At 42.4% G+C, this 72,089-nt stretch overlaps 5 annotated features.

Moving 5' to 3' along the window:
• Nucleotides 17,298-17,941: an enhancer, noted in NCBI's record as "OCT4-NANOG hESC enhancer chr18:75898411-75899054 (GRCh37/hg19 assembly coordinates)". NCBI's record gives its function as "activates a minimal SCP1, AML or CMV promoter by ChIP-STARR-seq in naive H9 embryonic stem cells {active_cell/tissue: H9 hESC(naive)}" and the evidence as "EXISTENCE:reporter gene assay evidence [ECO:0000049][PMID:30033119]".
• Nucleotides 17,942-18,585: an enhancer, noted in NCBI's record as "OCT4-NANOG-H3K4me1 hESC enhancer chr18:75899055-75899698 (GRCh37/hg19 assembly coordinates)". NCBI's record gives its function as "activates a minimal SCP1, AML or CMV promoter by ChIP-STARR-seq in naive H9 embryonic stem cells {active_cell/tissue: H9 hESC(naive)}" and the evidence as "EXISTENCE:reporter gene assay evidence [ECO:0000049][PMID:30033119]".
• Nucleotides 18,586-19,229: an enhancer, noted in NCBI's record as "H3K4me1 hESC enhancer chr18:75899699-75900342 (GRCh37/hg19 assembly coordinates)". NCBI's record gives its function as "activates a minimal SCP1, AML or CMV promoter by ChIP-STARR-seq in naive H9 embryonic stem cells {active_cell/tissue: H9 hESC(naive)}" and the evidence as "EXISTENCE:reporter gene assay evidence [ECO:0000049][PMID:30033119]".
• Nucleotides 53,668-54,168: an enhancer, noted in NCBI's record as "H3K4me1 hESC enhancer chr18:75934781-75935281 (GRCh37/hg19 assembly coordinates)". NCBI's record gives its function as "activates a minimal SCP1, AML or CMV promoter by ChIP-STARR-seq in primed H9 embryonic stem cells {active_cell/tissue: H9 hESC(primed)}" and the evidence as "EXISTENCE:reporter gene assay evidence [ECO:0000049][PMID:30033119]".
• Nucleotides 54,973-56,172: an enhancer, noted in NCBI's record as "CDK7 strongly-dependent group 2 enhancer chr18:75936086-75937285 (GRCh37/hg19 assembly coordinates)". NCBI's record gives its function as "activates an origin of replication core promoter dependent on BRD2, BRD4, P300/CBP, MED14 and CDK7 cofactors, with strong dependence on CDK7, by STARR-seq in HCT116 cells {active_cell/tissue: HCT116}" and the evidence as "EXISTENCE:reporter gene assay evidence [ECO:0000049][PMID:35650434]".

Raw genomic sequence — 72,089 nt, forward strand, 5'->3', positions numbered from 1 at the left:
ACGGCCTCACACACCACATCTGTGTCTCTGGCAGCAGTGAGACAAGATAGTGGATCTCCCTGACGTTACCCCCAGACCCAGGGCTCATACGCCATAGGGGAGGAGTGGTTCACAAAGGATGTGTGTGACAATTGAAGTGCAATACCACCAAGATTGTTTGACCAAAGGGCAGGATTTATGGTAAGTCCATGCCCTTATGCAAGAAACAATAAACTGGAAATCTTGGAATCCTTCTTGAAAGATGGGTTAATCAGAAGCTGATGTCGTGGATTCATGTCCGAGATGGAGCTCCTTTTGCTGCCACACCAAGCAAACTCCTACCCCAAACTTAAGCATTGTTCGTGGTATCTTTCTTCCAGGAAGAGTTTCCTTTCTGGACTGCCACTGGCATTAGTTTAAATGTACTCAGAATATATTTAAACTAGGGGATGGGCTCCTTCTGTTTCATGCCTCAGTTCCACTGTGCACATGTGGCCATCCTGCACCACCAATGACTTTGCTATTACTCTGTCTTCCCGCCTTCCGCACTAGACTCTGAGCAGTCTGAGAGTAAGGAAACTGTTAGATTTCTTATCATCCTGAATAAGCATCATGCTTGACACATAATAGGTACCCAGTAATTAACTGTGGAGTGAATAAATGAATGAACAAATGCCGTAATGCACAAATGAGCACTTAGCTGAGGGCGACAAAGAATATAGAATATTGACGGGACACATCTCTCATCAAGGTCATAATTTCCAAAATGCTGGGGATTCATGTTGTGACTTCACAGTAAAGAGCTTTAAGCTTAGTTGGAGTTTGCAAATCATGGGCGCATGACCCAAAGGTAATTAGCTATGAGACTGTGCATTGATGTAGATTGGCAGGTGGTGTAAAAAGGCGTCAGCCAGAGATACTTTCCTAGGTTATGATGCCGATGGCGATGAGCTTCCCCAGGAAGGACTGAAGCGCCACGTGGCTTTCTCTGTGGCTCTAGGGTGGACAGTCTGCAGCATACACCACTCAGCCATGCTTGCTGTTCCCTTTCGGCATCTGGCACTCAATAAATAATCGCTGGATAGTAAATAAGTGAATATATGCCAAAATATCCACATTAATGTATTGGCTACTTTCTTTGCAAAAGCATTTTTGATTCATCAAATAACGGCCGAGAGTGCCCGGATGACACCTGTGTCAGACGACACCTCACGGAAATGCTGGAGCTGATGTTAGCTCCGTACCCACAGCAAAACACACCTAAAATCTGTTAAATCTGCTGATTTCCAAAATTCATATATATACACAAAGTGTTAAATCAAGGGAAACAAATCTATCTGTGAAGATACCTTCAAATTTTAAGTGTTTCTTAATGGTTATTGATCCACCACCTTTTAAATTACCTCAGAAGTGTGTATCCTGATATTTTAAAAAAATACATTGGTCTAGTCTATTTTAAGAAGTCTATTTGTCCAAATGAAACATTTAAAAATGGGAATTTTAGGGAACTTTTTGAATTCTAAGTAATGACTTTTATTGTGGGCTAGCCTCACCTTTCTATTACATTTAGTCATTTGCTAGTACTTCATCCACTTAATCATGTCTTTTAACATTTGCTTATACGGCAAAATAAAATAGTCATAAAAACAAGGTAGCCCTCACTTTTCGTCACTTCTGTATTCATTACTACAATGAAATTATGTGGTCACGTAATTATGTCATTTATTATGCTGTATTATTTCAATGCACCTAAAAGATGGGAGGGAATATCTTATTCTGGGAAAGAGAACAGGAAATAAGACATAAAATAAACGATGTGTATGGCTAGGAGTGAAAACGGAATTACTGCAGGGAGAAGAATGATCTCTGGCTCATTCTCTTGGAGCAGGAAATGGCACCAACTAGCTATGGCATAAAACACTCTGGCTCTTCAACAATGAATTTTCCTGGTTTTCAGGAAGCATAATTTTGGTATCTAAAGCAAATCATGTTCGTCATTTCCACAGAAGTTACTCAGTGTCCAGAAAAATCTTCCCTTTAGCCCAGCGTGGATAAACCATGATCTCAGACGGGTCTCTGGAGAGGGGCCGTGGACCCAGCTCTCCTGAGCGCCTGCAGCAGGGAGCACTGAACCGTCTCCCCCACGCCCGGCTCAAACCAGGCCACTCACCGCGACCTGTGCCCCACCCAGAAAGTGAGAAATTAGAACTTTATTCTCCCTGGGCCGACACTCCGCCTCCCTCCCCTTACAACAGAGGGGACGAGAGGCAGCGCCAAGCCCGGCTTTCTGGCTTTCTCCTCCGGCAGGCCTGAGTCTCAGTGGTGCTGGCCTGAGGTCAGGAGCACCTGCGGTCCCAGCCTCAGCCTCCCAGCAGCTGGGATGCTGGCCTGGAGGGGAGAGAGGGAGAGGACACCAGCACTTTAACCCCCGGACCAGGCCTCCAAGCAGACTCTATCAGCTTGAGCTCGCCCTTGAGAAGCTGATGTTAGGGTTAGGACGAGACATGAGCAGAGCTATTTGCTGCGGAAACATCAACTAAATATTTACCCCATGAATCCCTCCTTCTCTGGGGTGATCACCCCGGGACCAGATCCCCACCAAGGGGCAGGGCACTGACCCCACACAGATGTCCCCTGGTGACCCCTGGGCTCCACCTTCTGCTCAGCCACCTGGCTGCACTTTCCTGCTCCTCCCCGCCCAGGGCTGGGGCCGAAGGCACCTGGTCCCACATCTCTAGCTCCAGTTTCTGCCATGTCGTGACCCTGCCTTTACTCCTCCAAACTCTGTCTGCACTGCCTTGTACATCGGAGGCATCTCTCCCAGGTGCCTGCACCTCTCCGTGGGGCACCCGCTCTCTGGAGTCCTCACCTTTTCCTGCCTCCTGCTCTCTGCCAGGACAGCCTGGGGGTCGCAGGGAGGGGGTTTGCCCTGCAGCACGGAAAGGGTGGGCCAGGGGCTGCGAGCCGCAGGGCCTCCAGGAAGGGCAGGTGCGGGACTGGGATGCAGAGGGTAGTGGCCTGGACTCTACACGAAATGGAGTGTGGGCTCCCAGCAGGCCACCGCCCTGGCGTCATCCTCAAAGAGCCACGTGGCAAAGGCAGTGAGAGGCACACAGTTCCCATTGTGCCCAGAGATGTCCCAAAGCACAGTGATGACAGGGATTCCCAGAGAAGGCAGTGGGATTTGCTGAGCATGGAGAGTGGTGAGGCCTGGGGCTTTGTGTTGGAGAAACATCGCCTTCACATATGAGGACCAGACCCGTGTCCCGGCCCAGCTTTCCCGACCTGACCCCAGCAGGAGCAGATGGCATTTTCTGTGGGTCCAGGAGGTGAGAAAGGCGGCAGGGGATAAACAGGAACGCATGCCACCTGCTGCGAGGAAAACAGTGCCGAGCAGGACGCGCAGAAGCCAGAATGTGTGGGCCGGTATTGTGGCCCCAGGCCGAGTGGCCTCTCCATGACACAGATGTCAGGGTTTAACTCAGACCTGCCAAGTGGAGCCTCCGCAGCAGGCCCAGGAAACCCAGAGACCGGCCCTGTTCCCCGTGAGGATTCAGGCACCACGGGCTGGAAAGCACACTCCCTCGGAACGTCTCAGGGACAGTCATCAGGACCAGATTCTGGAAGGACGCAGGGTGGTCTCTCCCATCTTTGTTTCGACTCCTCTCTCCTCTCTGATCGACACCCCTGAGGCAGCGCTGCGGTGAGTCAGTTCCGCAGGGAGCCTGTCTTCACCCCGGACCCCCAGGTCTCTGGCTAAGAGCACGTGATTTATAGACACAGTTCCCCACCCCCACAGGTGTGGGGAGGCTCCCTGCAAGCTCCCCCTCACTGGAGGGTAAACGAGCTTGGGAGCAGCCCTGAGGAGGTGTGGCAGGGTCCTGGTTTAGCCCTCCAGCTGCCTTGGCACTTGTGTTTCTGCGAGGACTTGATCCTCTTTGTTAAGTCAGCCTCAGCAGGACCAAGGTGAAGGCCGGCTCTTCCAGCAGGAGGGCGGCCAGCCCAGCCCAAACCCTGCCTCCCCACCCTGAATTCTGGTCATGTCCACTCACTTACTGTTCGTTAGATTGATTTAAAAAGTAAAACCACACTTGCGATTTTTCTTCTTTTATAGAGTGAAGGAAAAACCTCTGTCAGAAACTAACTTAGGGGAACCAAGGTTCACTATCATGAGGGTCTCTGAATGTTTGTGAAGAAAACACTGCTGTTATCAAAGAGATAAGCATTGGCTAGGAATAATTACACTTTAAAAACTCTCAAATTGGCAGCATTCATAAAAAGGCCCCCAGAGAATGTTTTCCAGATGTAGAAAGTGGAGACCTAAACACACAATTCCTCAAGTGTTTTCATGGATAAAGAAATGCACAAGTAATGGGAAATAACACCAGCCATCAGCTGTGGGAGTGTGGGGGGAGTAGAGGTTTGTGCATGCAGTCATGTGCCTGTGTGTGTGTCAGTACATGTGTGTGCATGTTCCTGGGAATGTGACTGTGAGCATATGTGCATGCATGGGCACGTGTGTGTGTCTCTGTGTAAGTGCACATGTGTGTGCAAAAGTGTGCATGTACCTTTGAATGTGAAAGTGTGTGTGCACGTGTGTGCCTGTGTGTTACTGCACGTGTGTGCATGTACCTGAGAATGTGAAAGTGAGTGTGTGTGCATGTGTGTGCATGTGAGTGTGTGTGCCTGTGTGAGTGTACGCATGTGTGGCCGTGTGTTTGCACACGCACATGTGTGTGCCTGTGTGTTTGCACATATGCATGCGTGTGCCTATGCCTGTGTGTTTGTGCATGTGCATATGTGTGCGTGTGTGTTTGCACATGTGCATGTGTGCCTGTGTGCGTGTGTGCATATGTATGTGTGCCTGTGTCTATGTGTGCCTGAGTGTGTTCGTACAGCTGTATGTGTGTGCCTGTGAGTGTGTGCCTGTATCTGAGTGTGTTTGTACGTGTGTGCATTTGTGTGTGTCCCTGAGTGTTTGCACATATGCATGTGTGTGCCTGTGCCTGTGTTTTTGTGTGTGCATGCATGTTCGTGTGCCTATGAGTGTGTGTTTGCACATGTGAGTGCGTGTGCATGTGCCTGTGTGTGAGAATGTGTATGTATGTGCCTGTGCCTGTATGTGTTTGTGCGTGTGCATGCATGTTCATGTACCTGTGTGTGTTTGCACGTGGGTGTGCATGTGCCTGCGAGTGTGTGTGAGCATGTGTTTGTGTGTGTATGTGCCTGTGTGTTTGCACGTGTGTGCAAATGTGTCCATGTGTCTGTGAGTGTGTTTGCGCACGTGCGTGTGTGTCTGAGTGTGCGTGTGTGTGCGTGTGCACACAGACACATGGCATGTTCACGCACACAATTCACCTGCTGCTTAGACTTTGTGCCTGCGAGTGTGTCCATGTCTCTCTTTTGCTTTCTTTGGCTGTTCTACCGCAAAAGACCCAAACACCCTGACTGGCCAAACGCACCAGCTATGGAGGGGATGCAGACACGTGTGTACGGCCTAGCTCCTCCCGCAGCCTCCGACAGCTTGCGGGGTGAGCACGGTTAACAAACCCTACAGCTGGCGGATCTGTGCAGACATAATTGCACACGAATGGCGGGGGAGCCGGGAAACCAGGAAGAAATAAAATAGATAACAAGCGAAGGGAAAAGTGGCACCGTAAACAAGCCGCGTCTTTTCCCTCCGCAGAGCGAGCCGTGTGTCTGGAGGCGGTGTCTGTGTGCAGCTTGACTCCTAATCCATATCGCAAACAGCTTCCAGATGCTTCCAGCCCCAACCTACTCGGGGATTCCTGCCCTTCACAGATGCCTCTCCAGGAGGGGGGTCTGTCTGTAAGTAAAATGGGGTGGATTTTACTAATCATTCATTTCCAATCTTCCTGACGGAGACTTTTATTAATAAACTCGTTTCATCTGTCTCTTTGATGAGGAAGAATTTACCCGCTTAGCCATGGGAAAGGAGCAGGAGGGCTGGGTGGCTGTCGTTGTGAGTGTGGGTTTGTGTTTGTGCACACACACTCTGTGGACATGCCGAAGAGGAAGGACGTGCACGAAAACGCAGACCACCAGCCCTCAGAGGCTCCAGTGGGGCTTGGGCAGCGGCGAGGGGTGGAAGGGAACCGGCCGCTCCCTGGCACGAAGGCCGGACGGATGCCCGGTCCCCTTCCTGGCTGCAGCCACCCTGTGCGGCCCCAGTGCTCTGGAACTGGCGGAGGTGGGGGGCACTGGCTGGTGGGATTGAGGCCACACTGGGAGACTCGCCGTCCCCAGCCGTGCTCTCACAACCTTGCCTGTCATTGAGGCTGTCTGCTTAATCGAGAGACACAAAGAAAACCCTTCTTGCGTCCTAGGGTTGGCTTGGAATAAGGGAAGAGGTGGCTTCCTTTCTCTTTCTTCCTGCTCCTGCTTCCGCCCCTGCTTATTTCCGCATGCTGTTCTAATCCGCGCCTTTGAAATGACAGCTTTCAGAACTGGGAGAGAAAATAACGGTGCTGATTAATTAATTCCCTGACAAATTTACAAGCTTTCAAATGAGTTTCATCCTAACCAGGTAAATCCTTTCACTTTTCTCTGCGGAGATGCTTTTCCTTCCCTCCTGCTCCCTTAATCCCAGTGCCACCCTCTGGATTTCAGCAATTGACTGAGCTTCCCAATTCCAAGGAAAACGGAGGTGATTAGAATCAAATTTCCCCAAATTCTCCCCTTGCACCTGGTCCATCATGGCTCCTCCATGTGAACCTTCCTCTTGCCTCAGAGCAGAGGCGTCGCCAGACTCCCCAAGCTCCTCGATCCCGGTGGCTCTAGGGCTGAGGTGCAGGCTCCTGCCTCCCTGGCCCTCTGCTCCTCAGCCTCTGCTTCCCATGCCCTCTGATCGCTCCTCCCATCCACCTGGGGCGAGGACTTACTGTATCCTCTCACCGCCCAGCTCTCATTCTCTCAGCAGCGTGACCAGAAGCACCTGAGTTTGGTTCCTAAGTCAAATCCCTCTTTATTCCAAATGGCTTTCACAGCATCGTCTACATGATTATAAAACACAGACCTCATGCCTCTGCTCCCAGTGGCCACCCTTATGCCCAGAACAGGTGCCAGGCGACTCCACCTGCCTGCCAGTCACCATTCTGTCCACACATCCAAGGGCCGCACGACCAGCTCTTCCCAAATACACCTCAGCCTTGGGCTGCTCACTCCACGATGGGTACCCATACCTCCCTACCCGGCCAGGCAAACCCTACTCTTTCAGAAGCTTCCATGCATGGGTCAGCCCCCTTGGTTGTTCCACTGACCATTACCCAGCCCTCAGCAGGCACAGGAATGATTGCTGTCCATTTACTCATTTTCTTTTCTTTCCTGCCTTTCACATATTCTCTTGTCACATTGAATTACTCGACTCTCATAGATGATGTGTTTCTTAAGGGCAGAGCCCGTGCCCAGATCACGGTACCTTTGAAACAGGTATTTGCTGGATAATTTTACTTGACAACACTGGGTCTCTGAAAGGTTAATTGGCCTGCCTCAGACAGCAGAGCAAGGAAGGGGGGTGAGAGCGGAAGAAGCCTGGGTGTCCCCTCTCAGTACCTGGATTGGGGTCCCCACTCTATCCTGTCCCCTGCTTCCAGACTCCAAGCCCAGATCTTGTTGTCTTTGCTGCTTTGTTAAAGATTAGAGATGTGATTAATAGTAGAAAACAAGACCATCTTTTAAAATATCTTACTACTGCAGGGCATCTTTAAGTTATTTCTGTTGTTCAATTGTGCTGTCTAACAGTGACCCCCAAAATTCATGCCCACCCAGAACCTCACAATGTGACTGTATTTGCAAATAGGGTCTTTGCAAATGTAATCAGGTTAATATGAGGTCACATGGAATTTGGCTGGGCCCTAATCCAGTGACTGCTGTCCTTTTAAAAAGAGGGAAATTTGGACACAGATACAGAAAAGAAATGGCCCTGCAGAAACGTGGAGTCCCACACAGGAAGGAGCCTTGTGAAGAGGGGGTAGGATCACATGTTTGTGTCCACAAGCTGAGGACTGCTGGAGCCCCAGAAGCTGGAGGGGTGGGGGAGGACCTTCCCCTAGGACCTTCAGAGGGAGCCCCAGAAGGTGGAGGTGTCGGGGAGGACCTTCCCCTAGGACCTTCAGAGAGAGCGGAGCCCTGCCGACACCTTGATCTCCAGCTTCTAGCCTTGGTCTGTTCTTGCACTGCTGTCAAGAAATACCAGAGACTGGGTAATTTATGAAGAAAGGAGGTTCAATTGACCATGGTCCTGCAGGCCACACAGGATGCTCGGTGCTGGCATCCGCTTGGCTTCTGGGGAGGCCTCAGGAAGCTACAATCACTGTGGAAGTCAAAGGGGAGCAGATGTCACATGGCCGGAGCAGGAGCAAGAGTGTGGAGGGGCCACACGCTTTTAAACAACCGGATCTCCTGGGAATTCATTCACGATCGTGAGGACAGCACCGGGGGTTGGGGGGGGGGTGGCACAAAAGCATTCATGAGAAATCCACCCCTGTGGGCCAGTCACCTCCCACCAGACCCCACCTCTAATACTGAGAATCACAATTCAACCTGAGATTGGGGTGGGACAGATATCTGAACCATATCACACTATGAAAGAATAAATTCGTGTTCTTTTAAGCCACTCATTTTGTGGTAATTTGTTGTGGCAGGCGTGGGCATCTGATATACCCATTAAATCATCACAGGTGCCAAAGCTCACACTCACGTACGAGGCAATTTTCAACTGTCAGGATCAACGTGGTTTCTTCCTTACATGGCAAACCTATCCCAAAGTTATGCTCTCAATTCAGACAGGAACTCAGGAAAGCCAAGGCTGCTTGGAGAGTGGGATAAAATATTTATGTTTGGTCAGTGAGGTCAATGCAGACAGAAATAGAGTGGCTTCAGTGAACTTCGAGAATCCCGTCTCACCCCTCGGGACAGAACAGGGCAGGAGTATGTCCTGGCATTTCAAATAGAGCCAGTGACTGCCCCAAATTCCCATTGCTAATGTCAGCAGGCATAGGTTAGATGTGTGTACAATGGCATTGGCTGAACTGTGTGTACCACAGTCTATGGGTAGCATTAGACACGGGCTTTTCAGAACACACACAATCCCTTCCTCCTGATGATTGATTCTGGAAAACTTATGTTTAGATTTTTTGCCTTGGATCACAGGAAATTCTGAACTAAAGTTGACCCTTCAGAGTGATGATTAAATTGTCTTCCAGATAAGCTTTATTTTTTCCTTTTTGTGGTCTCGACTATCCATGCATTTTTCTTATTGAACATGTGATAAGCTTTAGTAAGTCAGTGAAACCCTGTGGGGAGGAAGTGGGTTGCAGACGTAGATTCTGACAGTTACATGAACATATGCATGAAAGCAGAGATTAAAAACTGGCACATGTGAGCTCCAAAAAGCTGTCAGACCCAAGGCTTGGTGTGGGAGCAGGTGTCCTGAGAGGTGCACGACACAGAGGAGGAGTGAGGTGGGAGGACAGATGAGCAGAGAGAGCTGGACACGGTCACGGCACAATCTCCCATGAGCAAAGACAGAGAAGGCTGAGTGCACATGCCCAGGTGGAGCCAGGAACGCACTGGCTCGGCTGCCACAGAGGGTTTGTGTGTGAGAGACAGAGAGTGTGAGTGTGCACACCCAGCTGGATTCGGGAATGCACTGGCTTGGCTGCCTCAGAAGGCTTGTGTATGAGAGGTGGAGAGTGTGAGTGTGCACACACAGGTGGATTTGGGAACACACTGGCCTGGCTGCCTCAGAGGGCTTGTGTATGAGAAGCAGATAGTGTGGGTGTGCACACCCAGGTGGATTCAGGAATGCATTGGCTCAGCTGCCGCAGAGAGTTTGTGTATGAAAGACAGAGAGTGTGAGTGCTCATGCCCAGGTGGATTCGGGAACACGCTGGCCAGGCTGCTGCAGAGGGCTTGTGTATGAGAGGTGGAGCGGGGCTTAACAGGTAAGCAGAGTTTGTGCTGGGCAGAACCTCCCATGTTGGAGTAAGCCCTTTGGACTCACCTCTGATGATAAGGGAAATATGGCTCCAAGGCAGGCATAAATGATGCCAGTATGCATTTGCTGTGAAATTTCCAGAATCCCTTCAGTGGGCAGCGTTTCCAGTGGGGCTACACGAGGGGCTGTGCAGGACCCGCTCTGGGTGAGCAAAGGACTGATGCTCTTCTGCCCTAACCATACAGAGGACGTGATGCTGAGCCTCCCTTGGATGCCGGAGGCCACCTTCTCATCTTCACCTGTCACTTCTTCTTCCCTATGAAAAAGTTATAGGTACAAGAGAAACAAACAAACAAGGTAAAATAAACAAAAAAAAAATCACTCAATAAAAAGGCAAAGATAAAGCAGTAAAAGTAAGCAGCCACGGTGAGAACAAAAATGCCCAACTGGACAAAACCATCACAGAAGGCCAGGCAGGGTCTTTGGTCTAAATTAGAAACAAATAAAGCAATAAAGCATGTCTCCAGAGCGGAGTCTGAGGTCCAGCAAGGGAGCCGGGTTTAAGGGAGGGTCAGGGGTGAAGGTCTCGCAAGGCGGGCGTCTCTTGAGGCTGGCCTTCCCTCCAGATAACCACGGGCAGAGAGTGCTTGTCCTGACCACGGCGTGATGACCAGAGGACATCGGCCCTGGCCTGTGGCAGGCACCGAGCTCTCTGGAGCTTTGAACCCTCAAGAAAGCAGAGGTGCATGCGAACACTTAGCTTTGCCTCCTTCACTTTCTCAGACCCCAGAACGTCTCCCGGTGGAGTCCAGAGGGCAGAGAGTTCCGGGCACACACAGTCGGGGCTCCCGCATCCAACTGATGGGGTGGAGCCCTTCCTCTTCCTCTTAATTGATGCTGAACTTGAGCTCAGGCGAGATCGCATTTTTGTTTTGTTTATGTAACAAAGTGGATTAATACTGTTGTCTTTACCTGAAGGTTTCGATGAAGGTAAAAGAAAGTTTATGACAAACACTTAGCCCAGTGTCAGACATCTAGAATATTCAGAGCAAATTACAGCTATCAGTATGCACGAAAACCTTCACACACACGACAAAAATGTTGAAATTAACTAGGTGGTACATAGAACAGAAAGGAAGAGGCTTTTCAGATGAAAGGACCCCTTTGAATCTGAACCTCACCCCTCACTCGATGTTGAGCAAATTATTAAACCTCGTTGAGTCTGATTTTCCACATCAGTAAAAATACTTAAGAATGTATCTCACGTGTATGTAGAATCTTGTGTGCTCCAGAAATGCTACCTTCTTCTTCTCAAGCAGTGTTCCAGAAAGTATTCTATAGGTTATATAAGGTACTTTTCCCCCCAGCAGAAATTGACATCTAAAACATTTTAATCATTTGCCTTGTTTATTAAATATTCAGATTTAAGAAATGACTTCCTTCAAAGATTGACCTCTGCCTAGGCAAACTGTTGCATTCCTTTTGGATTTCATCTTAAATACTCAAACTGATGTTTTAAGTGCCTGCAGAATTGGGTCTATTCTTATTAAGCTATGTTTGTGTGTGTGTGTGTGTGTGTGTGTGTGTGTGTGTGTTCAATATTAAAGTAAAAAGAAGCTAATTGACCTAAAATAATTTTCTTCTTGAGAGACTCTGGAGATATGATTTGAAAATGATTGGTTTCGAAAGAAGAGATTATAAAAATTCTGATGAGTCTTTCTATTTTCTTTACACATACACGCACAACACACAAGCAACACACATGTACACACTCATACATGTGCACACAGAGACACACACATACAACACATGTAACAGCTGTGCACTCACACACACGCATGCACACACACATACACACACGTGTGTGCACACACAATTTTCCAGCTTATGCTGTAGTGATCTCATTAAGAAAGATTCTTTGAAAGTAAGAGTCAGTATTTGGGGTCCCTAAGCCAGCAATGACATGGCTTCTGATTGCCTTTTTAGGTGACTCTTTTGTTGCAGCTCAAGTGAGCTGGTCCCACATGAGGCTACCTGGTTGGCAACAGCAGAATTATGACACAAGTGATCTTGTTTTCTCCTTACCTTTGATTTTCTTTTTGGATTTTAATAAAATGAAATATGTAGCTTATCTATAAATTATCTGTCTAGGTTTACTTTTTATGTCCAGACCATTTTAGGATCTATCCTTAAAGAAGTGCCACAAAAGAAGTAAAATTACTATTAATACTTTAATAGTTAATACAAATAAAAGATTTTTATTGTATTTTTAATTTTAATGGAGGTTAATTTTGATGATAAGAAAGGAAGAGATGATAAAGGAAGGAGAAAGAAAGGGAGGCAAAAGGAAAATCTGAACTTCTAGGTTAAGGTTTTTAGAAATATATACAATTTCATTTAATACATATTTAAGAAGTAATAGTAAATAATTGATCCTTTTTAGACATAAGTGGCCCATCCCAGAAGCCAAAGCCAAAACAAATGACAAGAATCACTCTGCCATCTTTGGCCTTAGTAGATGGCTTTTGCAGACCAAGTTTTGTGGTAGCGTGGGGAGGAATGCTAACATGAGTGGCTCTAGAGGAACCACATACTTGTGTGAGCTTTCCCTTTAGTTTGCTTTTGCAAGGTAGGGGTCACCATCCAGATCAAAACCAGACATAGTACCAGTTAACACACTCCTTGCAAAACCAGTGTCTACTTCTTGGTGCCTCAGTAGATTCCAAATCAAACCCACATTCTGCCTGGGCACCACATAGTGTTAAAAAGAGGCATTCCATGACAGAGTGTGACCATATCTGACACGACAACACATGACAGCACATGGCAATGCATGACACGATAGCACATGACAGTACATAGCACAGGACATCAAGTGACGACACACAGCATGTGGCATGACAGCCCCTGACAAAACATCACAATGCATGATGTGATAGTACATGAAAGTAGATAGCACATGGCATCGCATGACGATGCATAGCCTGTGGCGTGACAGCACATGACAGCATGACAGCACATGGCAACAACACACGACACAGGGATCAGCATTCAAACAGTAAGTGCAAAGCAGCTAGTTTAGTCATTGCCAATTTAACATGAAAAGCAGCTCTACAAATTGGAACTTTAAAAGCAATTGAATTTGTGATTCAACTGTTATATTTGTCTTTTGTAAAATAAATATATGTTCAAGTCAAATATTTATTGAGTGCTCAGCAGTGAACTAGACAGGAAATGGGATGAAGATCCAGGTGTGTGTCCTTCCCGGGGAAATGGGATGGAGATCAAGCTGTGTGTCCTTCCTGGGGAAATGGGATGGAGATCGAGGTATGTGTCCTTCCAGGGGAAATGGGTGAAGATCGAGGTGCGTGTCCTTCCTGGGGAAATGGGATAAAGATCGAGGTATGTGTCCATCCTGGGGAAATGGGATGAAGATCGAGGTGTGTGTCCTTCCTGGGGAAATGGGATGAAGATCGAGGTGTGTGTCCTTCCTGGGGAAATGGGATGGAGATCGAACTGTGCGTCCTTCCTGGGGAAATGGGATGGAGATTGAGCTCTGTGTCCTTCCTGGGGAAATGGGATGGAGATCGAGGTGTCTGTCCATCCTGGGGAAATGGGATGAAGATCGAGGTGTGTGTCCTTCCTGGGGAAATGGGATGGAGATCGAGCTGTGCGTCCTTCCTGGGGAAATGAGATGGAGATCAAGGTGTGCGTCCATCCCGGGGAAATGGGATGGAGATCGAGCTGTGTGTCCTTCCTGGGGAAATGGGATGAAGATCGAGGTGTGTGTCCATCCCGGGGAAATGGGATGAAGATCGAGGTGTGTGTCCTTCCCCCAGGGAAATGGGATGAAGATCGAGGTGTGTGTTCATCCTGGGGAAATGGGATGAAGATCGAGGTATGCGTCCTTCCTGGGGAAATGGGATGAAGATCGAGGTGTGCGTCCTTCCTGGGGAAATGGGATGAAGATCGAGGTGTGTGTCCATCCTGGGGAAATGGGATGAAGATCGAGGTGTGTGTCCTTCCTGGGGAAATGGGAAGGAGATCCAGGTGTGTGTCCTTCCCCCAGGGAAATGGGATAGAGATCTAGGTGTGTGGCCTTCCCCTGGGGAAATGGGATGAAGATCGAGGTGTGTCCTTCCACTGGCCTCTTATGCACAGTTATGTTATTTCCAGGCAGTCTCTGTGTTCACTCAGGTTTGAGTGTAAAATCCCCACAACTTTCTGTGTTTATCTCCTGTTTGGTTTCCTTCTTTAACTTATCTTTCTTATTTTTGTGTCTCTTTGCTTCCACATCTGTGAAGAGTTTAGAGGCACCTGTATAGTTTTAGGGCACAGTCCCTGATACTACCCTGACTTCAATGATAAGTTCAGGGGTTCCCAAAGCTGCCCCCAGTTTCAATAAATGTGCTGGGAGGACTCCCAGAACTCACTGAGCTGGTGTCCTCGTGGCTTTGGTTTGTTACAGGAACAGGACCTGGGTTGTCTGGGGAAGCCATGCATAGGTGGCGGTGGGGACGCACACAGGGCTTTTCAGTGTCCTGATCACACGGAGTCAGGAGATGAGACTCTGTCCTCTCTCAACAGCAGGAATGACAATGAGCATGGAGATTGTCCAACATGGGAGCTCCCCGAGCTCGGTGTTCAGAGTCTCTACGGGGCCTCCACTACATGGGCGAGGTAAGTCCACCGTTTGGTCCGTGTGGTTTAGCTCGGTCCCCATGTCAGTGGATCCTGTGCAACCCAATGTCCCCATCTGAATCACCTTTTGCCATCCGGCCAGCCCAAGACCCCCAGGCAGACAAAGATCATCCTGCAGGAGCCAACCCTACACCTTTTGGGGGCAAAGTTAAGTTCTTTACTACCCAACACGCAGGAGCTGTCCCTGCGTTAAAGACAGTTTATCACCTCCACACAGGAATCCCAGGATGGCATGTCAGTCAAACCTGAATTTGACTACACTGTCACTTAATACCTGTATAATTTTGGATAGTAACTTAGCTCTGCTCAGCCTTGCTTTTTCACAGTGACAGGCACAGTACCTCAAATGCCGTAGCACTCAGAATTTGTCACCTCACCATGATTATTACAAAGCAATCTGTCTCCTTCATGCTACCCTAAAAAGTTATCTAAGACCCTCTGAATTTCATAGATTTCCTCCTCCATTCAGCAAACACTCACTGGGCTTTCATCAGCCTTAGTCTCTCTTTTAAGGGACTGATACATGAATGAAAAAACAGTCTGTACCCACAAGGGGCTTGCACTCTGGTGGAAAGAGAGAGAAGGTAAACAGACACACAAATGCACTATTATGAATGCCACAGCAGGTGTTTTTACAAAGGAAAGTACATCTCACTGGTAAAGTTGTGGAGGTTTCAGAAGAAAGAAAACACATGTATTAGAACAAAAGATAATTTGCAAAATGAGGAGAGCATTCTGAGTGTGATGGTTGGTTTTATGTGTCTGCTTGATTAGACTAAGGGGTGCCCAGGAAGCTGGTAAAACATTATTTCTGGGTGTTCCTTTTGGGTGCTTCCAGATGAGATTCTCATTTTACTCAGTAGACTGAATAAATGAGACATCAGCTCTCACCCATATGGGGGACCTCTTCAGTCTGTTGAGGCCTAAATAGAGCAAGAAGGCAGTGGAAGGTGAATTCACGCTTTCTGTGAACTGGGATATCCATCTTCTGCTGCTGGAGTTCCTGGTTCTAAGCCTTTGACCTTGGCCTGAACTACACCATTGGTTCCCTTGGTTCTCAGGCCTTTGGGGTTGGACAGGGCCTTACAGCCCTTGCACATGGCAGGTCATGGGACTTCTTGTACTCCGTGATCACATGAGCCAGTTCCTCATAATAAATCTCATCCCTCTCTCTCTCTCTCTCTTCTCTATAGTTCTGTTTCTCTGGAGAACGCTGGACAGATAGAAAAGCGTAGGTCTGAAGAGTGAGAAATGCTCACATATTCTCAATCATGCACGTTGCTATAGATTGAATTCCTCCCACCCAAATTCATATATTGAAACCCAACTTTCCAATGTGACTTTAAGAGGAGGTGTGACTCCTGGGAAGGGCATAGGTTAGATGAAGCCATGCATGTGAGGCCCCCGTGATGAGATCTTATGAAAAGAGGAAGAGACGCCACTGCTCTCTCCTCTCTTTTTGGGCACCTGCCATGAGAAGGCACATTGAGAAGCCAGCCGTCTGTGAATCGGGAAGGGAGCCCTCACCAGAACCCAGCCCAGCTGTACTCTGGACTCGAACTCCCAGCCTCCAGAACTCTGAGAGGTAAATTTCTGTTTTTTATAAGCCACCTAGGCCATATAATATTTTGTTTTGGCCACCAGAGTGGACTAAGACACTGATGTAATAAAATTGTTTCAGCAGTGAAGTGTAAAACAAAACACACTGAGAACTTCTGCTTTCAGCCCTGGGAGCCCCTGAAAGCCTCAGGCACGGGAATGACAAGTTGAGCAGCAACAGAGCACAGACAGGAGAGTAAAGCTGGGAGCCTGGGAAGGTCCCAAGTAGCCTGGACGGGGCCTGTGTGGATGAGGGTGTGTCGGGGGAGGACACCAGATGTGTTTAGGAGGAAGGAAGGAGAACCTAGCTATGGCCGGCATTTGGCTGGTAAAGAGATGCCTTCTCAGCAGCATCAAAGCATCGTGACCTTCTCTGAGTGGAGAAAAGAAAGAGGTGTGGGCAGAAAAGTTGCCAGGGAACAGTGCAATGGTTAGGAACATGGGCTGTCATCACAGAGAGCATGGGTTCAAATTCTGGCTCTAGCAGTGACCACCGGTGGCCTCGAGCACATGGGCACGTCAGCATCCCGGTAGGTCCCTCTGCAAAAGGGCAGTAAAGAACCTAGACAGTCAGTCTGAACAAGTTCCACTCACTGTAGAGAGTGGGGGATATGCTGGTTCAGATGTGAAGATGTAAGAGCTCTGCCCGACAAGTGCCAACCATGATGGTATGTCCAGGGCCCCCAGCTTGCTGGACATATGTCCTCTGATGCACTGGGGGTACATTGTTGACCATGATGGTGTGTCCAGGGCCCCCAGTTTGCTGGACACATGTCCTCCAATGCCCTGGGGGTGCATTGCAGGCTGTCCCCTCTCTCAGCACCTCAGACTTGCAGGACTTCAGCAACAGCCCTCATGTTCAGCAGGGTGACCCCTGTGAAAGGACTGAGCTCTTAACCTGTGTCCTGGTCTCTCCCCAAACAGACCTGGCTGTTCTCACCCTTGGCCCCTGATTCCTGCAGCGTGAATCAAATCTAAAGTCTTCTGGTTCCATCCTGTTGTGTGGGAAACACAACCCCCTTCCTCTGTGGCCTCCTTTTCCCTCCTGCTGGAGCACCGCTGCTAGGCCTGATCTGCAAAGCTGCAAGGTTGTTTCCAGCACTTTGGGAACTTAATATGTCTACAGCTTTCACACCAGGCTGCCCCTCTTCTCAAAAGACATCTGAACCTAGCACAGGTTAATTAGATCATTATTTCAAGAGACAAAAGCTACAAGAAGTCCCCAGCAGCACACACACATTTCCAGTGATGTCAGACTTTAAAATTGTTTGTATTTATTCCCTAAAGAAAGAAGTGCTGCCACAGTGAAATTATTATTTTTAAAAGTGCTGCAAAAATATTTTACAAACTTTACCTTCAACTGTGATTTCTCCCTCTTAGCAATTCATAATTATATATTGCCTTCTCCAAATTCCCAACCTACTGATTCCATTCCTAACAGTGAATGAATCCTTCTAGTTCCTTTCATAATTACTTTAGCTTTTCTCCAGAAAAGCTTTTTGTTGTTGTTTTACTTCGTGGAAACATATGGCTGATGGTGGGGACTTTACTGTTTCCTAATTTGAAAAAGAAAGCCATCAACTTCCACTCACCTATGAATGGGGTATTTCCTCGTCGATGGTCACATCAGAAGAGGGGCCCAAGTGTGCACCCAGCATGTACTAAAAGCCGCAAGTGGAGAGCTGGGGCCATCTGCAGCAGATGGCCCCACACACAGCGCCACCATGAAAGGCCATTGGAAACAATTAACTCCATTCACGCTAAGCAGAAATAAACAATCACCCATTCAAGTGAGAATTAGTTCCACTATCTTTCTCCAAGTCATCAAAACAAAGCTCTCCGAGTTGGGATACCTCCTAAAGTACCTTAGCAGCACGGAACCACACAAACATCCCCTTGCTTGCCGATTTCTGTAACCCAAGCCAGAGATAACTCGACATTTGCATTACTAATTGCTCTCTTCCAGAACTTGTTGACGCTTGGGTTGGTTTTGAATAGACCGCTAAGTGGCTCTCCAGACATAAGCAGGGCCCATCTCACCAACTGCAAACAAGCTCGCCTATCTGTCATCAGGCGGCTATTTCTTTGCTCCAAGAAATAGACAGAAAGTCCCCTGAACACTCTAGAGGGATCTGTTTAGATGAAGAGCGTGGGCGGCCACCCTCCCTCCTGCTTTTCTGCTCTGGCGTTGGCTCTTGATGCTGAAGGGTCCATGCACCACACCCGCCTCTCTCCTGCAGGAAGTCCCCAGCCCTGGGAGCCCACGCCTCTCCCCTCGTGCCCTCAGTGGGCGCCTTCCCTATCCATCAGTTGCAGGGACAGGTCTTGGTGCTGGCCTGTTCTCCATAAGCCTCCCCTGCTAATGCGATGCTATGACCATGCGGCCACTGCCCGCTTTGTCCTGGTACTCCCCAAAAGACTCGGGTTTGAACTGCGGAAACATTTAGGTGAGGGTGGAAGTGCAAGTCGGTGGCATAATTAATTAAGTGATTGCATTTATGCGGCTCCTCTGCTTTTGAGTCCAATGCTTAGAAAGTGAAAGGATCTTAGCTGTGTCATCACTAGCATCACAAATGGAGACAACGGGGCGTGTAGGGAAAGGATAACTGAGAAGAAGATACAACAAGCAGGAGCTGCACACGGCAGGGCCGCAGCCGAAAGACGCCCCAGCAGCAACTGGCATCAAGATTCCTCAGACTCCATGAGTCTTGCTGCCAGGGGATAGGGTCGGGGTGAGAAGAAACCCCTAAATCGAGACCTGGCTGCCTTTTGCTGGCCAAACCAACCCCCACACAAATGTCCCTAACTTCATTTGTTTTCTAGGCCTGTTTCATAATCTGTGTTTTTCTCCGGCTTAATGCATTCTTCCCCGCCTTTGCCAGATATCCAGTAGTGACACAATAACAGGGACACAAACCAGCATTAAAGGGTAATTACCCACACGGCTCACTCCCCGAGCAGGGCTGTGGAGACACGTCTCTCCTCTCTGTTCCCTTCCCCATTCACCTCCCTGCAAAGGCTTTCTCTAAATCCTGCCTGTCCTACAAATCTCAGATTATGGTTAGCATCCTTCAAAAAGCCTTCCGTGGAGGCGCAGCCCCCATGCTCCGTGGGTAAAGAGTCTGGGCATGGTACCCTGGTGGCATGTGGCTCCTGTGGTGCTTGGCAAGGGGCGGCCTGGCCAGTGTTTCATTTGTCCCTTTTGCCGCTGAAACCGGAAGCTCCTTGAGAGTATGACCCTTGGATTTCCATCCCCAAGACCTGGTACTCCCTGTGTTTACTGGCACTCCATGCATGCTTGCTGAACACATGAATCGCTGACTTCCTTCTGCTACTCATTTGGAACCAGAAAATCTACCTTATTTTTGTTTCCATTTTCTTCATCTCGAAGGTGAGGGGACAATAGCCTTCCTCCCAAGACTGTGGAATAAATAAGAGACACATCGCTCCAAAACATTTTTTTTCGAATGTTTCCACTATAAAAGAACAGCTATATAAAATGACTTGACAAATATGTAATAAATGTACTTGCAAATCACTTAGAAGGCTTCTTGATGATTTGATGAAGTTTAAAAGTGCCAGGTTGTTGTGATTTCAGTGTATTTGCCTATTCATTCTCTGTTCCGTTAAGTGGAAAAACCCATTTTAATTCTGGTACAAAGGAGATGCACACTCCTGCTCGGAGTCACTCTAATGACATCAGCCGGGATGAAGCCGTTCCCGCCACTAACATCATCGTCATTACCGCTGGTAAAGGAGTGCTGTACAGCTCAAAAGAATTTCTTTTTTTAAAAAAATCAACTTATACCTACAGTAATTTTAGGTATGAAATTAAAGCAGGCAAAAATACCCAACCTTGGTAGATATGACAATCATTAAACGATGATCCCTGACAGTTTTGGAAAGAGTTCACAGCCTAAAGAAGTTGATTTCTAATTAGACGTGAATTATACTGTTTCCTATATTATGTTTAATTAAAGAATGAGCAAATAGTTGTGACAACTGGCGAGATGGTGATTTTGCACCATCTCGGGCTCAGCTACAGCTACAAAAGGGGCATGCAATCAGCAATTGTCTTTAAAAAGAGCACTTAGTGTAAAATGATTAGTTTCATCAATTTAGACCTATTTTCTTAAACAAATAGAACTACTAAAATCGCTTTGTCTGTTCAGATTAGAAGACCTTTTTACCACAGCAAAAGAGGACTATTTAAACTCCACTGGTTCTTCTTAAGGGGGCAAATCGCTTCATTTCACACCATTCACTGGCATCGCATTTACCACAAGTCTGAAAAAGTTTCTCTTGACAGATACTAATTTGCCTAATTTTAGTGTCCCACTATATAAAAACCCTAATTACTATTTATGTTAATCAGAATATTATTTTAATATTCCAGTACTTTATTATTCAAAGGAAAATTGCATCTGTAAAATTGTAATCAATGATTTCTGATAATCGGAAAGGTATTTGTATTTTTGTAAATAAAGGAAATGTAACTTTTAATGGAGGGGAAGGAAGTAGGCTAGCAAACCCAACTCCACTTAATACAGCAATTACGTACACATCTGTAATAAACACGCCCGCCCATACACATTGTTTTTGCATAATTTGGGTATGTGTAAATGAATGTTTCTTTCTTAAACCAATTTCTGAAACCCTCAGAGTAAGTGTAATGTAAATAGTTTGGAAATCACTATGCTATATATAAATTGCACAATTTTATAAAAATACATATGTATATGAAAAGTTACACACATATATCAGCATATGTATTTAGAGTTCGGAAGAAAGAAGCTAAAGCTAGGTCAGACAAATTGCTTTGGATAATATTGTGAGGAATACGTATCACAGATGTAAAGAGACAACATTTTGCGCTTAAAAATCAAGTAATCTAGAGGAAAAAAGCTCGCTGAATTTGAAATAAAATTGCATGTTGTAATATGTCATTAAAAAATTCAAGACAAGGTCTTAAAAGGTATTGTCAAAATCATTTAATTTCATGCCACATTATTTAGTGTATTTAAGGCCAGACAGAGGCTCCGAGATAATGCAAATATGTATATTCCTATTGTAATTTCACTTCACAGGTAGCCTAAATAAATGCTACAAAGAGTTTGGACTGCCTGCTGTAACTTAAAGCCGAACACTTTTCTAGAACCAGGAGAGTATGTCTAATCATTCTTCCTACTGAAATATTATTGTTAACCTAATATTAATTATATTTTCTTAGGTTAGGTTTTATACTATATTTTGTTTTATTATAATATTAATCTATTTTAAAATGGTATATGGATAATCTAATTTATTGGCTTGTTACATTAGCAAGATATTCACTTCAAGTAACCTGAAATGTATAGAGGCTTTTACATGATACCTTTAATCAATGGGGCTTGAATTCTTATCAGTGCATTTTGCATTATGATGGAAGACATTGATTAAGTTTTGCTTAATGGATTATCAGATATTATCTTCTGTGCAATTTGTAAAGAATTAGGCTAATAATTTTCTGATCTTAAGGTCCAGAAAATTTGGTTGCTTTAATAGGGCGTGATTTATTACTTGTACAATGATCAGTTTGATACAGAGTATGGCAATTAAATTTAGGAATGTTGTGTGGTTGCCTGCGAGAGAACATCAAACATAGGATGAATATAACGAAGAAAAGTATTTCCTAGACAGTATTTACGTGGTTACAAAATAAATTCATTTAAAGAAAATCAAAAATTAACACTTAACTAACTTTAGAGGAAATTCAGTACTGCTAAAAACTATCAAATTTATATATATATATATGGATTTCAAAGTAACTTATTAAAGCATGTGATGGGATGATAATATAATATAAAAAGGACACAAGCTTCTTACTGGATAATTAGTACAGTTAATCAATCTGACATGCTTAAAAAATATAGAGAATATCTAAAGGCTCGATTAAGGGAAAAATAACAACTAAGTATGTGAGGTGATATTTTGTTTCAAGAGAGTATACATTAAGATACTTTTTAACTCTGTATAGAGAAATTTGGAATTTTAAAAATGGAAATATAATGAATCTTTCAGGCCTGCAAAAAATTTCAATCAGATTTTAATATCAGTTATTACTTGTTTCTTGATTGCTTTCTTTTCCCCTTAATCCAACCTCATTTCTTCTAAAATTACCTCTGCATTATTGCTTTTTTAAAAAAAATACAAGAACGTTCTTTATATATGTGCGGTGTTTTTATCCTGTGCTTCTTTTTAACCAAATGATTTATTATGTCTACTCTTAGCCCACTCTTTGAAACTGTAAGCATGGCCACTCACACTGAAGTATCTGGGAATACACTAAAATATAATATTGGCCACATTAAATACCAACCAATCTTATAAACATCAATAATGTAAGTTGCATGCACTGAAAACCTCCGGGTGAAAGTAAAGAACTCAGACATTCATTTGACCAGATCAGACTCTGTCTAAACAGGTAGTCTTGCACAGACCAGTCATTTCCACAATTAATACTTTACTAACCATCTGCATTTTCTTACAAGATTATAAGGATAGATAAGAAGCATTAAGTAGACTACATGTTTTTGTGTATACAAATATTATTTTTAATTGGAATTATCTTTTCTAGTTAATATAGTTATTTTAAATTAGGGCAGAATACAGAGTAAAATATGCCACTAAACTTCTCAGACACCCAGAGAAAGCCCTGTGGTGGTTTGTAAGAGGCCTTCCTCCCCAAGTGGCCAAAATGCTGGGCCGTCGTGAAAATGAGAATGGCATTGGGAGCCCTAGAGGCATGGATGCTGAATGAGTGAATAAATAAATAAATAAATAAATAAATAAATTTTTGGTAGAGATGGGGTCTCTCTATGTTCCCCAGGCTGATCTCAAACTCCTGGGCTCAAGAGATCCTCCTGCCTTAGCCTCCCAAAGTGCCACCATGCCTGACCCTTGGATGCTGAATTTAATGGAATGCTAGAAAGTAGCAGATTATGAAAACACTAATTTCCTGATGGTGATTACCTTTTGAGACACTTATATTTTCTATGAGAGTGAAAACTGGTTTTGTTGAAGGTCATGTATTAATTCTCAATCTCTTTTTGGAGGTGGCGGCTATTTCACGGTTATATGAGAGCACTTTAAAAAAATTGGAAAAAGAAAGCTTCCTCTTGGAAAGTGTGATTACTCCCAACAATTGACTCCATTCTAAACATCTGAAACAGTATAAGCAACGACAGCTGCATTGGGGTAAATACATCAAATATACAGAAATATATAAAACTTAATCATGTCATTTATAGTGTGGCTGTTAAGCTGCAAATTGCATTGGAAAACGTTAAAAAAAATAAGGAAGGCACCTCAACAATCTGCCCACACAGCTCTTTTACATTAAGCTGGAAACTCATTCTGCATCCGTGTGAAACAAACTGGATCAGGTTCATAACCAGCACTTGAAAATGTTTTTGTTCTTACTCTGGCTGGTGGAGAGCAGGAGAGCACTCAGCCGGGACCGGCAGGATGTTCTCATTCTCCAGCCAGGAGCCGGTTCTGGCCCTCTGTGCGCAGGTAGCAGCAGCGTCGCTGGTGGGGAGGGGAGAGTCTACCTGCCAGGTCCCAGCTTTAAAAGACCCCAGGAGGAGCAGACTTCTGATTTAGCAGGGTTAGGTAGCGCTGACGAGAGTGCTTTACCCAGCATAGAACCTGGATTCCTCGGCTCCTGTCATCTTCCAGTAGAGAAACAGACAAGCTCCCGGCATCTCTGTATTGCAGTGGTTGGGTTTGCTGAGTGTGGTCATCGCACCCCTGTGTTGGAACACGGGATATTTGTTTGATGGTTGTAAATTCTGATATCTATTTCAATCCCTTTTTCAGGACAATTACACTCCCAGCCTACTTGTCTCCACTTCCTGCAGCCGCACCCACTCTCTAGGATCCTTAAGCGAAGAACAAGCCCAGGGCTGTCCAAAGGAAGGGGGATTTCCACTTCTTATCTTGCCTTACGTTGTATTTACACATCCAGTTCAGATGTCAGGAAAGCCGTCTGTCAGTTCAGGCGCGCAGGATGGCACTGGATCCACTGGGCGTGTTGGCCATGTTTGTGATTTCTGGACAATTGAGGAAGAGCCATATCTCTTTTGTTGAAAATAGATTTATGGCATATCCATACAACATTTGAAGACCATAACTTTAGCAGTTAATGATTTCATGTGAGTTTGTACACCAAACCTAGCTCAACATTTCATGTCTCATATAGTTGAATCAAGGTGATTTTCTTTCAGCTAAATATATGTTTGAAAATTATTTCCTAACGTAAAGATGGAATTAATCCTTGCCCATCCAGACTTCCATTTGCTGTAGTAATAGCTAACACCTACTATGGCCCTGTAATATGCCCAGCATTCTTTGAAACACTCTAAAGGTAGTTAAGTCCTTTAACTCCTAGGGCAGTCCTTATGAGGAAGATGAGAAACCTTTCTGCATTTGACTCTTGCAGAAATAAGAACCAGGGGAGTGAAGGGGCTCACCCAGTGTCACAGGAGCAGTCAGGGGTGGAGCCAGCGTGTGGACACAAGGCCTCTTCCAGCTGCCCACTGTTTCTATGCTGCCTCTCCGCACCCCACCGCAGGTAAGACCCTCCACAGTGTCATCGTGCACCTGCAGAAAGCCTGGAGCCATGTGCAGCCAGGCGTATACCTGGGAAATATACACCATCAAGTTATGTCCACTGGAATCTTCGGTGGCAGGATGGAGTTTTTAGACCAAACTCAATGTCTGTGTCTGAATGAATTCTTGGGGGATCAGCAGGTTTCCCAGTGAAAACTATTACGTGGCTCTGCTACCCCAAACCCCAAACACCCCTCCCCTGGAAACGCTTAGCACTGGAGGATCAGTTGATGCCGCACACTGTGAACTACGCTGGCATTGCCCAGATCTGCAAGGGGGGCCCTTCCTTTGTGTTTCCCATCAAGTCAGGAACCTCGAAGGCTTTCTGTGGTTCTCCTGCGCACCAGCTGCCAGGACCTGACCACTGCACCCACCATCGCCAGCACAGAAAAAATATCACCACTGTATCAGGGCAGATGGTCGGGAACAGCAACAAAACATTCCCCAACTAGAGCCGCAAACACAAACAGCGCCCATCATGCAGAAATTGCCTTGGCGTGCGGGTCATTGGTGATTTCATTTGTAAGTAACGTTTTGATTGTCACAGATTATATGTTGCTCTCCTCCCCTGACATTTGTTGTACAGCAGGATTGATTTTTGTGCTCCAGTATGAAAAGGTCACTTTGATCAATGCAGTGTAATTGGCACTAAATTAGGATCATATCATGTTATTTTGCTATTTAATGATGAAATATTAAAGAAAAGCATTGGTAGATTGCAGGCACTAACGTGCTCTTTAAACCTGCTGTAATGATGCTTTATCTTGTAAGAGAAAAACAACTAAAGTGCTGAAAATGACTGTGATGTATTGGAAGAGTGGCCTGGAATTATGTATTTTCATTGGAGATAGACTGAGAGCTCAGACACAAAACACCAGGCCCAGCAGTCAGTCCTGCTCCACTGCACAGAGCAGCAAATACGGAGGCTGTTGATGGCTGTGCTCATTAGGTGCCAGTGAGAAGTACGAAGCCTTTCATTCTGCATATAGTAATTATGTTTAAAAACATTTCTGTGCTCTGCATCCACTTATTAGACAAACCTCCGCTTTTGAAAATCTGCAACTTGGTTATGGTGTCCCAGCTTGCAATGCTTTTCTGTTTCTGGAGAGCGTTCCCAGGCCCTGGCCTGGCCTGTTGGGTTTGCACCTAGAGTAATTATAAGCGTCATAAGGAGTGTTAAATACTGTGTGTTATTTCCTCCATTGTAAATAGATGTGTTCCTCCATTATTCTAAAATGTTGTTGAGCAAGAAAAGGCTGCATACAATTATACTTATAAGTGCAGCTAATGTTGCAGGAAATGTGTTTGGTGCTTTGCTGCCATGAAGTATATTATCTAGCTGCAGCATGAGCTAAAACGGCTGCTAAAAGATGTTAACCTTTTTAACAGCTAGAAATATGGAACCACAAATATTGATAAAATGATACAGGATGCAGTTTAGTACAGAAGGGGGGCAGGTGGGGGTGGCTCCCAGGCACGGCAGCAGTGGCGGAAGGCAACCCCTTAAGGACGCCGCGGGGCCGAGAGCAGAGCTCACCCTTGAGTCTGCAACCTTGGCTCTGAAGGTCCTCGGCCCTTTCTCCAAGGGTAGTTCCAGAATCTTTCAGACAGTAGTTTCAACATCTGTTTGTGGCTTCAAGGACAAAGAAAATAAAGGTATTGTAACAGAGGGCTTCACAGTAACGTTGACACCTGACCTGCTGTAGCCTCTTCAAAAAATGAAAATAACAGTAATCATTGGGATTAAAAAATGCTTTTTTTGGTATTAATGTTTGTTGTGGGTTTAATTGTGTCCCCTCTCAAAAATATGTTGAAATCCAAACCCCAGTTACCTTACTTGGAAATACAGGCATCCTTCGGTGATGCTGTGGGTTTAGTTTCAGAACACTATCATAAACCAAGTCACACTAATTTTGTTGGTTTCCAAGTGCCTGTAAAAATCATGTTACATAATACTGTCATCTAGTACATTTGCAGTAGTATTACATCCTTAAACATTAACATACCTTAATTTAAAAATATTTTATTGCTAAAACTTGCTACCAATCCTCTGAGCCTTCAGTGAGTCGTCATCTTCTTCCTGTTGAAGGGTCTTGCCTCGATGTTGATGCTGAAGGATCAGGGTGGTGGTTGCTGAAGTTTGGCGTGGCTGTGGCAATTCCTTAAGTAAGACAATGAAGTTTGCCACATCAATTTCTTTCACGGAGATTTCTCTGTAGCATGAGATGCTGTTTGTTAGCATTTTACCCACAGTAGAACTTCTTTCAAAATTGGAGTTAATGCTCTCAAACTCTGCCACTGCTCTATCCACTAAATTTATGGAATATTATAAAGCCTTTGTTGTCATTTCAATGATGTTTATAGCATCTTCAACAGGAGGGGACTTCATCTCCAGAAACTACTTTCTTTGCTCATCCGTAAGAAGCAGCTCCTCATCTGTAAATCTTCTCATGAGATGGTAGCGAATCAGTCCCATCTTCGGGCTCCACTTCTAACTCCAGATCTCTTGCTATTTCCACCACATCTGCAGTTACTTCCTCCACTGAAGTCTTGAGACCCTCAACATCATCCATGAAGGCTGGAATCAGCTTCTTCCAAACTCCTGTTAATGTTGATATTTTGACCTCCTCCCATGAATCAGGAATGTCCTTAATGTTATCTAGAATAATGAATACTTTCTGGAAGGTTTTCAATGTAATTTTCCCAGATCCATCAGAGAAATCACTATATATGGCAGCTATAGCCCTTGCAAAATATATTTATTGAATAATAACATACAAAGGTCAAAATTACTTTTTGTTCTCTAGGCTGCAGAAAGGATGTTGTGTCAGCAGGCATGAAAACAGCATTCATCTCTTCATGTATCTCCGTCACAGCTCTCGGGTGACCAGGTGCATTGTCCATGAGCAGGAATAGATTGAAAGGAAACTTTTTTTCTGAGCAGAAGGTCTCAACAGTGGGCTTAAAATCTTCAGTAAACCATGCTATAAACATATGTGCTGTCATATGGACTTCGTTGTTCTACTTACAGAGCACAGGCAGAGTAGATTTAGCATCATTCCTAAGAGCCCTAGGAGTTTTGAAATGATAAATGAGCATTGATTTCAATTGAAAGTCATCAGCTGCATTAGCCTCTAATAAGAGTCAGCCTGTCCTTTGACTCTTTGAAGCCAGACATTGACTTCTCCTTTCTAGCTGTGAAAGCCCTAGATAGGATCTTCTTCAAATAGAAGGGTCTTTTTTATTTCTCCATTGAAAGTATTTTGTTTAGCATAGCCACCTTCATCAATGATCTTAGCTAGATCTCCTGGAGAACTTGCTGCAACTTCTCCATCAGCACCTGCTGCTTCACCTTGTGCTTTTGTGGTGTGGAGATGGCTTCTTTCCTTCAACCTGATGAACCAGCCTCTGCTAGCTTCAAGCTTTTCTTCTGCAGCTTCCTCATCTCTCAGCTTTCATGGAATGGAAGAACACGAGGACCTTGCTTGGGAAAGGCTTTGCATTAAGGGAATGTTGTGGTTGGTTTGATACTCCATCTAGATCACTCAGATCTTCTCCATATCAGCAATAAGGATGCTTCATTTTTCTATTATTTGTGTGTTCACTGGAGGAGTACTTATGATTTTTTTCCCCAAGAACTTTTCCTTTGTATTCATAGCTTGGCTAACTGATGCAAAAGGCCTCACTTTTAGCCTGTCTTGGTGTTCAACATGCCTCCTTCCTCAAGCTTATTCATCTCTAGCTTTTGTTTTAAAGTTAGAGACTCATCCCTTCACTTGAACACTAGTTGTTATTGTAGGGTTATTAATTGGCCTACTTTTAATAATGTTGTGTCTTAGGAAATAAGGAGGACTGAGGAGAGGGAGGGAGATGGGGAGTGTCCAGTGGGTGGAGCAGTCAGAACATACAAAAGATTTATGGATTAAGTTTTCCATCTTATACGAGCATGCTTTGTGGTGCCCCCAAATAATTGCAATAGTAACATCAAAGATCACCAATCGCAGATCACCATAACATATGTACCACGAATGAATGCATTTGAAATATGTGGAGAATTACTGAAATGTGACACAGACACATGAAGTGAACAGGTGCCATTGGAAAAATGGCACCAGGAGACTTACTTGATGCAAAGTTGCCACAAACTTTCAATAAAAAAAAAAAAAAAAACTCAGTATCTGTGAAGTGCAGAAAAGCACAACAAAACGAGATACACCTGTAGGATCTTCGCAAATGTGATTGATACAGTCTAGCTCTGTGTCCCCACCCAAATCTCATCTCGAATTGTAACCTAGTTGTGACTGGGGAAGAGACCTCCTGGGGGGTGATGGGATCATGGGTGAGTGAGTTCTCATGAGACCTGATGGTTTTATAGGGGGCTTTTTCCCCTTTGCTCTGCTATTTCTCTCCTGTTGCTTTGTGAAGAAGGACATATTTGCTTTCCCTTCTGCCATAATTGTAAGTTCCCTGAGGCCTCCCCAGCCTTGCAGAACTGTGAGTCTACTGAACTTCTTTTCTTTATAAATGACCCACCCTCAGGAAATTCTTTACAATAGTGTGAAAATGGACTAATACAGCGATCCAGTTTAGATGAGGGTCCACCGGACCTGTGTCCTTATAAGAAAAATGAGAGGGATTTTGGGGCAGGGAGACATGGAGGAGGCACGAGGGGGAGGCCACATGAGACAGAGGCAAAAATGGTGTGTGATGTGTGTACAAGCCAAGAAATGTGGAGATTTGCCATCAACTACTCCTAGGAAAGGATCTTCCCCGTCAGCCTTTGGAGAGAGCGTGGCACCATCCACACCTTGATTTTGGACTTCTGGCCGCCAGAACTGTGAAAGAAAAAATTCCATTGTTTTAAGCCACCCGGTTTGTGGTACAGCAGTCCTAGGAAACTGATACAATAGCACACGTATTTTACCTAAAAAGGACCAGGGCTATTATATTTTTCCCAAATCCAGTAATTTGAAAGCTGCCCCATTTTTTTCCGTCAGCATTATCATTGATTGCTGTTTACAGTGATAAGGCATTTAGGGGAAAACATCCGTGAGATGCGCTTGTCTAAGGAGACACTAGAATCCCGACTGGAGGTTTTGAGACAGCTCTACTCCATTCATTACTCAGAACAATTTATTGAGTATCTACCCTGTGCCAGGCATTATGCTTTTGCTGGGATGAGAGTGGAAAATAGCAAGTGGTCCTTTTCAAGCTTGTACAGACGCAAGCAAGTAAAAAGTTAAATATAACATGATGCCCGCCTGATGGGCACATGACACCTGCGTAGAGCCCAGCAAGATCTTCTGGAGGGAGCAGGGGCTGCTCTGAACTCTGGAGAATAGGATACGCCAGAGCTTGCCAAGAGAGGTCTCCGTGAACGTGTGCATGCGTGCACACTCAGAAGCATGCGCTCCTGGGGTCAGGGCTGGCTTGGATGTGGGTAGACAAGCAGGGGAGCTGCTGGAGGGAAGGGCCCTGAAAGGGCGGAGGATGGAGGGCGGCACCTGCAACTTCAGTTGAGCCTGGCTGGAAGGCCCAGGGTGCTGAGACCCCCCTGAAAAAGTCCATGTGCAGATCTGAGGGCTGTGGGTGTGGGGCTAGGCTTGGAAAGGGAGCCATGGGAGGCTTATAAACAGGGTGCGGACGTGACCCATGAATTCTCAGCAAGCCCCGCTGATTTCAAGTGGGGAACAGACGGCAGTGGGAGCGCAGACGGAGGAGAGCCAGCTTGGTGGGCCGGAGTCTGGTCTCGGCACAGGACCGGGCAAGTGGGTGAAGGGCTTTTATGAATCAACCTGGCCCTGGTGCCCAGATGTTTGGTTTGATGCCAGTGTGGATGTCGGGGAAGGTATTCTTTAGATGAGGTCTAAATTCACATCAGTGCATTTCGAATGAGGCAGATTTCCCTCCGCGATGTGGACAAAGCTGAGGTTTCCAAAGAAGGGATTCGGCCTCCAGATGTCCTTCTTACCCCAGCCAGCACCGAGCCTGCCCTGTGTCCAGTACCCGGTCTCCCCTGCCCACTTGGGTCTTGCCAGCTTCTGCTCTTTTGGGTGTCTCTGCAGGGGGCCCCGTGGAACTCGTGCCTTCCCAGCCCCAGTCCCTGGACCCGTCCTCCTCCCTCCTTCATCCACTCTAGACCGCCTCACCCTCCAGCAGCACTGAGCTGTCCCAGAGCTCCATCCCGGGGGCTCCGGCCTTCCTTCTCTGAGGGGTCCAACACAGGCGGCCTTTCCCGTGTCAGGCGGCAGTAGCAGCAATGGCCATCCACCCTCGCCATGGGAAATGGAAGCACCAACAGGTGCCCGTGTGGTACAGAGAGGATGTATCTCCATGTACGTCACACCCACACTCACATACACTCATACTCACCCTGACTCACATACACCACTCACACACACACATGCTCTCACACACACTCTCTCACACACACTCACGCTCACCCACATACACCACTGACATACACACTCTCTCAGATACACACACTCATGCTCACTCACACACACACACACTGTCCCACACACTCATACACATGCACACTCACACACAATACACACACAGGCACTCACAATCCACACACAGGCAGACACATACACACATGCAAACATCCACACTCACACACACACTCTCCCACATACACTCACACTCCACAGTCACACACGCTCACACACACTCTCACACTCATGTTCACTCACACACATACTCTCACACATACATTCCCACACTCACACAATCTCACATACACATACACATACACTCACACTCAGACTCCCAGACACACTCACACACTCTCACACACACATACACTCACACACAGAGCCCTCTGTTCCAGCGTGCAGCAGCAGGCTGTCCCCCTGCGACGTCGCGTTTGATTTTCCTGGTGGAGCAGACCCTCCTGAAGATGTTTCTACTCTGCGGCAGTGAGGTGCACGGTACACAGGACAGCTGCTGCCAGCATGAGGGCCAGCAGGGAGCAGGGGCAGGCCACCAGGACCCTTCCTTATCCCCAGGTGGAAGTCAGCGCAGACTGAGGCAGCTCCATCCTGGATGCTCGCCCCCATGTGCACCTCTGATTAACTCCAGTTCTGGGAAGGCCTCCAAGGTTTCTACTTTACTGCTCATCAGAAATTCTGCCCTTGGACAAATCCTTCTGAAGCAGGCGTGCCCTTTGTGCCCTGGGTCTCGGGGGTGTCAGCAGAAGGATCCACTATCTTGAGGCTGCCTGAGACATGCCTTCTGCTCGTTAGCCCCACCAAATATTTCTGAGAAACTGGATTTGTCAGCCTCTTTGCTGGCCCCACCAAATGTTTCTGAGGAACTGGATTTGTCAGCCTCTTCACAGGCCTCTCAGCTTTCTGGAACTTTGTGGGTAGGTTTGCATAGACCTGCTCACTGTGGGACAAATGTTTTCCCTTCCCAACAGGACGTGGCATCCCGCAGAACTAAGGTTGCAATGCCCCCACTGGGGGAGACGGGGTCCACACCAAGTCCTCTCCGACACCCGCCCCTCAGGCCTGTGGACCGTCACCGGGGGAGATGGGGGCCACCCCAAGATTCCAGACGTGGAAATGCTTAAAGTGAGTGGGAGAGCAGAAGCCCCCAAGCAGCACAGAGACTCGGCGTGAGGAACAGCGCGTGCGTGCGCGCAGTTGCTTCTTTTTCTGTCTCATAGTCAGGCTTGTGCCCCCGTCCTCCCAGCTGCTTTTCCCCTTGAATTTGGCCATTGTCTTAGTTTGTTTATAACTCTATAATGTAAAACCTTAGACTGGGTAATTTAGAAATAATAGAAATTTATTTCCCACAGTTCTGAGGGTTGGAAAGTCCAAGACTGAGGGTCCAGCAGATGCTGCTTGCTGCTTCCTAGATAGCATCTCTGCTGTGTTCTCACATGGCAGGAGGGGCCCGGGCCCACCACGGTACTCTCTTTGAGCTGCAAATGGTCACTAATCTTATTCCTGGGCTTTGCCCTCATGACTCACTTCCTAAAGGCCCCACCTGTTAGGGCTATCACACTGTAGATTCCATTTCAATACATGAATTTCAGGGGGATGCACGCCAATCATAGCAGTCACCAAGTCATTTCTTTAAGCTAAATAACACCAACAATGCAGGTGACTAGAGAGAGAACAGCAGAAGTGCTGTCGTGAAATAGACTAAGCATAAAAGTCCAGATTCCCTCTCTCTGATCACCCTCAGCCCCCTACCCTGACTCCAGCAGCCCCCGAGTGAAGGAGAAATCCTAATACCACAGGGGAGACAGCAGTCCAGCTGTATTAAGGCCCTTTCATTCCCAAGGAATGATCCCATGACTCTTTGGGGTTAACTGTTGTGTCATCATTCACAATATTAGAATGGATATTGGTACAGTCACACAGTGCGAACCACAGTAGAAGTTTCCAGCTCCAACAACATTTCCTGTGGACTGAACAGCACGGTGGAATTGCTTCTGGCAGGTTCTGATCCTGGAAAAGAAGGCCCTGAGGCGCTCAGCACTGACACTGATGTACCTGAGTGCCTGCGGTTCCTGGAACAACCTCGCACAGCATGACACAAGAGGGAAAAGCCTAGAGCAGGGTGTGGAACACAGGGCTGGGGGTGGCGAGGGCACTGCTGCACCTGAGTGCCTGCCAGGCCCCTGCTCTCTCTCACCTCTGGGTGACATAGCCCCGTGACTACTATGGCCAGTCCAGTGCCGCTGGCAGCAAGCTTGCATGTTTTGGGCATCTCAGCTGCCCTGACTCCGGCTGTGCCCCGCCATGAGGTGCGAAGAGCTCCCAGGCTCTCATATCCCTGTGTGATCAGCCTCAGAAGAACCTTGGAAGCACAGACATAGGGATGAATCAGGTTACCATGAATTACTAACTACACAATCTTGGCTCAATTTCTTTACCATAGTCAAGCTTTGTTTCATTTGCAAAACAGAGAAGTCACAAGTGCAATTTGAAAGGGCGGCAGGTGCAGTGTGTGGCTGGTGGCAGAGTCTTCATGAATGTGAGTCTCCTCCCTTCCTTACAGAAGTTCAGTGTTTCTTCTTCTTTTGTTCCGGTCAGAAGACAGGTCTGGTCTGGCTGTTGCTAAGCTCATGAAATAATCCCGAGAACTCTGGTGAGGGCACAGCCTCTCTCCAGGCACCCATGAGCCTGTGATGGGGCTTGCATTTTGCATCGCTTTTCCCAGCCTCTTGGGGATATGTGGAATAATCTTGCCACAGCCTGGAGTAGCTATGTCAATAACAGCAACATACAGACACAGCCCTGTGCAATTTACCAGCCGTGGATGGAGGACATGGGCCCCGTTCATTGTATTCACTTCGTACTTTATCCCCGTTGATCTACCCATGGGCTGTCCACCCACACATTCATATCAGCCAGCTTCCTTTGTGACGAGAGAGGACAAGTAATCACCCTTTTCCTGGACTCCTCAGACCCTTGCAGGTAGGGGCATTGCACACACCTCATGGGATTCAGCTCTTCCCTCTCTCTCCCCAGCACACTCTCTTCTGCACTATGGAGATCCCCTTTCATTAACACTCTTTACTGTTTGTTTGTTTTTAATCAATCATCCAGCTTCTAGAGACTTCCATGGTGACTTTGTACATTGATAACTGTATTAGTCCATGTTCACGCTGCTGATAAAGACATACCAGAGACAGGGTAATTTATAAGGAAAAAGAGATTTAATGGACTCATAGTTCCACGTGACTGGGGAGGCCTCACAATCATGGCAGAAGACGAAAGGTGTGTCTTACATGGCAGCAGGCAGGACAGAAAATGAGAGCCAAGCAAAAGGGGAAACCCCTCGTAAAACTATCAGATCTAGTGAGACTCAATCACTGCCATGAGAACAGTATGGGTGAAACTGCTCCCATGATTCAGTTATCTCCCACTGGGTCCCTCCCAACACCATGGGAATTATGGGAGCTACAATTCAAGATGAAATTTGGGTGGGGACACAGCCAAACCATATCAATAACCTCCAGGTTATTGATAGCAAACGCAGGTAATCTTTGAGCTGGGCTAAGAAATGAAGGTTATCAATAACCACCAGGTTCTTGATAGCAAATGCAGGTAATCTTTGAGCTGGGCTAAGAAATGAAGGTCGCTATCGATTTTTATCCTCAAAGGATCACTTTGGTAAATTTGGCACATACAAAAAAAAAATCACAAGTAAAAGAGCAGGTTGCTTTTCTGGTTAGTGTGTTTTGTTATTTTCCAATCCATTGTCAGTCCTTTCCTTGTGGATTTGTTAGCAGTGTGAAGAGGGCAGTGATCTGGGACTTGGGTTTATTGCTCTTCCCAAATCAATCTCGTTCTCCTCTGTAGTCAGCAGGTTAGTGATTTACTGGTATTTTTCTCTCCCACTCCATGGTTAGCTTGAAGTCCTCATATCAGAGCACCTGGTTTCTGGAAAGCTTGGTTCCTGTCCTCCGAGTGAATTCCATCTCTGCCCGTGTGTCCAACACTCTAGTAAAGTTAACCTGGAAGACACTCTGCAAGGCTGCCACTTCTGTCCTCAGATCCTGGTCTTATAAAGAGATTCTGACACATTTTACAGTGGAAAATATATTTATTCTAAAACTTCTGGTGTGTGTCTGGGGTATCAAAACTCTATTTTTGTTTGTTTTTTTCCAAACACCTTCAAAATTGAAGCAGACAAGTTGAGGGACTTAACAAATGTACCGTTTGATGTCTGTGGACAGAAAGTACAAAATGAATGCACTTTACAGTTGTGGTTATACAAGACATCTGAAATTTCTTACTATTCAACTTGACTTGGTGTGTTATACACAAATTAGAAACAAAACAGGCAATTTTCCAAGTGAAAATTCTGTTTAGCTAGTTTATAGCACATACTTTTTTTTGATTTTTGATTTTTAATACACATTTGCATACAAAGTATTTTCAAAATTGTATGGTTTCACTCTTCCAGAGTGTAATATTACAAAAACCAATCAGCTGCCAACAATTTGATACTGAAAATAAAACATTTGTGAAAAAAATGCATTCTTTAAATTGAATCAATTTACTTTTACAAAAATAGGAGTAGAGTTGTATCAAGAATACTTCATAATTTTTTTTTCATGTTCTGGCTCATTATTTAGTTCCATGGTTTATACTTAAACACTAAAATATATGTAGTTGAGTAACTTAAAAGGCACTTTAATTATACACTAACATACGAACAGGCACACTGATTATGTAGAAACCAGCTTATACATATGCAAATGAAAGGCTGGACCTTGCCCAGTTTGGAAAGATCATTTAGGAACACTCAGGACTTCCCTGGAAGGGAGATATCAGTGATTCAGGTATTGCTATTTCTGACTTAAGAGATAAAATGATAGTAACACATTGAACGATCGCTAGATACGAAATGACCCCTCCCAATCCATAAACTTTAAAAGATGTTATTTCTCCTTAAGTACAATGTTTTTTCTCCTTATATGATTTAATTGTTATGCATTTTGTGTGTTTAATCTTTAATTGATATAATTTAATTTTTATAAGTAGATTTATTTATCTTAGAAATATAAATTTGTATAAGTACATTTATCTTATAAATATATCTTTGTTATAAATACAAATTTTTATAAGTACATTTATTTATCTTATAAATAAATGTACTCTATTGATATCCCAGACACACACCAAAAGTTTATCTTATAAATAAATTGTACTTATAAAAATTAAATGATACAAATTATTTGAAGATTAAATATTATAAAATAGTAAAAGACATAAAAATATCATATTACATAATTCACTTGCCAAATATAACCATGAGTTTTGTTTTGGTGTGATCATATTTAATTTATCTTTATCATATGCCACATGGCGTGTGGTTCTTTTAATTTTTAAACACAACTTCGTATTTATTAACACGCAGATAATTGTAAACTACTTGGGCAGGGATTGTCATGAAACAGCAGGGCCGGCCCCATTCTGCTGCCATTTTCCACTGCCTAGGGTGGGACTTTCTGCCCCTTCGCCTGATCATCTCGTTCCCCTCTGGTCTCCACCTGACCTTGCTGTAGGGCTCCATCCTGACCCTCATGTTTGGGCGTTGCTATTCCTTCCCCTTCTGGGGTACAAGGTTTTGTTTTCATTCAGAATTCTCCGTCCATAAAGTTTCCCACCACCTCTGCCTCTAATTAGACTTACAATCTAATTTTAGATGGATACATTTTCAGTGCTTGTATCATTACGATAAATTATTACAAGTAAATGTTATTCACAATTGAGTCACATGATATGAAGTTAAATCATATAATATTCTATCTCCTTTTTCCCAAGCCTTTTTCTGTCCAGAGTCACCCAGTGAATGGAACAGAGTAGAAATAAATTTCAACTCTTTTTTAAATTAACAGTTCATGATATTAACATTTTGGAGTATTATTCTGTGAGTTTTAACACATGTATAGATGGGCATAACTACCAGCAAAACCAGGATGCAGAACAGCGCCACCACCCAAACAATTCCCCTTTGCTGTCCAATCTCCAGCCCAGTCCTGGTACCACTGACCCGTGCTCAGGTCCCACAGTTTTAACCTTCCCAGAATGTCGTAAAAACAGAACCATGCAGTACGTCACCCCTGGCTTCTCTCTTTCAGCAGAATGCTTTTAATTCTTTATATAAAAAATTTTAAGTTAACAAATAAAAATAGTACATATGGAGTAAAAATGATTATTTAAAATATGTATACGCCATGGAATAGCTAAATTGAGCTCATTAACATTTGCCTCAACCCACATAGTTGATTTTTTGTGGTGAGAAATTTCAAATGTACTCTTAGTGATTTTCAGGAACATAGTGCACTGTTATTAGCTGTAGTCACCATGTTATACAATAGGCCTCTTGAACTTTTGGGTTTGATCAGCTCCCAACTTTTGTCCTTTGCTTTCAAAGGCATGAAATTACTCCAAGAGATCCTTTGATGTGACATGTTTGCCTGCGCCACTTCCTTGGAGACATTTTCATCATTTTTGTCCCCGTGAGTGGCTTTGCTGTCCTGGAAATCCTCTGGCTGCAGGTCTATGACCCACCCCCTCCACAATGACTGCAGTCCGCCCCACTACCACCAACGACTGCAGTCCGCCCCACCGCCACCAACGACTGCAGTCCGCCCCACCACCAACGACTGCAGTCCGCCCCACCACCACCAACGACTGCAGTCCGCCCCACCGCCACCAACGACTGCAGTCCGTCCCACCACCACCAATGACTGCAGTGTTCACACCTCCAGGGTCTGTCTTTCTATTTTCTATAATTCCACTTACCTTGTTCAAATTGCACTTTCAATACGATCTTTTCATTTCACAAGCTATGTTTCTATCGTTTTAGGCCAATTTTCTCTTTCACTTATCTATTTTTGCAAAGCTTCACATACCTGTCCCTGGGAGTACCCTCCTATCTAACTAGAGTTGGTATCCTCTGACCTACACCTCCCCAAACTCCTGTCCCCAACCCTGGTAAACACCTTTGTCCCCAGCCCTGGTAATCACCACTGCCCCCCCAGCCCTGGTAACCGCCACCATCCCCATCCGTGGTAACCACCACCGGCCCCCCGCCCTGGTAACCACAACGGCCCCCAGACCCGATAACCACCACTGCCCCCAGCCCTGGTGATCACCACTGTCCCCAGACCTATTAACCACCACTGTACCCAGCCCTGGTAAACACCACTTTCCCCCAGCCCTAATAACCACCACCGTCGCCCAGCCCTAGAAACCTCCACTGCCCCCAGCCCTGGTAAACACCACTGTTCCCAGTCCTGGTAACCTCCATTCCATTCTCTCCAGCATGATGCTCTTGACACTCAACATCCATCCATGCTGCTGTGTGCATCAACAGTTTCTTTTTATTTTTTTGGCTGGTTAGTGTTGCACTGGGTATGTATTCATCTATTTAAGAAAATTTGTGTTGTTTCCAGTGTTTTGCAATTAGAAACAAAGATGCTATAAACATGTTTGTGAATATTGTTGTGAACATTTATTTAGGACAAATATCTAGGAGTGGTATGGATGGGTCACAAGGGAAGTACATGCTTGATTTTGTAAGAAACCACCCCACTGCTGGCCCGGGCGCGGTGGCTCACGCCTGTAATCCCAGCACTTTGGGAGGCTGAGGTGGGCAGATCACGAGGTCAGGAGATCGAGACCATCCTGGCTAACACATTGAAACCCCGTCTCTACTAAAAATACAAAAAAATTAGCCAGGCGTGGTGGCGGGTGCCTGTAGTCCCAGCTACTCGGGAGGCTGTGGCAGGAGAATGGCGTGAACCCGGGAGGCGGAGCTTGCAGTGAGCCGAGATCCCGCCACTGCACTCCAGCCTGGGTGACAGAGCGAGACTCCGTCTCAAAAAAAAAAAAGAAACCACCTTACTGCTTTGCAGAGTGACTGTGCCATTCTGCATTTCCACACGCGACTCTTGAGAGTTCCAAATTCTTCACATCCTCATCAACAGTGATGGTTCTTGCTTTACTTTGGCTACCGTGGCTTAATTAAATAGCACCAGTCCTCCAACGACATGGTTTCTATTTCACCTACCACGGTGTATTAATTGTGAGCATTCTAAAAAGGACAACTTTGCTCCGGAATCATCTGTCCACAAATCACTGGTGAATAACAGGTGGGCTTCGTGGTCAGCCTCCCATCACAGCGCATCTTGGGAACCTGTTGGTGACGGGTCCCTGCAGATCTCCCATTTGGTTCCCAGACAGCAGAGCATCTGGCCATGCTGGCTCCCTGTCTCCCAGGGGTACACACCTGAAGCTTTGCAAAAACAAATAAGAGAAAGAGAAAACTGGCCAAAAAAGTTACAAGTACAACTTTTGAAATGAAATAATATTCAAAGTGCAATTTCAATAGGAGGTAAGTGGAGTTACAGAAAATAGAAGGGCCAGCCACGGAGATGTGGCATTGCTGTCATCGGAAGCGTCACAGACTTGCAGGCAGAGGAGCCCTGGGACGGCAAGGTCACTGATGGGGACAAAAATAATGAACACATCTCCAAGGAAGGGGCACCAGCGAACACGTCACAGCAAGGACCTCTCAGAGAAATGGCATGTCACGGAAAGCAAACGATAAACGTTTGAGGCTGATCAAACCTAGAGCGGAGCTTGGCAATTCATCTCAGCATGGAAGAGAAGCCAGCTCTGTTTCGTAATTTTACAAAAAGAAGGGGCAAGTCCTGTTCAAAGTACTTTTAACACCCTTTTTACCAAGAAGCCAAACATTGTAGTTGTCAATGTCCTGTTTTAAATTGTAGTGTTCTGCATAAATATTAGCTTCGTTTTTTTCATGTTTTGATGCATTTAGTACCAACACCAATACAACACTAAGTTTTTAAGATTTTGAGAAAAAATATTTACAGGTCACTAAACAATCTTAATTTTCTCCGATGAGTAAGACTGCTTGGCTTAGTTCCAACTTGCACAGTCATTTTTTATGATCCTGTCTTATTAGGGAAGGTCAGACCTGCCTCTGCTTGCAAGTGCCAGATTTGATTTTTGGTGTTCTTTTAACTGTTGTCCTTCTAACAAGTGAGTAGTGTACCTCATTATGATTTTAGTTTGAATCTCTTAATGGCTAATATGGTAAGCACGTGTTCATGTGTTAATATGGTTTTCACAGGCTTATTTGCCAACTGTATATCTTCTTTGCTGAAGTGTCTGATTGATCTTTTTCTTATTGTTGAATTTTGAGTATTCTTTATATATTGTGGATATTCAAGTTCCTTGCCCGACATTGTAATTGTCAAGAACTACGAAGATATGCAAGCTTTTCTTCTTAACATGCTAACTAGTTAGCCTGCCAGTTGACAGATATTGGAAAGCAACTCATAAGTCAGAGACAAAGGACTTTTATTACAAAGGACTTTATTACTCACGACTCAGCAAGCAGCAAGAGCTTGTGTCCACGCCAGCTCCCTTGTTCCCCCAATCACACAGGGGTGATTACTGGGGTGTAGGTGGGTACTCATGCACAAGTGGGTTTGTGTCTGAGGAACTCCACCTTAACAAACTAGAATATTTTTTATAGTAGTAAGCTAGGAGACCCTCTCTTCCTCTCAGAGGAAGACATTGTTTTTATCATATTAGGAAGTAATCCTATCTGCCTTTTGCTCTGCAGGGAGCAATGTACTACATTCCAAAGCTGTTGGCTGAAAGGTACCTCTGCTTACAAGATATGCAGAATCGAGATCCATGACAGTCTCCCAACACTGTCAAACTTTAGAAAATTTTAATGCAGAGTTTAATTTGTCATTATTTTCTTTCTTATCATTTTATTTGTACAGTTGTCTAAAACTTTGTCATTTTATAAATCTTTTCAAAAATCAACTTTAAGTTACATTGATTTTTTCTAATAACTTTTTATTTTCAATTTCATTGATTTTTGCTCTTATCTGTATTCTTTGCTTTCTTCTGCTTGTTTTGGGTTTATTTCACTCACTTTGTGTAGTATCATAAGGTGGAAGCTTGTAGTATGGATTTGATAACTTCCTTTCGAATCTAGGCGTCCAATGATATAAAGTTCCCTTAAATCCCTGCTTTAGCTGCAAACCATTCTTTCTTTTAATTTTTTCCCACTTAGTTCAAAATATTTTACAATTTTTTCTCCACTTCAACCTATGAGTTATTTAGAAATACATTGTTTAATTTCCAAATATTTGTGTATTTTCTAGTTATCATTCTCATATTAATATCTAGTTTAATTTTACTATGATCAGAGAATACACTTGAAATAATTTCAATAATTTGTAGTTTGTGAAGGTTTGTTCTATGATCCAGAATATGATCTGTCCTGGTGAATGTTCTATGTGCATTTGGAAAGAACATGTGTTCTGCTGTTGGTGGTTGGAGTGTTCTACTAAAATCGAGTGGGTCCAGTTAGTTAATGGTGATTTTCTAGTATTCATCCTGATTTTCTGTCTACTTGTTCTATTGATTTCCGAGAAAGACCTATTAATGTCTCCAGTTGTAATTATGGACTTGTAATTCTCCTTGTATTCTAATTCTTCTTTAGCTCCATAAATGTTTACTTCATGTATTTGAGTCTCTTCTGTTAGGCACATACATATTTAGGATGGCTATATCTTCTTGGTGAACGGAGACTGCCACCACATTGTAAAATCTGCCTCTTTTCTTCTTTGTCCTGAAGTTTGCTTTTTCTGAAATTAATAGAGTAACCCCAGTTTTCTTCTGATACATGTTTGCATGGTGTATCTTCTTTTCATCCGTTTATTTTTATTACTAAAATAAATTATACTTTAAAGGTGGGTTTATTATAAACAGCGTGGAGTTAGATTATTAAAAATTCCAGATGTACTGAATTGTCAATATGACAATTTCTGTACATTTAGTTGATGTGTTTAGAACATTTCCATTTAATGTAAACATTGACATGTTTGCATCCAAGTCAATTATCATTTTTTATCTTTGTCCTCTCTACTTTTCATTCTTCTCTCCCTGTCTTTCTGCCTTCTTTTAAGTTTTTTGAATACGTTCAGTCTTTCATCTTATCTATTTAATTTTTGATAAAAATCTCTTTGAACACATTTTTTCAGCAAAGTTTCTCAACACTTATTAAGAAACTACCTAAGAAGGACAATATTTCAAGAAAGTTTGTTTAATTGGCTTACTGCTAATGAAAAATGGTTATATGAAAATTTTTATTTTGTTGAAAACAATTATTTTACTGAATAATAATTAAATTTAGTTGTCTATTATGTTTTCTAACTTTCAATGATATGATAAAAATATCATTGCATGTTTTTTGATTTGTTATTATGAACGTATATGCATAAAATAGACAATAATATGCCATTTTGTGGAAAAACTTGTTCTAATCTTAGATGTAAAACAATAAGCCTTTCCTTATTAAATAGGAGGTTAGCTGTAGGTTTTTCCCAGCTTCCCAAGTTGAGGTAATTCTCTTCTAGTCCGATCTCACTGAGGGCTCTTTTTAGCATGTTAGGTTTGGTCAAAACAAAATTGATGCAAAAAATCCTTTATTTCTGCATTGATTGATATAATTATGATCATATGACTTTTTTCTTTTGCCTCTTTTTATGGTGTGTTATGATAAAAATACTTTTATGATCAATTATTGATAATAATCAATTTATTGATTATTGAATATTCCACTAGCCTGGCATATCTGAAATAAAATCTATTTTGTCGTGTTACATAAGTTTTTCTTTTTCTTTTTGTCTTGCTGTTGAATTTAGCTTGCGAATATTTTGATGAGGAGTTTGCAGCTAAATTCATGACAGACAGCTATTGGTTTGTAGGAGGTTTTTTTGTACTGTATTTTTCTGGATTTGGCCTCAGTGTAATACCAGCTTCATAAAATGAGTTGGGAATTGTTCTCCCTTCTTGAATTTTTGGAACAGATTGTATTCCATATGTTACTTCTATAAGTGGTTGATAGAATTGTCCAGTGAAATCATCTGAGCCTGGGGATTTCTCTTCCAGGAGCTTTTAAAATATGAATTTAATTTCTTGAATAATGATTGGGCTGTTGTAGAGTGTCTCTCCGTCTGTAGTTTATGTCTGTGTATGTGGGTCACATGGAGAGTTCTGTGTATTTGGATCAGGTCCTGTTGGTTGGTCATGTTGTTCACGTCTTCTGTGTCCTGGATGCTGTCCTCGCCTGCCGTTCTCTCAGTTGCTGAGAGGGGCTTATTAAGTTCCCCAACTAAAACTGTGGATTTGTCTCTTTCTCCTTTCTAGTTCTACAGGTTTTAGCTTTATGTGTGTTTAGATTCTATTGTTTGGTGTATACAAAAAAGGACTGCTATGTCTTTGCAATGTCTTATGTAATTTCCCTTTCTCTGAAGTCTACTGTATCAGATCTTTATATACACACTCCTTTTTTTTAAAATTATCTTTTTCTATTATTTTCCTTCAATGTACTTATGTCGTTAAATTTTCAGTGAGTTTATTATAAACAGCATATTTTGGGGTCATGTTTTTTTGTACACTGTGCCAAATTCTGCTTTTGATTGGTGTATTTCAACCAGTTATATGTACAGTAATCATTTGTATTTTAGGGCTAAAGTCTGCCATATTGTGATATGTTATGTATTCCCCTGTTTCTCCTTTTTATGTTATTTTATTACATTTTTTCCTTTCTCCGGATTACGTGAATGCTATCTGGGGTTCCTAATTTACGGATTTATAGTGCTTGTGAGTTCATCTTCTCACTTAGCTTTCCCGGCGGTTTCTCTGGTATCCGTGTGTAGCTGTCCCAGCCTGCTGGCATCGACGTGCTGCCCTGAACTCGAGGCAGCTGCATCATTGCTGCTTGTCATTCTTCTGTCGGCTCACCACACGAGCCCAGCGTTTGTGCATCTCAGTGTTGGCATCAGCTGAATCTCTTTTTTCTTTCAAGTTGTGATTTTCTTGGTTCTTGGTGCAATGGAGCTTTTACGTGGTGTATTGGCTGCTTTTCATGGTGTCAGCTGACTCTGGGTCCTGGTTAACTTGTTTGGTGTAGCAGGAGACCCTCTGCCTTGGCTGGGTGCAGCTCCTGGCCTGCTCTGTGGACCGTGACTCTGTGTCTGGAAGCCTCACACTGATGCTTTGCTCTCCTTCGTTTTCCTCCTGCCACCGGGGCTTCCACACGTCAGGCCTGAGAGGGCCTCTGGAGCCTGCAGGCCCATGGGACATGATCAAACATACCATGTTGTCACAAGCCCCGAGCTATTGTCTAAGAAAGGGGAAGGCCTTGGCCATGGACACACCCTCAGCCCATCTCCACGGAGCAGTCACTCACACGTGTATCTCAAGCCTGGTCACTGTCAAGGCATCAGACCCTCCTGTAACCAGAAGCAGTTCTTACTCTTGCCAGAGACAGCAGCCTTGCCATTGATGTGAACTAATTTTCATTAAGTATTTAGTTATAAGAAATCATATTTATGGAAGTTACTATGAAAATCACACAATCCATTCACCCAAGCCCTGTCAGCCTCACTATGTATCTGTAACCTATCTGTATTTCTGCTTTGTACACAAATTTAAGAGTAAGGAGCAAGGCAAAAGAACTCATCCTACAAAATCCTGAAACTTTATAATAGTATTTTATTGTAATAATGGAAAGCTCACATTTATCACTCAATTTATAATATACTGTAAGCATATTATTTCCTGACACCTCCCTAAAACTTATGGGGTCATTATCATAATCACAATTTTATCAAAAAGAAAGTGAAGATTAAGTGGTTAAATACCAGTTATAGGGTTCTAGGTAAATTAGGAGTTTTAATCCTGGCTCTCTGAATCCAAACTCTGCATCTGTAACCACTATACTACACTGTGGAAACAAATTATTTTTCTTTTATTTCTTAAAATAATGTTTGTTCTCTCTACGACTAAAAATAATGTCTACACTTTAACCAAAACATAGTGTTACGATGCTTATTTATATAAATGATTTCACCACAAAAACGGCTAAAATAAACAAAAGGATGTTAAAATGTGTAAATCTAAAAGTATCCATTCTGAAACTATGGAATGACCCATCTTTGACAAATATCTTGTTCTGGGTAGAAATATTTATTACATAATTGGTTTGCAAATAGGCAACATCCTTTGAAATGGGGGAAACGAGACAGGTGTTTACTCCTGCTCTCTTCTCCCCTGACAGTGAGGCCTGGGCCGTGGAGAGCACCATCCAGGGACCCCCCGGGGCCCCAGACTTCTAGGAGCAGTATATGTAGATGGAGAGGGGGAAAAGAGACAGTGGAGGAGTAACACTAAGTGAGCGAAGTAAAAGTGGCAGAGAAAATCAGTTTTATGTAAAACACAATAAACATGCTTAGAAGAAACAAAAAGCAGTTCTATTGGCCTCAGAAGCAAAATGAGTTTTCCCCCTTCTTTTACTATTTTAACTTTCTTGTGGAGGTGCTGGCCAATGAAATCCTTTAAAAGTACTAAGGTCATAAATATTACTAAAAGAGAATCATTAGGTAATTTTTCAGATATTTTCAATAGAAAATCATCAGATACTTTTTCAAATATATGTAGAAGAAAATACTTGATTACCAGTAGGAAATCATATGTGTGTATGATGCCACACACAAACATATTTATATACATGAGTTCAGTAGTGATGGTGTCAAAAATGGACAGGCAATAAAAGTTATATACAAAAACAGACAGAAGGATAGTAAAGAGTCAGCATATAATATTACACAAAGAGATTATATAATTGTGTTTATGTAATACATATTGTATATACAGTATTACATAGGGAAAAACACGCACAAGTAAAAACCACCAGAAACATATTTTATATGGAAAAATGAACACAATTTTAAAGTATGTAAAATAAATATTGAATCAATAAAATGAATACCTTATTTTTGGCTAGGAAGGCTTAATGTGAAAAGGACCTCAGTTTTTAATTATTCCTATATGAATTAATATCCTTAACATCCTACCAAAGAAAATTCCAACTCATTCACAATGAATTAACTTAGAAACTTTATAAAACTGCTTCTGAAATTTTCCTGGAAGAAACGTGTTTGAAGAACCGGGAGATGCAATGTCTCTGACCCCTGGAAGAGCTGGCTGTGCACTGGCCCGCCACTGTGCCTTTCACTTTCCAGGTCAATCCGTCTTCAGGGAAATGCGGCCCTGTGGGGTAGCCACAGTTATTATGTCCACTGTAGGGACTAAGAAGTGGAAGTTATAAGGGTTAAGTAACTTGTCAAGGTCATGCAACTAGTAAGAGTCCAATCAGGAAGTTGAAGCCAAGTCCATGAATCCATTATGTTTCCTCAAGAAGGACAAAGGAAGGGCACATAAAGGGACAATGCTCACTTCCGGGTGTGAATGTTCATAGGAGGCTGATGTGATGATGGTGTGAATAATAATGATGATGGTGTCAGTAATGAAGACGGTGTGACAGTGTGGAGAAAGCAACGTGCTCAGATACAGGCTGAAGCAGAAAGAGAAACTTCCTAGATGAAATAATTGCATCTGAAATCATCAGGAAAAAATACTGGTCGATCAATGATGGTGTGAAACATAAAGCTGCAACTCTGCATCACTTTTCATACTAAAACACATTTGGTGTCAGAGAAGATTGTAATGTAAACAGCAATATATAAATCAGACAACCAAAAAGCTGTTGATATTAATAAACAGAGATCAACAATCTAATTTCATAGCATGTGAAAGTCAAATTTATAGATAATTCACAGAAGAAGAAATATAAATGACCAGCAAAGTATGAAAGACATTTGACTTCATTAGCAAATGATTACAAATTAAAATGACCTTGAAATTTTGTTTGCCCTTAGTTTTCCTAGAAGAAAAGACCCCCCGACCAAAAAAAAAAAAAAAAAAAAAAACATGATAACCTTTCCCATATTTGTCAGAATGGGAATGAACACTGATAGCTTCTGGATGATTTGACAAAACGTATTAAAATGATCAAAATTTAAAATAAGTTGACCTTCTTTAACATTCAAGTTTGACTCTGCTATGTCTAATGGAAAGAATTAGATAAGTCAAAAAAAGATATAAGCACAATGATGTTCATTACAACATTATTTATATTAGAGGAAATTGGAATCGACCTAAATGTTCATCAAAGGAAATCTGTTAAATAAATTAGAGGACATCCATAGTGCTCAGCTATTAAAAAGAATGATGTAAATCCACATTTGCTGACTTGGAAAAATGTCCATGAGCAAACAAAGCAGGTTGCAAAATGGTCTGCAATACACAGTCCCACAGTCACACTGGGTGTGAGAGAGAAACACTAAGAATAAAATCTCCCATGCATTGCCTTTAGCTTTTAACAATAAAGAAAATTAAACTTGAGTCTTACCAGTTGGCTCCTTTGATAATTATGAGCTCTGATACTTCCCTAATGCTGTCAGCCAAACCCTAGTGCTTTTGATGTAAGAAGTTTATTATATTTCTTTATCTTGGTAAGATGTATTGTTTTCATCTATTTTTAAAATATACATTTTATTCTTGTTTAAAATATGAAAGTAATATACTATTTAGTGCAATTCACTTGAAGTTGGCATAGTAACCAAAAACTACAGTCCAACTGTAAACAAATACTCTATTGATATGGAAATTACAACTTTAATACGTATCATGATAATTTATATAGACATGAAATTCTTTTCATAAAACCTACCGTTTTTCTGGTGGAATAATAAATGTGCATAACATGATGATAGCATTTGAAAAATTAAATATGTTCCCTGGGATGCAAATATTGTATGTGCTGGAGTGAAATGATAGCCTGAAAATCAAATCTTTACCGTGGGCCCAAGGTGGAGAAAAGACGTGGACTTAGGCCCTGACCATCCGTACTTTGCACACGTAGAGAGACAGCTGGGATGCATGTTTATAGCTTTGCTTGTGCAAACAGAGAAGCATGCCAGTCTTCTCATGCAGCAAATCTTATTTCCGATACAAATTTGAAAATCCGTGAAGCATGATAATATTCACTCTAGGATCTATGACCTCCCATAAAACACAAGGAGGATGAGGAGTGGGTTAAATGGATTCTAATGATGCCTGTGGACTCGTGCACTCCCGTAATGACTGGGGAAGATTTATACGCTCTCTCTAGGTATAATTAGACACCCACAAACCCGTCTGACCCTGCTGTGGTGAAGAGCCCTTCTGCTTTTTGTTTCAGCAGATGAATCAATACTCGCACGTTCTACCACTGTGGAGTGAAATTGAGGAAATGAAAATCTGATAATTTTGCTCCCAGTGCCGTCTAGACAGAGGAGAGCAGTGTTAGTCTTTGACAGGAAGATCTATTTCCAGTTTCTCAAAAGGCTAGTGTCAATTTTGAAACTTCTCTTGTTATTGATTTTCAGTTTTGTTAAAAAGGATGCTTTATTAGGAATATTAGTCCCAGCGACCGTGTAGGCTCATATCTAGTCCACCAGCAGGTGAACGCGCATTTTAATTTGGGGTCTGGGTGGGTTTGAATTGCAGATCCTTGTGTGCAGTTCTCGTCAGCCTGTCGCCCCATGTCGGCAGTCAGCTGCACTCCTACCTATTAAAGGGGAGAGCCAAAGTCGCCCTCTGTGTCTCCATGGATAGGCCTCGATTTTACCAATTCATTGAATTATACGTCTCTCCTAAATATCTTAGAATGCATTTGCTGACGTTTTGTAAATGTATATTTGCCTGACCACACACCGTTGACACTGGGGCTTGCAAGCTTTTAGATTTTAACATCGTCAAAACAAATTGTATTGAATCAGTGAAGATATTCCAAGCAAACACCACCAATGCTCTGTTGGCATTCACTAACAAGCCACGCCATCATACCTGCTCTGAAACGCTCTGTCTTCTGGGTCCCTCCGTGACCCCGCCACACATCCTAGACATCCCTTTTCCTGTGGTCTTTTTTGGCTCTCTGTGCCCCTTCCCCCAATACTTATTGGAATATTTACTTATTTTTGCCTCTTCCCTAAACTGTACATTCCTTGAGAGAAGAAGTGTTTTGATTCTTCTAAGTTCCCTGGACTTGGCAAAGTGCCCACTACAGAGTGGGAACTCGGGGCCATTAAGCAGGGGCAAAATGCCCTCCGCCCTCCACTGTGGTCTGAGCTGTTCAGCTTAAAGCATGTATCTGGGTTCTTACTGAATCATGTTTGTACTTTCTGTTCCTGAGAAATAAAATGTTTCAGGATCACATGAATTTTTAATAGCCAGTTAGACATCATTGTGGAGAAGAATTTTGTGTCTGGTATAATTTTGTATCATGGCCATTATGGAATAAAAAAAGATAATGATCCTCATACTATTAATACTGTAGACCACTGAAAGCGTAAAGCAAGATGTTTCTTTTCTCCATTTCTTTCATTTCACTTTTTAATAAGTGGTGAATTCTATGAACCAATTCCCCAGGGTCACGGGATCACCTAGAATGAGGTTTCACACAGAACATTGTGAGTGCACTTGAGAAGAAAGATTTATGCAAACCACCCTGCACTTCCTTCTGAAGGAGACACGATTTTGGTTTCTGCAGAAATTTGCATGAAATATGGACCACAAGAAAACTCCATTTGTGGCTTACAGTGGTACTTCTTGAAAGTGGAATTTTATTCCCCAGCGAATGAATGAAACCTCGGAAGCGCACTGCCTCCTTGCACAAAACCACTCAGGGCGGCGTCATCTCATTCATCTCTTGCCACCGGATCCACCGTAGACTGAACAACTTCTGGACACCATGAAAGCTGAAGGAGAAAATGGGTGTGGGATCCCCGGATCACTCCCATTTGCATCCACTTGAAATCAGAATCATGGTATGAAGCCTTTGCTAAAATGCAGTTACTGACAAGCTGTTGTGAGTTTTTGTTCATTAAAAACTCCAGACTTTGCCCCTTTAATCACTTCCATCGATTGACCTAACATGGTGGCTAGTGAAGATGCTTTCTCTGACGTCCTGAGGTGAACCAAAATCTAATCCGCATTTTTGTTTTCTTTTCTATTTTTCTATTCTGCTGCCTGCAACCACGTCCAAATCGCGGCGAAATCATTGTGCACATATCAGCTGTTGAAGGTGAGGACCTGGTGCCTGCACCCGACGTGGACTTGCTTCCTCACCTGTAAGCCATGGCGGTGCAGCAGGTGAAGCACTCCAGGGACACTTTCAATGGTGTGCCACGCCTCATTTTACAAAACAAGGATGTTCTTGCAATCTGTTTTCATTGCACCTTTTAAACATCAAAAGTTCTGATGAGCCCCGTGGTTAGGAAGTATATTTACTGCATGAGAGTCATGTTCTTTCAGCACATTGCTCTCTAGCAATTCAAAATACAATTTTATTATTGCTCTTGTCTTATTTCAGAATGAAAATCTTCCTTTCATGGCGGGGGTGGGGGGTCATCTCGAGGACATGTCTCACAAAGCAAGTGGAAAGATGGTAAGAAACTACTTGATTTATCTGAGGAAAAACCTGACTCACTTTTTAAAACTCCACAATACAATATTTTAATTTGGTACCAGACACTTTTTCCTCTATGGTCTGAGGTCCTAAAAGAATAAAAGGAGAATTACGGATTTGTGTGTGTGTTTGTGTGTATGTGTGTATCTGTGTGTGTATGTGTGTATGTGTGTGTGCATGTGTGTATACGTGTGTGCATTTGTGTGTATGTTTGCATACGTGTGTGTACGTGTGTGCACGTGTGCACATGTGTGTATGTGCGTGTGTGTGTGTGTGTGTGTGTTGGGGGTGGGGAATTCTCTTTCTTCCCCCCAAAGCCACTGAATTTAGACAATGGTGGGTGTTGGGGAAATGCTGTCCTGGTGTGGTGTAGGTTTTAACTTAGTTGAATCCTCATGCTTGCAGAATGTCTCCTAACCACAGTCTTCCATGAGATGATGCCAGCACTTAGCACAGAGACACAGGCAACCAGACCTGGACAAATGAAAATCACACTGGCGGGAGGCCAGTGTAAGTGACGACTGATGGAGAGAGATGGGTAGGTACCTTGTCATCCCAGTAACCCACTTGCAGATAGAATGACCTGTAGCAAGTCCTGGGACCTCTCCAGATAGAATGACCTGTAGCAAATCCTAGGACCTCACCAGCCTTTTTGGAAACAAAAGGTTTCCACTAAGTAAATCCTTCCCTTTCGCCTGTGGCTGGTCTTCTGAGGGCATGTCGTCTTTGCTACAGAAATGATGTAAAATGCAACATCCACTAACCTAGGACCAGATCGCTTTGTATATGACGAGCAGCATTTCTGTATTTAAAAATTTTCTTTAAAATGACTTCCAATTATAGGACATGTCTACCACTTCAGCCCCCTAAGTTCAACCAAAATTCCTGGACAGCCATGAAGGAGTTTATTTTTTAAATAGGTTTACACTCATCAGTGGTTGTGTTCAGTTACCATCCTAACAACAGTGGCTTCTGTTTTCAGCGCTTCATCTTAACCCTTTCTTGGAGCAACACGTATATTACCTTAAAAATAAAATATATTTCTTCTCAGATAGTTCAACTAAATGACTTTGGGATAAAAATATGGGTTATAGCCCAAAATGTTCTTTTTTTTTTTTTTTTTTTTTTTTTTTTTGAGACGGAGTCTCGCTCTGTCGCCCAGGCCGGACTGCGGACTGCAGTGGCGCAATCTCGGCTCACTGCAAGCTCCGCTTCCCGGGTTCACGCCATTCTCCTGCCTCAGCCTCCCGAGTAGCTGGGACTACAGGCGCCCGCCACCGCGCCCGGCTAATTTTTTGTATTTTTAGTAGAGACGGGGTTTCACCTTGTTAGCCAGGATGGTCTCGATCTCCTGACCTCATGATCCACCCGCCTCGGCCTCCCAAAGTGCTGGGATTACAGGCGTGAGCCACCGCGCCCGGCCTGTTCTTAAAGATGAATCATGTTCATACTAATAGTCCTGTTTTTGTGGGTTCCATTTACAAACACTTACTGTGGTTGCATATTCCCCACCAGGGCCCAGGACAATGGTGATTCCAAGGACGCCCCTGTTTTCCAGCAGACGGGTGGTTCAGGAACCAGAATATTCTTTGAGGAGAGCTTGACATGACAGACTATAATGGCTCAAACTACTATTGAATAAATAACATGCACTTTATAACATCCCTAATTATACAATTGCACAATAGTCCATAACAGCTCCTTACGGACTACGGAGTAAATACTAAGCATTTCTAGAAGTCCATAATTATGTAATTACTTGGTAGTCTATAATTAAGGACTATTGGATAAATATATAATTGGGCAGTTTTTAAAATCTATCATAAAGTACTTTAAAAAATGTGACTGCAATAAAAGAAGGAAAAAAGAGAAACTCAGTCTCAGAAAGCCATATTTGAATCTTTTATTTTTAATAGGTCTCACTAAATCTGAATCTAAGCAATTAATGCTGAAAAAATGTTTCCCATCTCCCTTCCTGTCTTTGTCTGTTTGTAGCAGTCCCTGTTTCCTGAGGCTTGAAAAACCCGAGGGCACCCTGGCCACACACTGTGGGAGCGCGGGAACAGGAGTGCGCTATCCAGCGCGCCACAATTTCTGGAGTCAGGTGAGAGAAGTGCATTGAGTTTGGGGTGGGTGGGGGGGTGGGGGGAGGACACCTCTGTCCTGCCCATTCCCCCAGCAGCCTTCCTGCCAGTTACCCAACATTACAATGAGCAGCCACGTAGCTCGGGAATGAAGAGAAAGTGACCAGCGTTTTTCTAAGCTTTCGGCCAGAATTTGAAAAAAGCACCGGGAATGGAATGTCTAAGGTGAGGGTTTCTGAAAAGACGGACGCCTCCACGGCGTTTGCTGCCCACACTGCGAGCTCTGAATGAGGGAGGAAACTGAGATGTATATGCGAGAGGAAACACCAAACTTGTGAAATTCAACCACCTTCTGTGGCTTCTCTTTAAATCCCCCAATTTTCATCCCCATTGTGTGACCACCCACTCCGCTGGACCTGCCTGGAAGCTCCTCTCCAGCCTGGTCTTCCTTCCTGCCTGCCTTTCTGTGATTTTGCCTTGAACACTCAGACGGAGAGACACGAGGTGGCCGGCACCTGGTGGAGGAGGGGACCTGGGCATGGCTGTCCGCGCTGCTACTGGGGTCTGAGCCTGAAGCTCAATGCAGGGGATCCAGGGGGCCGGGACAGCCTGGGTCAGTGACCAGCAGCTCGAGCGACACACGGGAATCACAGAGCAGTTACTTCAGGATGATTGCTGCTGGGTTTAGTTGTGCATATTTTAAACTCTTTGCTGAAAATCTCACACTCTTGGCTCCTGCTGACCTACCTGAAACTGCACTGACTGTGACCCACTTCCTTAATTACTCCAATGTGCCCAGCTACACAAATAGCTTCTCAGCCAGACCCTGAGCACTCATCTTGCGTGCTCTGTGCCGCCGGCGTCCCCCATCGCAAATCACCCCAGGGGGCTTGAACTTAGGATTCTGTCATGGCCCCGAATCCGCCGCAGCCGGAGGGGACGGAGTCGCCGTACTGGGCACCTCTCAGGAGGAGGGAGTCAGGTCACCTGGGTGGGCAGGTGACTCACAGCTGGGTCCTCAGTCAGCGGCTGTGTGGTCAGTCAGATGCCTGAGATACAATTTCTCCGTGTAAAAAGTTTAGGAAGAGCTTCTGGAACAGGACTGTAAAATCCAATCAATAGTAGATAAGAAGAAGGGTTTGTAAAAGAAAAAAAGGAGCAACAGCAGATAAGCGTCCAGTTAGAGCATATGTGCTCTCCTCCCTTCCCGGATGCATGGGAACCACTGTGTTCCCAACACGGGCACCTGGGCTCTTACTCAGCAGATTTGGGAAACTGGAAATTGGCATTGTAATAAGCACACAGGTTCTCCTGATGCACAGAAGCTCTGAAGGTGGCCAAAGTTCTTAAACAAGTGGCTTTCCTGAGAACTTATGAAAGAAAAAAACACATAAAATGTGAGAAACAGCTGGGCACAGTGGCTCACACCTGTAATCCCAGCACTTTGGGAGGCCAAGGCTGTTGGATCACCTGAGGTCAGTAGTTCGAGACCAGCCTGGCCAACATGATGGAACCCCGTCTCTACTAAAAATACAAAAATTAGCTGAGTGTGGTGGCACGCACCTGTAATCCCAGCTACTTGGGAGGCTGAGGCAGGGGAATCACTTTAACCCAGGAGACGGCAGTTGCAGTGTGCAGAGATCACACCATTGCATTCCAGCTTGGGTGACAGAGCGAGACTCTGTCTCAAAAAAAAAAAAAGTGAGAAAGACAAGTGTATGAAAATCTGTTAATGATAAGAAGTATCCACTTTTTATGCTCTTAGGAGAAATTAAAGAGGAAGAAACTAACATTTGTGACAGGCAGAAAGCGCTCTGCCTGACTGTGCTTGAGATAACTGGGGGGTGTGTCCTAGAAGAGCGGCTGCAGGTGTGTTAAGAAGTTTTTTTTTTTTTTTTGTAGTTCATACGTTCCCTCTTCCAGGTAGGAATCTGGAAGGCCTGATGAAGAGTATTATTTAGAAAATCCTTTGAATAATCTCATGAATCACTAAATATCTATTCAAGTATTTGTTCTACTCTCTTCCCGTCTTGTATTGATCTTTTTATTATATGACCAGGGAATCACTGTTCTCCATATACTGAAGAGTCCTGTAAGAAAAAGGACAGTGCCATCCCCAAGTCAGACATTTGTGTAAGTAAGTGTTCCCTCCAAAATCACAGTCAGGCAGAACATTAGACATGCTCTTGAAATCTCTGGTCTGAGGCTCCGTAAAGAAAGAGATCAACATTAATGACTCCACCCACAACCACTTTGTCATACCTGAAGAGCCCTTGGCTTTTTAAATTCTTTTTACAGGTGTCTTAGCTCAACAGATGCCGTATTAGGAACAAACATTATGGCTCCACTATCTAGATGAGGCTGCTGCGGCTGAAGGAGTTTCAGTGACCGTGCCAACCCACGCAGTGGCAGAGGTGAGACCAGAACCCACAGGGTGACCTGCCAGAGGAGGATGTGTCTGAGAGGGAGTAGGTGTCATTAGTCATTTCACTGAAGTCAGAGGTAAAACTGGGATTGCTAGGCAAGGTGGGACATGGGGGTAACGTAAATGTCCAGGGGCTCCGGCCTTGAGACCAGAGTGCCCCGGGTAGCACAGGGACCTGCAGGAGCTGCCTCATGACACGTAACTCCAGGATCAAGCAGCTGGGCTGAGAGGGACATTTGGGGGAGTATCGGAGAATGGGGAAAAGTGTCCAGTGTCTAAAATCTTCCCACAGCTTTGACTTAACACCTCAGTGGCCAAGCCAAAGTCAAAAAAGAAAAGAGAGAGAGAGAAAGAAAAGATGCAGAGTGCAAACTTGAAAAGCCATTTGTTTCTAGATGAATTTCCTGGGCTGCAGTAACAAGTTCCTACAAACAGGGTGGTAAAAACAACAGAAATGGGTTTTCTCCAGTTCTGGAAACCAGAGTCCAAGATCAAGCTGTTGGCAGCATTGGTTCCTCCCCAGGGCACTCGGGGGAGAACCGTTCCCTGCCTGTCTTCCAGCCTCTGGTCTCTGCCTGCAGGCGCTGGTGCTGCTCGGCTTGTAAACAGGTCATTCCCATCTCTCCCTCCGTCTTCACGTGGCCTTCTTCCTTCGGTGCCTCTGGGTCGCTGTGTCTAAACTATAAGGACATCAGTCACTGTATGAGGAACCACCCTAATCCATAGAACCTCATCATAACTTGGTTGCATCTGCAAAGACATTTTTTCAAGTAAGGCCACACTCACAGTTTGCAGGTGGGCATGTGTGCTTGGGAAACAACGCCCAATGCATTACAGTTTCCCAAGAAACAAATTCTATGTGATCCACAGCAGATTCCGGACTAGTTGCCAAGTCTTCTGGGCTTGAGTCTAATTCAGGGTGAACTCAAGATTCTGATTTAATCCAGAATCATTTAAGAACCCTTTTGTAGCAAAAAAAAAAAAAAAAAATTTAGAAAAAGATTAATTTCAATATCAGGGACAATAGTGGAATTTTCCTGACTAGGTAAATCTGAGACAATGGTGGGGTTTTCCTGACTAGGGTAAGGCTAAGGCCAAACCAACTCTTTAGAGCTTCCTCAATGAATTTCCTCTTGGCTGCATCACCTAGAGCCTCCCAGAACAGAGCCCCATTTGGGGATAGACTTCAACTCCACAACCTTTGGTGGGAATTCACTGTGTGACAAGGACCATGGTGCACTGCAAAACCAACTGGCTCTGTTGATGTGATGGTGACTGGTGGACGACAATACTATGACTTATAATTGACTCAAGGCAAAACATGTTAAGCCTTCTAACTTCCAGCAGTCTTCTGTCTGCTAGCCATTTTTAAACCAATGCTATTTTGATCCAGGAAAAACAAACGTTGTAATTATTCAAAGGATGGATATAAGCCCTTCAACTTGGGGATTGGTTGCTAGTGAAGTTGTTAGGGAATCCATCTAGACCACCCATAGCCTGCTCCCCATCTACAGTGAGTGCTACCTCTAGAGGCGTCCCTGGGTGAGACCTTCCCTTCAGCACCAGTTGTGTCGTTCGTGGTCCCCTGAACACCCCAATGCCAGGGATACTCCCAATTTACTTTATTACTCATTCATTCAACCCACAGATATTATCATTTCTGTGATCAGATGCATTGTATACATATTGCAAAATTTATGCTCAAAATTAATTTCTGGAGTTTTCCAAGCCCAACTCAGTTTAAAATTACCTCTCAGTTCTCTGAGAAATAATTAAGTGCAGCAAATTCTGTTCATACGGGAGAATTATTCTGGATTTAACAGGTAAATTTTACTTAGGTAAATTAAAAACTAAAGACAGATTTTTGTGCCAGTTGCGGTGGCTCACACCTGTAATCCCAGCACTTTGGGAGGCTGAGGTGGTTGGATCACCTGAGGTCAGGAGTTCGAGACCAGCCTGACCGACGTGATGAAACCCTGTCTCTACTAAAACTACAAAAATTAGCTGGCCGTGGTGGTGTGCACCTGTAATTCCAGCTACTAGGGAGGCTGAGGCATGAGAATTGCTTGAACCCGAGAGAGAGAGGTTGCAGTGAGCCGAGATTGTGCCACCGCACTCCAGTCTGGGCAACAAGAGCGAAACTCCATCTCAAAAAACAAAACAAAACAAAAAAACAAAAACTAAAGAAAGATTTTGATATTCATCAGGTAGAATGACAGAGAAAGCTATTGATCTCTGAACTACTCTAGAAGATACAGAAGATCCTTCACAGGTTTCTGCAAGCACCCACTTCATTGTCCCACCCAACTCCTTCTCTCCTGGCTTCCCCAACCCTTGGCAGCTGCTAATCCACTCCCATCTCTAAAGACTTGTAATTTTGAGGACGTTATACAAATAAAATTGTACAGCATGTTCTCTTTTGTGACTGGCTTTTTTCACTCAGTATAATGCCCTTGAGATCTGCCCAAGTTGTTGTAGGTATCCATAGTCCATTCATGTGGATTGTTGCGCACAATTTCATGGTATGGGTGTGTCACAATTTGTTAATTATTGACATTCGACTGCAGAAGGACACCTGGGTTGTTTCCAGCTTAGGCTTGTTATGCATAAGTCTTCTCTGAACAGTCATATATAGGTTTCTGTGTGAACACGTTTCCACTACTCTGGGATAGAAGCCCAGGACTGCAGAGCTGGGTCATATAGTGAGTGGCTCTATGTTTAGTTTTTTAAGAAACTTCCAATCTATTTTCTAGAGTGTGTGCAACATTTTGTATTCCCATCATCATGAAAACCAACTCCTGCTTGCTTCTCTGAATGCTTTTTAACACTTCCACAATTATTAGGTTGCTTCCGCCGTATTTATGCTGAGCTGTGTATATCTATTTCAACCAGCTAAACCCATAGAAAACTTACAATCCATTTTAATTGAGAAGGACAGTTTCTAAATGTGAAGAAAACACATATCTGGATATGTTTTTGTGAATAGCACACTTCAAAAATTTATATTTTTGAATATGAAAGAATATTTTTATTGTGAAAGAAGGCTATATTAGTCAGTAATGTACACTGAAAGCCTTTTTATCTTTCAAAATTGTGACTTGTTTGTAGGTAAAAATGACATGAATTACAATGGGTGACTAAAATATAAAATTAAAAATTCTTAATTTAAAACAAATGCATGTGTATTATTCTTTCAACCTTAGTTGTAGAGCTAATTTTTTTTTCTATTTTTAAGTACGGGATCAGTATGTTTATTTGCATAAATAACCCCATAGGGCATCATCTACAGTTCAGAAGTTGAGTTTACTTATGGTGGAATTAAAATATGAAGATGCTGGCAGAGCAATCACAGAGCAGGTTCTTCTAGGTTTTAATGCAAATTTGTAAGTCTTTTACAATTTTTAGCACACTCAATACTTTTTTAGTGAACCAATTAAAAATGCTCAGTTATCAAGTGTTTATAGAAGAATAAACTATGTTTTCGTAGATATAAAACACTTTTTTTACTCCTTTTTAAAGGTTTATATAATATTATTTCAATAAAACTTTCACTATTAAATCATGTAAATAACCGGCATAATGAATATTGGGGCTGAAAATACTAAATGTCACCCAGTCAGTCTGAAACCCCAGTGGTGGGGTCAAGTGTGCCTGGGAGTTGGGGTGGGCCCATGGCTGCTGATGCCAGCCTGCGTTTTGCGTGTCCAGACTAAAGTTTAGAGAAGGACTGGAGCATATTGGCTAATCGTGTAAGGCAGTTAAATGGAGATGCACGAAGGAGTTCATCTATCATGTGCTTTGAAAACAACAAAACATGATTCCACTGATACCTTTAAATATTTAAAAATCGCACAAAACACTTAGCTTTGCATAATTACAATAAAGGAAGTTAATCTTATTAACTATCTTTTCTTTCTTAATGTAAAACCATTCTCCAATATCTGTGATTTGCCAATAATTTTCTGAAGACAATGATTAAATTTTTATAAGGAGATAAAAACGTGTGAGGTATGTATGTGTGCGTGTGCAATTATGTTTCATACTTGATTCTATTTCTTTAGTATGTGAAGAAGATGATTTAGTCAATATTTACATGCTTTTCAGCAATACAGTAGAACTTCAATTGATTTTTTAAATATAAATTTAAATAATTAAGTTCATTTTGAAATGTAAGTTACAACATTTTTAAAAGAGGTGATGGTTTGTTCTCTGTTGGCTTTGTAACAAAGTGCAATCTAGTGTGGTTTCCAGCCTTGCTCTTGCTCGCAATGCCCCGTCCCCCTGCTGCCCGGGGTGCCTCTCTCAGCGCTCTCTCCTCTTGGTTCTTCTCAGCATCAAGAGCTCAGAGTTCAAATGTTAAATAACTGTATTACCACACTGCCACCACTCAACAGAAGCACCAGCATCCCAACAGGCATTCCCATTCAAAGAGCTTAGATCCAATTTCTTTTTCATTCCAATAAAACCGTTCTGTGTGTTATTTGGAGGCTCAGATCTGCCTCATGCTGCTTTTCCTCTTCCTCCGTTTTTGATCGCAGTGGCTGGGCCGTCGTTCATGCTGAATGTACAGGGAACTGTCATTTGCTAGCCGAGTCGCTCCTCATTGTCTCCCAGGACCGCGTAGATGATTTTATTCTTTACCACCTGTTTTCAAAGCAGCCAGGTACTTCAATGAAGACGTCCCATCAAAAATCATTTAAACAGAGAAAATATAGCTGGGTAATTGGCTACTTATTTATCTATATATATTTCTGTTCCTGTGTTCTTTTCTCATTCATCAAAGGATTTTAAGCAACATACAAAAATGTGAAAATTATAGGAATGTGAAAATGAGTGAGAAATTGAAAAGGAAGAGAAAAAACGTTAGGGAAGTTAAATGAAACCAAGGAAAAGATCAGTACCCAATACAAATGCCCTAAGATCCAGATCCAAATCCAATTTCATAATGCTTTTACTCTAAATGCCCTAGCAAAGTAAAGAACAAAATACGATAGTTAGGACATTACCAATATCCAAATGACAAAGACACATCCGTTGCTCTAGGGAAGGAAGTGTTCATGATGCTGAGACTAGAGAGAACCTTCCTCATGTATTCATTTAATATGTCCAGCTCTCTTCCGCTAATACAATAGTGTATTTGTTAAGGCTTATTTTTAAAAGCATCTCCTAAAATCTTATATGAAACCAGAAATATGGGGATCATTGGGCCTTTTAAAGGTCTCTTGAACATTTTTAAATATAAATAAATTCTGGCTTTAAAAAATAAAATAAGATAAAAGTTTAAAAAAATCTCCTAAAACAAACAAAAAACTATATTCCAACAACAACAAAATAAGAGGAGTTCCGTAAAGACAAAATATTTTAAAGTGTCAAATGCATGCAGTCTAGGCACGTGACTTTTGGCCATCTTGGATTGTTCTAAGAGGAAAATTGAGGATAATTTTCAGGAAATCAACAAAAATAATATTTTTTTCACCATTGATAAACAGCATTCTGCATTTTCTCAGTACAAAGGGGATAATATATGCTCAGAAAACAATCTAGGATCCTCTCCAAAAACAAGCAAATGAGAAATAAGAGGTTCCTATTTCTATATTTAGAGAAGACCTCAATAAGTTCAGTTCAGGAAAATATTAAGAAGATGCAGGTAATGTGCTTCCTTGACTTCAATATGCACATAGTCTCAGATTTTGAATAGTCTATAAGCAGGGGAAAACTTCATAGTGTCAGAAGAAACTTGTCTGCTTCTAGGCAAGGAAGTCAGTATGAAATAGTTTATAGTGTTCATTGCTCTTTGTAGCCTGGGGCCGACACTGTCTGTTCATCTGATTTTCACCCCATTTGTGTTATTTTCATTGGAAACACTACATGTGATTGAATTCTAAATCAGGTTTGAATCGCTAATTGTTGCTTAAAATGGCTTCAGAAATACTTCACGATGATGCATCCGTTAATAAAAAGACAGTGTGTATGAAGCAAACTGTTATTGTGAACGGGCAATGGTGAGAGAATTCTCTTAGGCATAATGTCTTTGGCTTCTTCTTTAGAAATGTATCATTGGACTGCAAAATACAGTCATCACTAGACTATTTGACTCCATCAAAGTAGAAACTGTGTCTGTTTTTATTCATTATTATAGCCTCAGAATTTTTAAATGTGCCAGACTCATAGGGGATGCCTAGGAATATATAGTTTTTATTTCCTGTAACAATTCAATCAAACACGTGCATTTTTTTGTTCCAAGTGTAGTATATAATTTCTATTCCCTCCTCCTGCTTTGATTTTTTTTTCAAACACCTGGGGTGTAGGTTTCAGTTAAAATGGAGGACAATAGGTGTCTACCCACAGGCCCACATAAACAGAGAGAGGATCAGTGATCTACTATTAACATTAGATCTCATTGCTACATTGTGTTGAAGAGCTGTTCTCCAGGGTTTGACACATAATGTTCATCTCAAGAGATAGTAATATCTCGCTAATCTAGTTCCTAATGCAGGAACGGTTTTCATAGATAATTATGTCTACCTCAGTATTAAACTTATTATCCCAAAATTATGTCCCAGTATTGGACTTCCAATCTTATGCTAGGCTCCTTTAGCCTTTAGTCTTGCTTAAAAATTTTTATAGTTACAACATTCTATTTTGAGCTGATGACAACTGAACTTCAATTGCACACAAAAACTCTACACTCTTCCTCCCACCCACACACATACTATTTCTTTGATGTCAGAGTTTACTTATTTTTATGTTGTGTATTCATTAGCCAATTTTTGAAGTTAAACTGATTTTTAATAATTTTGTCTTTTAATTTTATGCTGTGGTTAAAAGTGATTGACACACTATTATAGCATTCCATTTTTCTATATTTGTCTATGTATTTACCTCTACCAATGAGCTTTACACTTTCTGCTTTCATGTTGCTGTTGAGCATTCTTTTGCTTCAAAGTGATGATGCCCTTTAGAACCTCTTATAAGGTAGTTCTAGTCATAACAACATTCTTCAGTCTTTGTCTGGGAAAGTCTTTATCTCTCCTTCATTTGTAAAGGACAGTTTTTCCAGAGGTAGTATTCGTGGTTCGTAGTTTCTCTTTTAGCTCTCTGAATACTTTATCCCATTTTTTTTCTGGCCTGCTAGGTTTCTGCAGGAAATGCACTGATACTGCAATTAAGGCCCCTTTCTATGTGACAAGTCCCTTTTCTCTTGCTGATTTCAAAATGCTCTTTTATTTGACTTTGGATAATTTAGTTGTAACATGTCTTTGTATAACTCTCTTTAGATTCAATTTATTTGGGGTCTTTAAGGGTTTATAAATTTGGATGTCTATTTCCCTCCTCAGGTTTGAGAAGTTTTCGGTCGTTATTTCTTTACATAAGCTTTCCTTTCTTTTCTCTCTCTCTTCTCTTTCTAAAACTTATATTGTTTTCCTTGATAGTGTTCTGTAAGTTCTGTAAGTTTTCTTCATTCTTTTTATTCTTTCTTTCTTTTATTCCTCTGGCTGAGTAATTTCAACTAACTTGTCTTTGGGTTTGCTGATTATTTCTTCTGCTTGATCAAGTCTGCTATTGAAGCTCTCTTTTGAACTTTTTAGTTCAGACTTTGTGTTTCTCAGTTCCAGAATTTTTGGTTTGTTGTTTTTATAATTTATATCTCTTTGAAGAATTTTTAAAATTTTAAAAATTTTATTCATGTATTGTTTTTCTTATTGTATTTTATCTGCAATATCTTATATTCATTGAGATTCTTTAAGATGATTATTTTGGATTCTTCATCAGGTAGTTCATAGATTTCAATTTCTTTAGTATCAGTTACTGGAGTGCTATTTGGTTCATTTGATGGTGCCATGTTTCCTGGATTGTTTGTGATCTTTGGAGCCTTGTATTGGTGTCTGTGAATTTGAAGAAGTAGACACCTCTTTTAGTTTTTACAAACTGGCCCTGCCAGGGAAAGCCCTTCACTAGTCACTTAGTCTAGAGATTCAGGGTGGGCCAAGTGGTGGGACCTTTGGCAGAGCCTGCTGCTAAAATGTATGAGTGGGCAGGCCCAGCCCTTGGGTCTGCAGTGAGTCTGGATGCTCATTTACTCTTTCTTTTCACCATGGAAAAATTTTCATGCCAAAGGAATTACTCTCAGAGCTACACTAAGCAGTCTTGGGAGAGGAATGATGTGAGTAAAGTGAAACTGTTTTTATGCTCCTAATGCATTTTTTTTTTCCTATTTCTGAACTCCACCCAGGAACTATAAACTTCCAACTGGATTCCAGAATTCCTATGAAGAAGTTCTCATCCATACTTTGTTTTTAAATTGGTGTTTCTGTAGAGGGGATGAGGACAAGAACCTCTTTTTTTTTAATTATTATTATTATACTTTAAGCTTTAGGGTACATGTGCACAATGTGTAGGTTTGTTACATATGTATACATGTGCCATGTTGGTGTGCTGCACCCATTAACTCGTCATTTAGCATTAGGTATACCTCCTAATGCTATCCCTCCCCTCTCCCCCAACCCCACAACAGTCCCCAGTGTGTGATGTTCTGCTTCCTGTGTCCATATGTTCTCATTGTTCAATTCCCACCTATGAGTGAGAACATGCAGTGTTTGGTTTTTTTGTCTTTGCGATAGTTTGCTGAGAATGATGGTTTCCAGCTTCATCCATGTCCCCACAAAGGACATGAACTCATCATTTTTTCTGGCTGCATAGTATTCCATGATGTATATGTGCCACATTTTCTCTTATTTAATCACACTGCTGACATTGCTCTCCTCACAATTTTCAAAGACCAGAGTTTTGTTTTTTTTAACAAAAATTATTAAAATAACAAACATTGAACAAAACTAATTAGGAAAAATAAAATGGTAAAAATAAATAAGAAATATCAGAAACATAAAAGAAACAATACCCTAAATTAATCATTAAAACAATGAGAGAATATTTGAACAAATTTTATGTCAATACATTTAACAATTTAAATAAAGTTGACATGTAAACAAATCCAATTTATCAAAACAGACATGAGATAAAAATAGAAAATTTTCAGAGTTTTAGACCAATCAAATAAATAGTTTGTAATTTAAGACCGTCTCACAGAATCTCTAGCTCCAAATAGCTTCACTGTAAATTCTTATAAATATTTAGAAACATTTAATACCAATCTTACAAAATTCACTTCAGAGTATACAAATGTAAAAAATACTTTACAATTTGTTTTATGAAGCCAATACAAACTTGAAACCAAAATTGAATAAAGGGAAATTACAAGCCAAACTCTCTGTGAGCATAGACCCAATATCCTAAACAAAATATTAGCAAATCTACCTTATCAATAAATACAGAGTTTAATATATCATAATCAAGAGTTATATTTCATGAACACAAAGTTGGTTTAACATTGAAAATTCAGTCTATGTAATTTGCCACTTCAATGGAATAAAGGAAAACAAAAACACATGATCTCAGAATTATGAGAAAAATATTTCATAAAACTCAATACTGATTCATGGTAAATTCTCAGAAAACTAGAGTGTAGAAGGAAACTTTAAAAATCTTATTAAAAATATTGCCTACAGCTAAGAATGTGCTTAATAATTTTTTCCTTGAGTTTGGGAACAAGACAAAAATGTCTGCCATCAACCTGTGCAATCTTGTATAAGAGGACTTATTCTGTACAATAGGCATGAAAAAAGGATAGAAGGCATAATATTGGAAGAGACAGAAAAAAATCTATTAATTTCAGGCATAATTTTGTAAACAGAAAATATACAAATTACATATTGTACTTAATAATTTAAATTAAAGAGTTAACTGGATATAATTTTTATGTAAAATAGTTGAAATTTTATATAATGGAAACAAAACATTATATCCCAGAAATGGAAATTTCAAAAATACTTTTAAATAACATTAAAAATAAGTCAGTTATCTACAAACTATTTAACAAAAGAAGTCAAATACCTCTATACTAAAAACTGCAAAACATTGCTGAAAGAAATTAAATATCAGTGAAACAAATGGAGGTACATACTGTAACTTGGAAAATTCCACAGTGTTAAAGTGTTCATTTTCCTCAGAATGAGTCATCAATTTAATGTAATCTCACTAAAATCCTAGCATTTGTTTGATAATTGATAAGCTAATTATAAAATGTATATAAATGTAAAATTACAGGCCAGGAGTGGTGGCTCATACCTGTAATCCCAGCACTTTGGGAGGCTGAGGCAGGTGGATCACTTGAGGTCAGGAGTTTGAGACCAGCCTGGGCAACATGGTGAAACCCCGTCTCTACTAAAAATACAAAAATTACCCACGTGTGGTGGTGCACACTGGTAATCCCAGCTACATGAGAGACTGAGGTGGGAGAATCACTTGAACCTGGGAGGTGAAGATTCCACTGAGTTGAAATCATGCCACTGCACTCCAGCCTTGCTTGGAGAGCAAGACTCCATCTCAAAATAAATAAAAATAAATAAATAAATAAAATTTTATAAAAAGGAAAGGACCTATGTTAGAAAATATCATACTGGGGAAGAACAATGAAGTCAGAGGACTTATATTACCAAATATTAATATATAATAAAATTGCAGTAATTAAAACAGTGTGGTATTGACATAATTACGGAAAAGTAGACCAGAGTTACAAACTATAAATTCCGGAAAGTAACTTACACATTTATAGTAGTCTAATTTATAACAAAGATATTGGAGCAATTAGTAGAAAAGAGTACTCTTTTTAGTAAATGGTGCTAGGTCAATGTCTTTGTTTGTTTTCTTTTGTTTATAATAGATTATTTGAAACTTGGTGATTTATAAAGAAGAGGAATATGTGTCTTACATTTGTGGAAGCTGAGAAGCCCAAGGTCAAGGGGCCACATCTGGTGAGGGCCTTCTTGCTAGTGAGGTGGCTCTGGGTATCTACTTTTTTTTTTTCTTTTTTTTTTTTGAGGTGGAGCCTTGCTCTGTTTCCCAGGCTAGAGTGCAGTGGTGCGATCTCGGCTCACTGCAACCTCCACCTCCTGGGTTCAAGCGATTCTCCTTCCCCAGCCTCCTGAGTAGCTGGGATTACAGGTGACCGCCACCATGCCCAGCTAACTGTTGTATTTTTAGTAGAGACAGGGTTTCACCATCTTGGCCAGGCTGGTCTCTAGCTCATGACCTTGATCCACCTGCCTCAGCATTCCAAAGAGCTGGGATTACAGGTGTGAGCCACCGCACCCGGCTGGCTTGGGTGTTGTATGATGAGGGACTGAGTTTGCCAGCTCAGGTCTCTCTTTTGCTTCCTATAAAGCCGCTGCCCCCATTCTTATGATAACCCATTAATCCATGAATTGATGTCCCAATCACCCCTTAAGGGATCTACCTCTCATAACTGCTTCAGTGGGGATTAAATTTCAACATGAGCTTTGGAGGAGACAAATAGTCAAACCATAGCGTCAATTAGTTAGCTATCTATGTGAAAAAAACAAACCTTGACACCAACCTCATACCTATGTAAAACTTAAACCAAAAAAACATGATAAAACTAAAAGCAAATTTTAATCTATAAGTCTTCTAGAAGAAAACAGAAAAATATCTTCTCAACCCTGGGATGGGCAGAAATCACTTTATGACCGTATTTTAGACTTCATTACATTTTAAAATTTATGCATATTAAATTACACTATTTTGACAGTAAAATGGCAAGCTATACTCTAGAATATGTGTATGATGCTGTTATCTGGCAAAGGCCTTATTTCAGAATATGTAAAAAAAAAAAAGAACTCCTTCAAATTAAAAAAAAGGACAGATAACTTGCTTTTGAAAACAGTCAAAAAACTTGAGTAGTCAGTCTACAATAGGAGCTACCTAAATTAATAATTAGTGTATCATTACTCATTAGGGCACTTGCTCCCATGGTGAGCTATCACTCTAGTACCACTGGAATAGCTAAAATTAAATAGACTGGTGATATAGTGCTGGCAGGCATGCAGAATGGAACGCTCATATGGTACTGGTGAAACTTTAAGCTAGCACAGCTACTTTGGAAAGCTTTTGAATAATATCTACTAAATCTAAACGTATGTTTACTCCATGATCAAGTACTTCCTTAACTGGGCCAACCTGAACCGAATTAGATACTATATTCACCAAAAATCATGTACTCAAATGTTTATAGAAGCTTTGTTAATAATATTGCAACAGCACAGACAATTCAAATGCACGTTGACAATAATAGGGCTAAATAAATTGTAGTATAAGTGTACACTGAGTATATCACAACAGTAAGAAAAAACCAAAACAATAGATATAATTTAACATAGAAGAAGCCAGACATAAAAGTGTACACTCTGAATAATTCCATTTACATGATTTTCAGGGACTGGTAAAACAAATTTATGGCAACAGGGGCCATCATGGAAATCGGCCCACCCACATATGGCCCCTGTTACCATAGATTACACATGTGTGTAAACAGGGGCCATATGTGGGTGGGTATTAACCATGAGAAGGCAAGATGAAGCTTTTTGGGTGGTTAAAATGGTCTCTGCCTTGACTGAGGTAGTGTTGGAATAAAATATTTTGTGGATTTTTCATGTTCCTGCACATCTTCCTTACAGAGGAATGCCGCTCTTTGTTCTAGACTAGAGTTACAAGGATGTTTATGGAGTGAACAGGTTCTAAAACCAAAGATAATATCTCCCTCTGGAACAAACAGTAGGTATGCTTACTGTTCATTATGAAAGTTTCAGATCCGCTAAGATCAGAATTTCTCTCAACACAGCCCAGGTGTGTGCAGGTATCACCTGGCCCCTTCACATTGCCCAGGAAGAATTGGGGCTCAGCAGATCACATGCATGCAGATGCCCTGGATGGTGCTATCGCTGTGGGTAATAAAGTGTCCTTCATCTCTGACCCCAGAACGTTCTGCCAGTGTTCCTGGAACGGAGGCAGGCAAATCTGTGAGTCTGCACATGGGGTGGCATCCCAGACTCTCTGCAGTTCTCCACAGTGGTAGTTTCTGGCTGTATAAATATAGGCAATTAGAATTTGTGTCCTTTGTATAAACTGTACCTCAACAAAATTCAACTTTAAAACACTTAGATACCATCTCACACCAGTAAGAATGGCGATCATTAAAAAGTCAGGAAACAACAGGTGCTGGAGAGGATGTGGAGAAATAGGAACGGTTTTACACTGTTGGTGGGAGTGTAAACTAGTTCAACCATTGTGGAAGACAGTGTGATTCCTCAGGGATCTAAAACTAGAAATACCATTTGACCCAGCCATCCCATTACTGGGTATATACCCAAAGGATTATCAATCATGCTACTATAAAGACACATCCACACGTATGTTTATTGCAGCACTATTCACAATAGCAAAGACTTGGAACAAACCCAAATGTCCATCAATGATAGACTGGATTAAGAAAATGTGGCACATATACACCATGGAATACTATGCAGCCAGAAAAAAGGATGAGTTCATGTCCTTTGTAGGGACATGGACGAAGCTGGAAACCATCATTCTGAGCAAACTATTGCAAGGACAGAAAACCAAACGACGCATGTTCTCACTCATAAGTGGGAATTGAACGAGAACACATGGACACAGGAAGGGGAACATCACACACCAGGGCCTGTCATGGGGTGGGGGGAGCAGGGAGGGATAGCATTAGGAGATATACCTAATATAAATGATGAGTTAATGGGTGCAGCACAACAACATGGCACATGTATACATATGTAACAAACCTGCAAGTTGTGCACATGTACCCTAGAACCAGGTGGGAATTGAACAATGAGAACACTGGGACACAGGAAGGGGAATATCAGACACCAGGGCCTGTTGTGGAGTGGGGGGAGGGGATAGGGATAGCATTAGGAGATATACCTAATGTAAATGACAAGTTAATGGGTGCAGCACACCAACATGGCACATGTATACGTATGTAACAAACCTGCACATTGTGCACATGTACCCTAGAACTTAAAGTATAATAATAAAAAAACACAAAAAATAAATAAAAATAAAGCGTAATAAATTTAAAAAACAAAACAAAACAAAAACAGTTAGGGCCTCATTAAATCCCTCTCTCCTAGGAAATCTAGGCTCCTCATTCAAATGTGTAAACAAGATTCCCTAAGTAATTACGTGGTCTACATCTACCATTTGGGGGTCTGAGCACTGGTGGATGCTTTTCGCTGTTCTGGAGATTTTCTGGCTCTCTTATACACAGAGAACAAAATGAAATTAAATATACACGCACATATATCATGTATATATAATTATACATACATATGAATATATATACACAAAGGTTTTCATTTCTATATTTCTGAGGTTACATATATAAATATCTATGTGGGTGTATATATTCATATATATGTAGGTGTATATGTATAATTTTATATATATATTAATTGATTCAACTCCAAAGTCGTTACAAAATTCTGTTGTTTGTGCACTTTTCTATTTTAGAAGAAATGAATATATAATAACAAACATACTACTACTATACAGGTGGGGAAAATGTGAAACCTTGTTTATATAGATAGCTGAGTAAGCAATAGTATTATTTTCTCTTATTGTACATGTTATTCAGGAAATTAAGATCATGTTAACGTTTTCATAATATTAAAGTAATGATTTGAGAATCTAAGCCAAAGGGAAGGATTACTTTGGGGTTGCAATGGAGATAATGTTCCCTTTCTCTTTAGATCAGATTAAGGCAGCCGGCAATGAAAAAACTGAGATTGTTTGCAGGGAAATACAGCGTTAGAATTCCAGTTTCATAATTTGAAAGCTTGGCTTAAACAGATAAATGATTTTAAAGCTTTTAGGCTATGTTAAGTTTGTTGTCAAAATTGCAACATCCTTGCTGATATTCTTCAGAAATTTGAGTGAGCACAGCTCACTGATTTGCTCTTGTAATCATTAGCCACAAATTGTTTCTCACCATAAAAAACATAAATCAAATGTATTTCCTTTTTCATTTGGAAACATACTTGCGTGAATCCCTAGTAACATATTACAAAGCAAGAGCTCACAAAACATGCGGGGAGCATTTAAACTACGCTGAGCAGTGGAGCATTTGCTTTTTAAATGTCTTGAATAGCAAGATTCTTCCCAGCAGTATCACTGTGTCTGTAAGTTTCCTGTTTGATGTCAAAAACGTTTCCATTTCTATATATCTGCAAAAAAAGGTTTGCATTTCTGTATTTCTGAGATCAAAGGACACACTTTTATAGTTTCTTTCTTCCTTAGTTATATGTGATACTAATACAAATCATAGCAGCTGAAATAGGTGGTACATTTTACCTTTTTAAAGCAATTTTATAGCATCTCTTCTTTATTCATTAACTCCTTTTAAAGTTAACTGTAGATGAAAACAGGGTATTATTCCTCTTCTATAGACAGACACACTGAAGTTCATGAACCTTAAGCAACGTGGCCAAGGTCATGAAGCTGGTAAACCTCATCATCAGATCCATACCTCCTGCCTGCCCATGCCATTCCAGAAGGCCTCATTCTGAATCAGTCACTTGTCCTTCAGCTTCCAAAGCACAACTCTCTCTCTTAGTTTCTTTACCTTACAGTACTTTTTAAAATGTGTCCAGCATTTTATTAATGTTAAGTATATTTTTCAATTATACAAGTTTTATGTGAATGAATTTCCTTTGTAAGGCAGATAAATGTTGTAAGTGATGCTGAAATTCTCTTTAGTGACTATCACAATTAGCCATCACTGACCTGTGGGTGTCCTTCTAGACTGTTTTCAGTGTGGAAGCCTCAGGTGCTGCCTCAGCACTCAGGGGCCCTGGCTGCATGCCTGGGTACTGCCTCATCTCTATTTTCTGCCCGGCTGCATGCTACTGCCTGAATAAACAAGGAAGTGGCCTCTTACCCTGCACTTGAGCATTTCACAGCTTGAAAAATGGTGACATGAGTCCAAATGAAACTAAAATACTAGGCCAGGTAACATCTGGAATCATATGAATTTAAGATTGTCACACTCTGTCATTAGCTTTGTAAGTGTAGTCCTGAGCCCTAGTAAAATATCCAGCTATTGTTATCATCCTCATCATCATTAGTATTGGTTTAATAAGACATTTTCTGTATAATTCTGTGATTGCTTCAGTTTACTATGTAGTATTAGGAAAGGACAGTCAGCCACAAGAATTAGAAAATCCAAAATGAAAGAGTTTCATTTGTTTGTTTTAAGATAAGCAGATTTCTCTGCAACATAAAGCAGTCTTAAAGGAAAGCCCCTCGCGGATGGGGCAGCGTGGCTCCTGAGGACCCAGTGTTTTTAAAGGGTCTGGTGCTCCGCCGCTGTCAGCACATGGCTCTCTCCCCATGACCCATCCGGTTTTCTGTAATATAGACATGGTGAGTGCAGACTTAGTTCATCAGGAAGATGGTTGATTTTTTTTTCCTTATTGCTACCATGCATTCTTTTTTGCTTGAATCCTCAAATAATTATAATTTAGGAAAGCTAAGAGAAAGAGGAGAGAGAGAGATGAGAACGCTTAACAATCAGGAGGGTATAGTATTCAATCGAGAAGGTATAACCTTCAATAAGGAAGATATAGTGTTCAATCGGGAAGGGATAGTATTCAATCAATGAGGTATAATGTTAAATAGGGAAGGTATAGCGTTCAATCGGGAAGGTATAGAGTTCAATCGGGAAGGTATAGTGTTCAGTCAGGAAGGTATAGTGTTCAGTCAGGAAGGGATAGTGTCCAATCAGGAAGGGATAGTGTTCAATCCAGGA

This window comes from Homo sapiens, chromosome 18 (assembly GCF_000001405.40).
Source record: "Homo sapiens chromosome 18, GRCh38.p14 Primary Assembly".
NCBI classification, from domain to species: domain Eukaryota; kingdom Metazoa; phylum Chordata; class Mammalia; order Primates; family Hominidae; genus Homo; species Homo sapiens.